We start from the raw sequence: 72,089 nt of genomic DNA, 5'->3' as shown, positions 1-72,089 counted from the left end.
AGAGAGAATCTAGAAATCCAAATTCAACTATGAGAAGATTGGCTAATTCTACAAAATTTCTAAGTGAATTTGTTCAAGGTCTCATAACATTGCAAGTCCTCTTGTGAAACCTCTAGCTGGGACTGCAACAACTTGACAATCCTTCCAACATTTCTTGGCGAAAATGGCCATTATGTCCTTGTTACATGTGCTTTCTTGTAGCATGAAAATAGAGGATTTATCCTGTACAATTCTTTTCTTTAGCATGCAATGCTTGCTAGGTGAGTTGAAACCTTTGATGTTCCATAAGAGGATCCTCATTACTAAACTTTGGATTGACAAGGGAAGTACTTGTTTAGCAAGTCAATTGTATGGGCCACTACCTCTTCAAACTTCTTCTTGATAGATTTGTGCCCTTTCTTTTTTCCCTTGTAATAATCCATTTTTTTGGGTTTTAAGAGAGATTTTGATTCCTAACCCAACAAAGTGCATGGGGTTTGGGGGAGGCTTACTTGTTTCTATTCTATTTTTCAGTAGATTTATTCATAGTTACATCATTTGGGGCTTCAAGTATTTTCCCCATGTTCCACTACCAAGGTTGGGATGTCAATTTCTAGCATTTAAAACTCCATTTCCATTTGAAATTCCTCAATTCTACAATCTTGTGAGGCTTCTTCCTCAACTTCCATAGTTTTGCTCACTGATCATGTCCGTTTAACGTTCAATAGTTTATTCTTATAGATATGTCTTATAGTATTTATGATCATTATACTTTACCTCTTCTTTGTTGGTGATTGGTTTTGAAGTGTCAGTGGTTTCTTAAGTGTGTTAGGCATTTGCTTCCCGATCTAGCAGATTTTGAAAGTTGTTTTTACTAATGTTGCGTACATTGAGAGGGCTTGGAGTAGAGGGCTTTCTACTCCATTTCATTTTGTTTGGACCTTAGTGAATCTTTCTTGGTTTTCATGATTCTTACCTTTGTTAGAGGTTTTGGAAGCATTTAGAAGTTAGTCTTGAAATAGGTGCCCTTGTTCATGCCACTGACAACATCGAAATGGGATGTGCTCGTAGTCAAGGGTCTAGATCCATTCCAAAGCTTGGAAGTATATACAAAATTATTCTAGTAGTGAACTAATTATGGTCATATAGAAACAATACCTATCATATGAGTTGTACATCCCCTAATTAGTCACCTCTAATTTTTCTATGAACCTAGGGTATTTCCAATGCCTTCAAGGGTTGCTCCTTTCCAAAATACATGCAGAAGGCAATGTAGTATGATCCATGTGGGGGAAACCATAAAAAAATCTCTCTAGGTTGAAGCAGTAGATCCAATATCTTAAGTAATGTTCAATTGAGTTAAAGAAGGATCTTCCTCATAAATGTGTTCTCAATCTTCAGCTTGGGAAAAATGTTGCGAAGAGGTCTTTGGATCCAAACTTTAGGTCAACTTGGTCCTTTGTTTTCCACTTGGTATTTATCCATACCATGAGAGATTTATTAAATATCTAGATTCCCATGAACTTACCTATGACTGCATGGGATTTCATATACTAGATATAATTTCCAATATTGGGAGATGTTACATCCTACTTGGGGTCAGTTCAGATTTTGGTTAAATAGTCATTGCAAAGATTACTCGTTGGATCTTTGGCTTCTTGGTAATTGATGTCATAGTTCAATCTAAGCGTTTATGTCTTTCCTACTCCAGCTATTCCAACAAACAACTAGCCAAAAGAGACTTGACCTATGATCACATCCTTGAAGGAGTGCACTATAGGTTGCAATTGAGTGGATATCTCTATGCAAAAAGGTAGTTTTAAGGTTACATGTGAATACTTATTGCTTCTTCACTTAGAAGAAGATAGAAACCTTACAAGTGTAGAGATCACAAAGCTCGAGCATCAACAATTTTTTCTCCATTAATCAACTTTTTTAATTATTAATTATTAATTATAATTGTAATTATTTTTTACACATAGTTAAAGTTTGATATATTTATTGAGAATTGCGTTTGGCCTAGTATGAAAATTTAACTATAAGTATATATATATATATATATAATATTTTTTCGCCTTGGAAAACCTCTTTATATTCCATTGATAAAATATACATATTATTTTCCCAAAATGGCTTAAACAAAACATGTACGTACCAACTTTAGATTGGAATGCTAAGAATAGAAAAAACAAAACGTAAACCATACTCCCAACTCAAAGTCATCTCGATATACAAAGTACAAAGCATTTGACCATATATAAGTGTCTCAACATAAAAAGTTATCCAAAACGAAGGAGATCACGCATAAAGAGGGCACCTAACAACAATCAAACCTTGATTACTTCCATTAGACACTAGTAACTTAAAAAATATATTCAACAATTTTTTATTCCTTCTCATCCACAAATTCACAAACTAAAAGGGAATGGTCTTGACATTCGAAAGCTTCCTTGCAGAGCCAGTCAGATGTTTGATTTAATTCATGATAGATATTGTGAAGGATAAACATTAAAAATCCTGAGTCCAACACCTAATTTGTGTTAGCAAGGACTAAAGACAGACACTCTCCACTCAAGATTTTCTGTTTTCCAAATCAATAACAATTTCCCCCATCACCTACAAGTGATTCAAGCCATGAGAATTTGCAACATAAATACGATAAAATAATGCCAAAAATTCTGCTTTTGAATTTGAACATGAGCCTAAATCATATCTTATGTGGAAAAAATGGGATGCATTCATGTACATGATAACACTAGCCCTACACCCAGGAGGTTTTCCTTCGCTGGAACCATACAAAAAAACCCTGAGGTATCATAATCCAAAGGTGGCATAACAAGCACTCACACTTCTTCTGTTTAGGTTCACATTTGAACTCACTCGAGTTTTTTGATCAAATAGACAACCAAATTTGTTGGAACCTGCTTGTCCTAAAACACACAAATATTTCATGCCACCAAATGGAATAAACAAAATGACATGGAAGTGAATCATAGCATGCCATCGCACCATCCATCAAACAAATTTGAACACAAAGGTCCAAACTTTCCTTATTCCAAGACCCCTTGGGATTGAATATTTTCCCCTCAAGAATCCATATCTACGTAGTAAAGGAACGTGAGATGAGAAGGTGGAAGATCGATTCAACTGCTTAACAACACAACAAACACCATCTAGGGCCTATCCATCCCCTCTCGAGCCCATTATCCCACGTTAACAGTTTAGTGCTAAGAGTGAGACGCATAACAATTTTGGCTTCCAAAGTACCATGTAACTTCCAAACATAATCCCAATATCACACTAGGTTCTGGGAGTATGTCACCTCCACATGAGCCTTATAACTGAGCTTGAGAGTGTAAATTCTAGACTAAGAGTTTTCTGAACAGACAAGAGAGTCATGGTCCCTTTTAAGCAATTTAACATGTGAAGAAAAAAACTTACCTATAGAATTGTGCCAATCCACAACATGCACCCTGTCTAATACCAACTCCACCTTTGACATCTAGCTACTCCTTTCAATCCCGTAGTGAAACTATGACTTGGTGTCTTGAAGAGAGAAAATATCTTGGGCCTGAAGAACATCCAATATATCATTAGAGAAGAAAAAGATTGTTTTTGTTGTAGCCCACAAATCCTCGCCAATTCTCACCTATTTACCATACCTGGCCCTCTAACTGTTCATATACCAACTATTGGGAAATCATCCACTAAAGCTTCCCAAATAAATGAACTATTTTTAGAAGACTTTATGGGGATTCTAATCTAATCTATCATGGAGAGATTAACCAAATATTTTAATCTCATGACTACACCAGAGAGTTGAGTTCTGAATTAATCTCCAAAATCTTTTCTTAGCTAGATCTTAATTGAAAAGATATACATTTTTAATGCTCTAACCTCCTAGGCACTTAGGTTGTGCAAGGCAATACCGTTTGACGAGAGGAATCACTTTCTACTCTTGGCTCCCTACGTTGAAAATGTAATAGTAACAGTCTTCATAATTGTTTTTTAGCTCATGACATGATGTAATTCTTATGTATTTGTAAAAGAGATGAAAAATAAAATCATTGTAAAGATCAAAGAAAAATATTTTTATTAGCATAGGTTTCATGCTCATTTGATTATATTAATAGGTCAAAGCACCCATTAAGTGCTTCTAGGGTTGAGTCATGAGTCATTGTACTTGTCATTATGTTCTAGACCCTTATTGGGCTTTTTGTATTAAAGAAATAAAATTATTTTGATGTAATTTGGTCATCTACACCTCCACCATCAAGTCGGCCTGTACATCCTTCATGTTGGCCTTAATGAAGAGATTTGACCTCATTGGGAGACTATATATAGACCAACATTCGACCTATTGTGGACATACATAACATCTGCAATTTGTATTGAAAAAGGAGTTGCGAAGAAGCTTAAAGAGACGGACTATACGTTGTATAAAGAGGAGAAGGCTAACCAAGAAAAGAAAGACCAAAATTTGCTCATTTTCTGTCACACGCGTAAAAAGGTTTGAGATAGAAGTATGAAAATTACAAGGTCGAAGTTCAAAAGTTGCAAAGAGGGTCAAGATACCTCGTTGACTCAGTTTGGAAGGGTTGACATGTGTTGACTTTTGATGACTTTGACTAGAGTGTGACTATTTTTCTTGGGAGGCTGACTTGATGGATTGGAGGAGGTCATGTTGGGTCTTGGTTGTCTCATTTGATTTGGTTCTTGAAGAAGAGAAGATATTCTGGTTGGGTTTTCCCCTAGGAGAGGGGTTTTGCCTTGGCTAAGAGCCTACATCGTGTGTTCTTGTTGTTTTGATCTTCACGCATTTGATTTTGGATAGTTGATTGATGATAAGAAGTTAAAGAAGATGTAAGAAAGATAAACAAAGATCTTAAGAAGATAAAAATACATCACAAGTAATTGTCAAATATAATAAAATATTTCTGCCTTTCTGATTTTTCAACATGGTATCAAAGCTAAGGTGAAGGAAAAGGGAAAAAGGTAGCTTGAAGATCTTTAGCTCTCATTATCTGTTGAAGGACTCCACTTGCAAAGAACTAAGGATCTCTTCTATATGTAAGACACAAGAAGACAAAGCAAGGGGCAAGGATAAATGAAGGTCTCATAACTCATTTGAAGAATAAATAAGTGCAAATCTACAACCTAGTTACAGATGCAAAAAGGTTCAGGAAAAGACTGTAAGCTTCAAATGAGAAGATAGGCTAGAGGTTTCAAATTTGAAGTTTCAAAACTAAGAATCCAAGATCGAGATCATATAAAGAATGAGTAGCATTATTCAGACTTCAGGGATCCGAAATTTAGAAGGTTGATGTTTAAATTTCCAGAAGCATATGTGGGAATATCTTCATTCTTGTTCAGAAATATGGGAGGCCTAGACAAATACTAATAGCAACAAACTAACCTCTTTATCAAGTCCAAAATATATAGTGGCATTATAAAGTCTCTGTAAGGATCATGGTCATCCCACTCAGAAAATTTATAGCAGTCCTTCAATCTAACACAATGTGACATTCTCAAGCCTAATTCTTTGGAATAGTATTCCTATAAGCAAGCAAAAGAAGTAACCTTATAGGAAGATCTAGACCGCACTCTATAAAGGTAGCTATATACCTAATCTAAAGGTCTTCTACAGTGAAAAACAAAACCCTAACTAGTGGGTTGATGGTTTAGTGATCTCATAAAATCCAAATTTATACATAGCTCAAAGATCGAAACTACAATGCACTATCATGTGAAGAGATTCGAAGCAAACAAGTTGCATCCATATTCAAATTAAAAGGAACATGCTTGGTTGGAAATAAACTATACCTTTAGAAGAAGTCCTTGACCTCGACATCTTTGAAAGAGAGGCAAGAAGATCATGGCATCTTGAAGAAACCTTTGCAACAGACTTCTTGTAATCTTGGAAGACTAAGGTATGTATTTCTTGAGGTACGTATAATTGATTTATCTATATAAGGTCTAACCTAAATTGGATTAGGATTTTGGAATTTATTTTAGGGTTTGTAATCTTCATATTGTTGGAGGTTGTTGGCAACTAAGTTCTTGTAAAACTTAGGTGGTATTTGGAAACTCTAAAGAGAAACCCTAACCCTATTCTATTCCCTCATAGAAACCATATATTTTGGTCCCTAGGGCTTGTAGGTAGTCTAGGGTGAAATGGAAAACCCTTGTAAGAGTAGGATTGGGTTTGAGGTTCAAACCATAGGATTGATGTTTCTAAAGGTAATATCAAAATTTTTAAGGTTTGAATGTGAAATCTCTAAAAAATCCTTGAAGTATTCTTAAACTATCAAAATCATAATCATGTTCTTGTACTTGTATATTTTGTTTGGTAGTATTTGTCAATGAATGTTGCAGGGGCTTAATGAAGGAAACAAAATTAGAAAGATATGCTTGGTAATCAAGTTAGATCCATGGGCACACTAAAAAAAGTAGAAAATATGGAGATGGATAATGAAGATGTTGATATTGTCATGGTATGAGGGAACCGTTTCAAAGTTTGTAAAAGGAGCAACTCAAGGTATGTTGGAAAGTTATAAGACTTGTAGCAAGTCTCCATCATATAAGAAGATACGATTGTTTTTGTCTTTAAAATATGCTTTATATTAATGAATCTCATTTCTAGGGTTTTTTTATAGAATCACAAGGATTCTTATATTGTTAGGATGATTGATCTCTAGATTAAATCAACCCTTGTAATAATTATCTTTTGCTATTTGTTCACTTTCGTGAAACCCTTGCTTTTTGATTTTTAGGGTTTGTTGATGGTATCTAGGACATAAAATAAAACCCTAGCTTTTTAGGGTTTGATGATAATATCTAGGTTTTATGACAAAACCCTAGTAAAAGTTGAAATAAGATTCTAGGACATGAAAGAGAAACCCTACATGTAAATGCTTCTGTAAGATTTAAACCCTAACATGGTTTAGTTGTTGGATATCTAAGGTTTAATATTAAAATTTTGTGTTGGCATTATGAGACAAGTGTTGTCCTTGATGGCAAATCACACAGATGACAAATCATAGTGCAGTAGGTCAGCAGCAAGGAATTGATGATCAGACTACAAGAATGAAGAGAAAATATATATATACGCAGGTTCATCGTGACCAAGCCACGTGGGTTAGTCGTTGAAAAGGCGCGTATGCGTATACACACACTTTCATGCAAGGAAAAGCGCGTACATGTGGGAGAACTTATTTTTGGTCTTTGGTATTTAGTCCTTGGTACTTGAACCTATGGTTTTGGACCATGGTATCTCGTCAGAAGCGTTGATCCCAAGTATTGGGTCCATGGTATTGATTTGTTATGGTTTTGGACCATGGTATTGAGCAACGCCTAAGACTATAAAAGGAGAAGAAGATCATTAGGCAAGAGTATTGAAAAAGTCTTGAATATTTGATGAAGGATGAGATCCAGTATGCAGGATATGGGTCTATGATGCATTGCTTGATCTAAGCTAAGGAGGGATCTCATCGGTTGATGGAGAACAAGATCTAAGCATAGATCGGGATCAAATGGTTTGAAATGAACTATCTCTATATGATTGATTATGTTTATTCTAGATCTGTATACTGACACATGTAATGATCTGAACTGGGTATAACTTAAGTTTGAAATCGTTGCAAGTCATGACTGAATATTTATAGATCTGTACGCGGGTTGGGTTTGGTGTAAGCGCGTATGTACGCGGGTTTGGTTCATTGTAGTAGCGTATACCATTTGAGCTATGATGTTTGAAGTTACAAGTCGTTCTGGTTGTTGATAAGTTCTGATGATAGTTTAAAGGTGTCAGTATTCTGCATATCTTGTTTGGTTGATTGTGTTGAGCTTCAATATTGATGGATGAGAACTAATATTGGATCAGGATCATAATGACTCATATTTATGTGATCTGATGGACTATATCTGGGTGCTAACACACATATTATCCTTGTATATGTAATAATTTGGATATGTCTGAAGTCAGGAAGTGCATCAAGTTATAAGTAAGTAATTGATGACATATACGCTGGTTCACCTTGGTGAAGTTGCGTATACACGCTGGTTCAGCACTTCCAAGTAGCGTATGCACTCTGATGCATGATTTTGATGATACAGTTGGTTCTGAATATTGTTGCAGAGTTCAGTGTTCTGCTCTGTGTTCTGGTGACTGTGTTGTTGACAAGGTTTCAGTGTTTCAGTGATTCAGAAATTGATGATGCTAGTATTGATTGTTTTGTGCTTCAATGATATTTATGGGTCTAGTACGAAAATTTGATGAAACGTGGCCTTCAGATTATAGTGTTGTGCTTCAAGAGGATCCAGTCTGAAAATGTATGAAATGTGGTCCTTGGAGGATGAAAGGAGATTGTAGGCCGGCGCCTACGTACTAGTACATCAGCTAGTACAAGAGCAAAGGGGGTAGTAGCTCCCTTCCAGTAGCAGCTAGAGAACAAGTGAAGATTGGAGCATTTAGTAGGCAGGCACCTACATACTAGTAAATGGATCAGCTAGTACAAGAGCTAAGGGGGTTGTAGCTCCCATCCAAGAGAGTCTGGAGAACGAGAGAAGGTTGTAGCCTTCTGCAGGTAGAAGCCTGTGTACTGGTATAAGACTGCACCAATACAGAAATATTGTAAAATGAAGTTTCTTATTAAAAGAAGATAGAGATGACTTGCAGTAGGTGGTTTTCACCCACATTGGGTTTCCACCTTATATCATGGTGTTCATGTGTGCTTCTTGTGTGTGATGATCTGTTCTGTTTTACTGCACCTGCTTACTGTTCATATGGTTAATGAAGTTCTGATGCACTAACTAAAGATCAACATTTAATGGATTAATTGAATCATAAGTATTCTGGATATACGCTAGTTGCATTAGACACAGTTGCGTATACACGCGGGTTCCATTAACTGAAGTAGCGTATATGTATCTAAGTATGGAAATGAAAAAGTTTTATTGATTTGATAATACTGATTCACCCCCCCTACCCCCCCTCTCAGTATTATTTCCAACATTTTGATGATAATATTTAAGGTTTGTTACAAAACCCTAGCAAGGGTTGTTATAAGAGTCTGGGGCATGAAAGTGTAACCCTAGTCGATTGCCAACTAGGTTTAGGTTTTGAATATCTAAAGTTTAATTTCTTATTCAAAGTTTTGATAACCCTAGATGCTCTCCTTGTGATAACATGATAACCCTAGTTTGATAAAGTTAATTTCATGCTCTTATACATATATATTTGTGTGCTTGGTTGTACTTGTTGTTGAGATTTGTAGGCAGATAGTTTGAAAGATGATGTAAAGAGGTATACCTACCTCATACTTGAGGATGAATTTATGATAATGTTGAGCATGGTGGAAAGAGGGAGTTGCAAGAACCCTATTGGCATTGAAGTTTACATTGATGATTGAAAGATGACCTTGTTGCCATATGAAGATAAAAAATGATGTTTCTAAAGGTTGAAATTCTCCGATGAGATGATGATGCAAAAGAAAGAGCCTGTGTAGCCAGAAGAATATAGTTGTTGATGATGGACTTATATCCCTAATTTGAGAGAGAGCTTGGATGAAGGAAAGTGTATATCCTCCATAGTTGAGAGGGAGGACATGATAACTAACAATAATATGAATAGTAAAAGACTGTGAAGAAAGAATGAGATCGAAGAATAGCTAAAAGAACTACTGGTTAGTTTTGATGTATCAAGAATAAGGCTTGGATGTTTTGAGTAGTGCTAAGGCTGTGTATGGTGTTGCTAGGAGAGGAAGCTTCTATGCAGATTTGTTTGATATTGTGATGAACTGAGCAACATCAGAATGGTTAAGGACCACAGATTTTATGCTAAGCATATTGATGATAAGTGCCAATATTGGTTGGGGTTGTGGGGCTACAGTGTGTGTTGATATCTCCTTGAGAAGTTTGAATATTTGACAAGCATGCTTGGATTGGTGAATATATTTGATTTGGTTGAGAGGGAGAGATGAGTACCTTAGGCCGTGTGCTTGTATGATGGTACTTGGGAGGATATCTTGGCCTAGTTAGTATTGAGATCTCAGTTATAGTTTGGCCTTGATGATGTCTAGATCCCGGTGTGGGAGGGTATCTTGGTCTTGAGGATATGGAGCTCCATTTTAGTGATATCTTGACCTTGATGATACCTAGATCCCTGTGAGGGTTGGTGTCTTGGCATGGAGGCCTATATGGTATCTATATCTAGTTGGATTGATAACAGGGTTGTAGCTTGATGGTACCTATAGTGGCAAGTTGCCTTGACGACACCTTAGTCCCTATTGAGTTAGTATCTTCGCTGATAACATTTGATGACACTTGATGATATCTTGGTAGTTTTTGGCCTTGATGGTATCTAGCATTGTATATGTTGTACTCTTCTTGGAACACTTCAAATTGAGGTCATCTTTGTACCGATTGAACAATTATGAATACCTCCCTAGTTAAGAATGAGTGTTGAAAATGTAACTAGTATTGGTCTTCATAATTGTTGTTTAGCTCATGACATGATGTAATTCTTATGTATTTGTAAAAAAAAAGAATAAGAAAATCATTGTAAGGATCAAAGAAAACTATTTTTATTAGCACATGTTTCATGCTCATTTGATTATATTAATAGGTCAAAGCACCCATTGAGTGCTTCTAGGGTTGATTCATGAGCCATTGTACTTGTCATTATGTTCTAAACCCTTATTGGGCTTTTTGTATTAAATAAATAAAATTATTTTGATGTAATTTGGTCATCTACTCCTTCACCATCAAGTTTCCTGCCCATCCTTCATGTCGGGCTTAATGAAGATATTTGACCTTATTGGGAGAATATATATAAGCCAACATTCGACCTGTTGTGGACATACATAACATTTGCAATTTCTATTGAAAAAGGAGATGTGAAGAAGCTTAAAGAGAAGGCTAACCATTAAAAGAAACACAGAAATTTGTTCATTCTCTATCACACATGTAAAAATGTCTAAGATAGAAGTACGAAAATTACAACGCCAAAGTTCAGAAGTTGCAAAGAGGGTCGAGATCCCTTATTGACTCAATTTGGAAGGGTTGACATTGTGTCGACTTTTGATGAATTTGACTAGAGTGTGACTGGTCTTCTTGGGAGGTTGACTTGATGGATTGGAGGAGGTCTTGTTGGGTCTTGTTTGTTTCATTTGATTTGGTTCTTGAAGAAGATAAGAGATTTTGGTTGGGTTTTTCCCTAGGAGAGGGGTTTTGACTTGGCTGAGAACCTACATCTTGTGTTTTTGTTGTTTTGATCTTCACTCATTTGATCTTTGATAGTTGCTTGATGATAAGAAGTTAAAGAAGACATAAGAAAGATTAAAAAAATCTTAAAGAAGATAAAAACACATCACAAGTAATTATCAAAGATAAGAAATATTTTAGCCTTTCTGATTTTCCAACACCCTCACCATAGTAATTAGAAACATTTTTTTTAATCTTAGTCAAGACACCTTTTAGCACCTAAGTTATAGACGTTCAAAGGACAAGGATACTCTTCAAAATCAACTTTAGAATGACCAACCTTCCACGTCTTGGTGGCCACCTATTCGCCCATAGAGAAATTTTAGCCTCACTTTTCTTATACAACCACAAACCATATGCATTTGGATTCAACAAGAAACCAAGATACTTAAAACCTTCATCCACACTTTTCCTTGGGAAAGGAAGGGCCAAATTTAAGAGGGGAATCATGTCCTCTATTGCAATAAATTGTCGTTGATGTCAAAGGGTGAATGGACCATTGATATGATGCACTTGTTTGACGATATGCATGCAAAAGTTAGTGAATTTGGATGCAAGACCACTCTAGATTAGTAGCTCTTGTCACACCATTTCGTTTGATAGGTGGTATGCCTTGTAGGTCGTTTTGGTTGGAGAGACATTCAAGTTTGAAGTTTTATGCCCCAAATGAATGGGTGTATCTCCAATTCATGCCCCGGGTTTTAAAGTTTTACCATTGCCCCTAGAAGAAGGTTTAAATTGTAATCAAATTTGCCCCAAGTCCAAGTGTCCAAGTCGGCCTTAAAAGGAGCTATCATGAAAGACAAAAAATAAATAGAAAATTAAGAAGCCTAAACCTCCTTTTTTAGGATGGCTTGATAAATGATTCTAGTCATGGATAAAACCTAGTAGTTTTGTGGGCATGTCTATTAGTTTTTGTAGCATCATATGTGTTATAGCCACAAAATTTGGTGGAAAGTTTAGAATACATGAGATCTCCAAAACTCAAAAATCGTTTATGGAAATTCCGCCTAGAAGTGTCTCAATTAGATTATTAACCGATTTTTAAATATTTCCTAAGTCTAAACTTAGGGAATATGGTTAATTAATTAGTATTAATTAAGATAAGACAAGAATAGTCAAGAATCTCACTCGGATCAATCCAAAGATAATCTGAGCCATCGATTCTGTTTAATCTTGGACGTTCGTGCTCCAACACTGGATTATAAGAAGAGGTCGATGTGGTGATGGAGAAGACACTTTAGGCAATTCGATTTCTTGGCATATCAATTTCCAGAATAACAACAGTCAGTTGTCGGAGAGAACCAGAGATCAAAGCAATGAGTGAGGGGCAGGGACTGATTCAAAGGAAGTTTTCCAGATCTAGAGAGGCTGCAACAAGAGGGTCGAGTTATCCTAGTGAGGTAGCGTAGAGATTTGCACAGTAGCTTCAGAGAGGGTAGTTCAATTTGATGGAGAGAAAACCGTTCTCAGATCCAGAGGCCAAGCATAGGTTCCAGAGGGCCGGAGAGACGAATTTGTCAGCAGCAAAAGGCATAACGACTTCATCAGAAACCAGTGAGAGGCTAGACGTCATAGTGACTGCGCATTCCAACGTAGAGGGTGACACATAAGCTTCAGGAGGCTGAGTTTTCTATATGCAAGTCGTGTCGAGATTGCTTGTGGAGGAAGGGTAAATTCCCTTCAATAATTTTGCACAAATTTTCTTGCTATAGATTGTTAGTTTCAGGCATCTAGATTATACTCAAATTTTCACTGTTGCACTGATTTTCCAACATTAGGTTTTTCTGGGGACATTTGTCCAAAAATAATTGTCTCATATTTTATGTGTGTGTGCGCTAGTATTTCTTAGTTTCGAGCGCATTATTTTTCCGCAGTATTTTTTTTTGTGAAGGTTGCAGTGTATTTATTTCGATATTAGTTGTAGGAGATAAATTTTTAAATTAATTAACAATTAAGAGAAATAATACCAGTGGTTGCAATAGGATTCCATATTGGAATTTTCACATGGTATCAGAGCGCAGTTGATCAGCCAGAGAGCTCAAAACGAAAGAAGGAATTTTGTTATTCAGTAAGAGTAGCAGGTCGAAATTCCTAAGGGCAACATAGTCTTTTTCCAAGAGGGTCAAGTTACTTGAGGAAACTCAGTGTATCAGTGCAGAAAAAGATCGATTTTCTAGATCGAGTAGTTCCAGAAGTAGAGGGAGTAGCTGATATTTTTCATTGGGCAGATCTCTAGCTGGACGCAGAGGGTTTTGCAATAGTTCACTAGAGCAAAGCCAACATCGGGTGGAAGAGATAGAAGCATACACAGTTGAGGGAAAATTTTCCTCAGGGAACTTCTAGACTTAGAAGTTCGATTTTCCTTGCAGATTGGCAGTGGTTGTGAGCAGATCTTCTTACCCCATAAGGGAGTGTGAATAACAGAGCAACAACCAAGCAGAAGAAAAGAGGAGTTTTCAACACTTTGTTGAGATGGCCACTGCAGGGCTTTGTGATCATGATAGGTTGGATGGATCTTCCAACTATGTCATCTGAAAGGCTAGGATGTCATTCCTTCTAGATGAATATTGTCTGAAAGCCTACATTGATAATGTCGTGGCAGTTCCATAGGATGCAGATCAACATAAAGAATACAAGAAAGAGATGGCGCGGGCGAAGCAGTTGATCTTGGATGGAGTCTAGGATCATATAGTCTCACGTATAGCTAGCAAAGATAATTCCAAACAAATGTGGGATGCTCTCTCCACGTTATACCAGGGAACTTCCAAGCAGCAGAAAATGTTTCTTGAGGATAAGCTGAGATGCATCCAGATGCAGAAGGGGGAAGGCATAGATCCCTTCCTTACCAGGATTCAAGAGGTCTGAGACTAGTTGTCAGCTGTTGGGGCAGTGCCTCGACCCACAGAGCTAGTGTGATTGGCACTCAATAGTGTCTCAGAGGAGTGGCAGGTCTTTGTCCAAAGCATATTGGGCAGAGATAAGCTACCAGAGTGGTGCATGATGTGGGCCGATTTGCAGCAAGAGGAGTTGAGACGAGCTCTGTTAAAGAGCTCCATCAATGACAGCAGCAACAACAAATCAAAGACGATAAAGGAGGAGAATATGGCCTTCACATCAAAGGGTCCCAGTCAGGGGTAGGGGGAACACAAAAGAAAGACCTGTCAAAGGTCAAGTGCTTCAGGTGTGGTGAGCTTGGTCACTACAGTACCCAATGTCTTCTCAGGAAGAAGGATAAGGAGGAGAAGCAAGACTAGCAAGCAGCTTCAGCGGAGATCGACAAGTTGTCCTCCAGGTTGGAGGATGACTTCCTGATGTTTGCAAACATACCTCCAAGTGTGAGGTGGGGTGATTTGGTATTGTAGTCCCAAAGAACTACAAAGATTGGGCATGGTCCTGGAGGAGTCCACCTCATGGATCAATATCTTGCTACAAGGGCCCATCGTATTCAATAGCAGGATGGATCAGTGGCAGTTGATGCAGTCAGAGACCGAGTGACAATTGAAGAGGCTAGTAGCAATCAGATGCTAAGGAGCACAGTGCAAAGTCGGAAACAATGCAATTGGCACAATGCAGAGTCAGCAACAACGTAGATCCTCCAGTGACACTGTAGAAGCTAGTAGCAGTCAAAGATTTGGGAGACAGATGCATCATATTGAACACGTTTGATTTAGTATTTTGGATGTTTTTTAGTTGCAAATGTTGCAGTTACAACAACAACAAAGGAGAGAGAGTTGCAGTGTAGATGCAACACTGGTAGCGATATGGCAGCATCAACAACAACACAAATGCAGCATATATCAAAGTTTCCTAGTGGTTGGTGGGTAGTATGGCCAGACATCCGCAGTGTGATAGGAGATGTTGCAGAGACAGGGTGTTGTGGCAAGCAGTGCAACACTAGAACACATTCCTCGCTAAGAGGGAGTGTTAGTTTTTGTAGCATTGAATGTGTTTTAGCCATGAAATTTGGTGGAGGCTAGAGTATATGAGATCTCCAAAACCCATAAAACGTTTATGAAAATTCCGCCTAGAAGTGTCTCAATTAGATTATTAACCGATTTTTAAATATTTTCTAAGTCTAAACTTAGGGAATATGATTAATTAATTAATATTAATTTAGATAAGGCAAGGATAGTCTAGAAGCTCACACGGATCGATCTAGAGATAATCCTATCCATCGATTATATTTTAATCTTGATTGTTGGTGCTCCAACATTGGATTATAAGAATAGGTCGATGTGGTGATGGAGAAGACATCTAAGCAGTTTGATTTCTAGAATAGCAGCAGTTAGTTGCCGGAGAGAGCCAGAGATCGAAGCAGTGAGTGATGGGCAGGGACAATTATTTAGAGGATGTTTTCCAGATCCAGAGAGGCAGCAGCAAGAGAGCCGAGTTATCCCAGTGAGGCAGTGCAAAGATCTGTGCAATAGATTCAGAGAGGGCAGTTCGATTTGCTGGAGAGAAAACCATTCTCAGATATAGAGGTCAGGCAGAGGTTCCAGAGGGTCGGAGAGAGAAAATTTCTTAGCAAGAGAAGGCAGAACGACTTCATCAAAAACTAGTTAGAGGTTAGACATCATAGTGACTGCGTAGTCCAGCGCAAAGGGTGACCTAGAAGCTTTAGGAGGCCGAGTTTTCTGTAGGCAAGTCATGCCGAGATTGCTTGTGGAGGAAGGGTAAATTCCCTTCAATAATTTTGCCCATATTTTGTTGATGTGGATTGTTAGTTTCAAGCATGCATATTTTACTCATATTTTGATTGTTACATAATAATAAAAACCCTCACTGCTGCACTAGTTTTCCCGCATTGGGTTTTTCCAGGGACATTTGTCTGAAAATAATTGTCTCATATTTTATGAGTGTGTGCTAGCATTTCTCATTTCGAATGCATTATTTTTCCACAATGTTTTATTTGTCAAGGTTGCAGTGTGTTTATTTCGATATTTGTTGTAGCAGATAAATTTTTAAATTAATTAACAATTAGGAGAAATAATACCAGTTGCTGCAATATGATTCCATATTGGAATTTTCATAAGGTCAACCCTAAATTAGTTGAAGGAGACCGATATATAAATAAGGGAAACAAAGGAGAATTTTTGTGACATGAAGACTAGTGATCAAGGCTAAAAGACAAGGCATTTTCTGATCCTTAGTAACTAATCAAGATCTTTGGTAAGGATTTTTTGTAGACATACTTGTGTTTTCTGGCGATGAGTTTGAGGGGGCCAAAATTCTTTGTGTTCTGGTTTATTTTTCTTTTGAAATCGTTGAGTTAAGATAAGGAGAAAGGTCAAATTTTGATCTGTTAATAGTTTATTATGAGAAAATTAGGGTTGGCCTTGAGCAGGCCTAGCATGAAGAGCAAGGCCATAGGGTTGTGGAGGCTAAACATACTTGGCCAAGGAAAACTTGAAGCAGGACGAGGTCATTTCAAGTGGAATAAAAGCTTTTTTAGAGGGTTTGTTGGTAGGCCGCAGTTAGGGCTTTAGGTGGGGTCCAAAGTTGCAGGAAGGAAGGCCGCAAAGCCTTAGGAAGGAGGTTGTAGGCAGCTACAACAAGCCAAGTTTGTAGAGCTAAAAAGAGGGTTGATGTATGAGCTATGAATTGAATATTTCTCTTGTTGTTGAACAATATATCTTTAAGATTGCAAGTTAGAAGTCAGAGTGTCAACAAAATCTAGATTGGACATGCCAAAATTAAAGGGGAAGACCTGAATTTGTAAATGATTTAAGTAGAGACAACGGTGATTGGGTGTTGTTGTAATTGTGTCATTATCCTTAGTATGGGAGCCCAAATATTCATCTTCTTATCTTAAACTTGTAAGGGTGGCAAGGTGGTGATAAGCGAGGAAGTTGTAGCTTCCTTCATGAGGTTGTTGCCTCCTTCCAGTGGGAACTGGTAAACTAGGGGGTTGTAGCCTACTTCAAGTTGTAGATTGTAAACAAATTGGAACTATATAGTTAAGTTTTCATGTATATTTGATGTTCTGTTATTGATGATCTTTTACACATTGGTTTATTGATTGTTAATGAAGTAAAATGTCCTAAAGGTGCTCAATACTGATTCACCCCCCTCCTCTTAGTATTGTTGATATTTCCATCAATTGGTATCAGAGTGGGTTGCCCTCAAAACAATTTAATCACTAGAGGGAAGATCATGAATATATATGGATTAAATGGAAAACATCTCTTCAAAAACAATTCTAGTATTTGATACAAATGACTATGCATTTTGGAGCAATAACATGGAAACCAACTTGAAGGCCTTTGGAGTGGATGTTTGGCTCTTCATTGTCAACGGCTACAAAATTCCAAAAAATCTTCCAAGTGAACTTCATGAGAAGAAAATGTTTAGTTGTTATTCAAAGGCTCTTCATGCCATCACAAGTGGATTGTCAACTATTAAGACGAAGGTGATGACATACACCATAACCAAAAGGATTTGGGAAACTTAAAAGTCTTTATGAAGGTGATGATAAAGTCAAACATGGTAAACTTCAACGACATAGAGCATAGTTTGAAAATACGAACACAGATGAAATAGAAGATATTACTGCCTATTTACTCATAGTAAATGAAGTTGTCAATGTCATCAGAGGATTAGGAGAAGAATTCAAAGAATCCTTGATCGTACAAAAAGTGTTAAGATCACTTCCTTTGAGATATGATGCCAAGGTATCTGCCATAGAAGAAACCAGGGATTTGAACAAAATGACAATGGATGAATTACATGGTACCCTTGCAGCATATGAAATGAGAACATAAACAAAAGTTGGACAATCAAACAAAGACACAATTTTTAAAGCCATGAAGAAGACAAAGAACAAGGAACTCAAGGTAGAAGGAACACCATGCAATGAATCAGATGAAGAAGAAGCAAATTTCATCAGGAAGCTCAAGAGGGGAACCAAATAACATAAAGGTAAGTTACCCTTTAAATGTTTTAATTTTGGCAGAATAAGTCATTATGATAAGGGTTGTCCTTTTGGGGAAAAGAAAAGCATTCACAAAAAAATTCTTTATTCTAAAGAAGATACCAGTGCTTCAAATGAAAGTGATACAAAAGAAGGGGATGCAAGAGAAGTTCTTTTCATAACCCAAGAAACCCAAAATAATAATTATGATGAAGAGGTCATTGATTCAGATGAAGAAACAAAAGAACCAAAGATGAAAATAGATTCTTTTTGGGGACTCAAAAATGATTTAGAAACCGAACAGGAAGATGAAGATCTTAAAGAAAAATTGAAGAATAATGAAAAAGAAAATGGCAAGCTCATAAACAGAAAATGAGAATTGAAAAGCTTACTTGAAAAACGTGGTAAAGAAAATACCTCTTTAAAGGTCCAATGTGAAGAAGCAAAAAGAGTTGAGGAAGTAGTGAAGATCCAATTGAAGAAGAAAGAAGATTGTAGGAAGCTTAAAGAGGAAGTTGTGTCATTGAGGGTTGGAGTTGATAAGCTCAATAAGAACTTGTCTAGCTCGCTAGTGTTGGATAACATTTTGACTGTCAAAGATTATCCGGCTATAAAAAATGTCTTGGATACAGGTGCATCTTTAAGCAAAAAGGACACAAACTCCAAGCCTCTCAAGGAAGAAACCAAAAAGGAGTTAAGGAATTATGTTGATAACAAAGAAGACAATACAAGGGTCAACAATGGATTGAACCTCCTCCAAGGTAGAACAACTTTAGAAGATTATCCTACTTTCTTAGGTATGAAAATATTTTTCTTGGTCATTATTACTCTTGTGGAAATTTCAGGCATAAAGCAATTCATTGTAAAACAAAATGTAATTATGCAAGAAGCATGTATGATTATGGATTTGCAAGAAATGTCCATAAATAAAGAAATATGCTTGGATCTACCAATAGAAACTACAATTCATTTGAACCACTAATAAATCTAAACATTGTATGTTACAAGTGCAATAATATTGGTCACAAGGCACAAGATTGCAAGGTTATAAAAGAAAATGTTCCAATCATAAAGATAGAGAAGCCAACTATGATATGGGAAAAGAAAAAGAAGAAAGATCCCAATCTAGCATTGATCATTGTAGATAAAGAAGATGAATGGTACATAGATAGTGGGTGCTCGACACATGAAAGAAGATCAAAACAAATTTGTTAGCCTAAAAAGAAAAGCGATAGTGTTGCATTTGGAGATAACACCTCTGTTAAGATATTTGGAAAATGTGTAGTAAATCTTGGAAGTGAATATGTAAACACAACAAATGTTTTGCTCATTGAGGATTTGAAGCACAAACTTCTTAGTGTTGACAAAATGTGTGATCAAGAGTATAAACTCTTGTTTGATTCCTGGAAATGCGGAATCAAAGAAGAAGACTTAGGAATATTGGTTGCAACAACTACAAGAAAACCAAACAACATATACATTCTAGACCAAGCAGAGCAAAAAAAAATCTCAACCAAACAAAAGAGCTATAGGAACAACAAAAGAGAAAATGATAAGAAGACAAAAGTGTTCAATGCCATGTGTTAAGGGGGAGTAGCCCTAAAGAAACAAGTCACCCTTTGCCATTGATGTCAAAGGGGGAGAGAAAGAAAGTGGGGCATGGAGACAAGGGGATCATGAGTATTGACATCAATGACAAAGGGGGGGATCGTTGGAAGAGATTGTCATTGATGTCAAAGGATGAATGGGTCATTGATATGACACACTTGTTTAATGATATGCATGCAAAATTTATTGAATTTGGATGCAAGACCACTGTAGATTGGTAGCCCTTGTCACACCATTTTGTTTGATAGGTGGTACGCCTTGTGGGTCATTTTTTTTGGTTGGAGAGACATTCAAGTTTGAAGTTTGATGCCCCAAATGAATGGGTGTGTCTCTAGTTCATGCCCCAAGAAACCATGGTCTTAAATTTTCATCATTGCCCCTAGAAGAAGGTCCAAATTATAATCAAATTTGCCCCAAGTCCAAGTGTCCAAGTCAACCTTGAAAGGAGCTATCATGAAAGACAAAAAAATATTTTTTTAAGAATCCTAATCATATTTTTTTAGGTCAGCCAAATAAAGGGTTTTAGCCATGGCAAAACCCTTGTAGTTTTGTGGGTAGGTCACCCTAAATTTGGCTTCCCTCCATATGTATAAGTATCCTAGCTATGGGAGCCTAAAGAGGCATTCACTCAAGCAAGAATAAGCTTTGAATTCGCTGAAGGACACTGATATATAAAGGAAAACCAAGGAAAAGATTTTGTGACAAGAAGAGCAGTGATCATGGCTAAAAGACAAGGTGTTTTATGATCCTTAGTAACAGAAAGAGATCTCCATTAAGGAAGTTTTTCGGACATACTTTTCTTGTGTTTTCTAGGGACAAGTTTAAGGAGGCCAAAATTCTTTGTGTTGTGACTTATTTTTCTATTGGAAATTGCTGAGCTAAGACCAGAAGAATGGTTTAATTATGATCTTGTCGCACTCTGTTTTTGAGTAAATTAGGGCTAGCCGCAGGATAACCTAACTCTAGGAGTAGGGTTGTGGGTTTATGGAGGCTAAACAAACCTAGCCAATGATAGTTTAAAGCAAGTTGATGTCATTTCAAGTTGAACAAAAGCTCGTTTAAAGGGCTTATTGGTACGTCACAATTAGGGCTTCAAGTGGGGTTTGAAGTTGCTAGAAGAAAGGTCGTAGAGTCTCAGGTAGCTACAACAAGCCAAGTTTGCACAACTAAAAAGAGGGTTGATATTTGAGGCATGAGTTGAACCTTTCTCTTGTTGTCGAATTGTATATCTTTAAGATTGCAAGTTAGGAGTTAGAGTGAAAACAACATGCAAATTGGACATGTCAAAATTAAAGGGGTAGGCTTGGAAGTTGTAAATGATTTAAGTATGTGGTTGGACATTATCCTTGGTATGGGAGCCCAAAGATTCTTCTTTTTATCTTAAAATTGTAAGGGTGGTAGGGTGGTGCTAGGCAATGAAGTTATAGCTTCCTTAAGGAGGTTGTCGCCTCCTCCCAGTGAGAGCTGGTAATCCAGGGGTTGTAGTCTCCTTCAAGTTGTAGCTTGTAAACAAATTGAAACTATATAGTTAAATTTTTATGTATATTTGATGTTCTCTTATTGATGATCTTTTGCACACTGGTTTATTGATTGTTAATGAAGTAAAAAGTCTTAAAGGTGCTCAATATTGATTCACACACCCCCCCCTCTCAGTATTGTTGATATTTCCAACAATCCTCTTGGGAAAAGAAAGGGTGCGCACAAGATTAACTTGTTAATTTCCATCTCCATAACCCTACAAAAGAGCTCCATAATATTTTTAAGCATTGAAATTCTTGTAAAGAGCCAACACCAAACAAAAGGGCATCATCAACAAACAATAGATGAGATATGATTTCAGAGGGGATGACTCTGAGCCCTTTCAATTCACCTCTATTATCCTATAGACTATTGTTGAGCCCTTTAGCCACTAGGAGGAAGAAAAAGGGGGTAGAGGACACCCTTGTTTAAGCCCTTGTGAAGCATCAAAGAATCTAGATGGGAACCATTGATCGACACAATGAAGGTAATAGATTAAACACAACCAAGAATCCAGTTGACATAGGTTATGTTCATGCCCATCTGGATCAATACTAAAATAGAAGATAGGCCTAACTTACTTTGTCACAGGCCTTCGATAGGTCCAACTTGAGTAAGATAAAGGGGATTTTAAGGTTTCTATCAAATGCATTGCCTCTCAGGAAAGAGGCACTACATAATGAATTTGACGCTTAAAATGGAAACCAAAATGTTTGTTAGAGATTATTTGACTCAATATAGACTTGATTCTATTGGCTATAATTTTAGAAATGATCGTATACACAACGCCACAAAAAGAAATTGGGTGATAGTCATCAAAAGAACTAGCATCCTTCTTTTGAGGTATGAGTGCCAAAAATGTGGAAGTCTTGGTACCCAAGATTTTACCACCATATTAGACTCCTTAACTACCTTAAGAAGATCATATTTTAAAAGCTCGTAAAGCCTAAGGTAAAATTAAATAAGAAAATCACTAGACCAAAGGATTTTACCTTTCTTCATGGAGTCAAGGGTAGACTAAATCTCTACTTCCATAACCTCTGCCTCCAACTCATTGTTCATTTTTAGTGAAAACCGTAGGAATCAATTTAAGAAACCTCATAATTTCTTCAATTGGGCACCCTATAGGCTCTTTAAATAAGGATTCGAAAAGAGATATGCTTGCTTTCGCCTTTTCCTCGAAGGGTTTAACCATAGAACCTTCCTGCTTAGAAACTTCCCAAATGGTATTTAAAATTTTCCAATAATTGCCATATTTATGAATTATTATCACCTCTAGCAAGCCAAATGGCATGCCTATTTAGCCTCCAAGCAGGTTCTTCCTTTGCCAAAAGGTCTTGCCTTTGGGAAATCAATGATTTCAGGGTAAAGAATTCAACTTTAGAAAGGGTGCATGATATGTTATTATCAAAGACAACTTATATTAAGATTTGTTTCAATGAGTCTACACTAACAACACCAAATTCCTATATTCATCCTCTAACAACCATATATGACTGCATTTCATAAGAGTAGGGGGTTTCAACTACCTGGATTCTAACCTCAAAAGGATACACATATGATTAGATATTCCCCCAAAACCCGCCAACGACTTTAAAGCCTAGGAATCATCAACTAGAGTCTCAAAGATCAGAGACCAATCCAGACATTTTGAGACCCCCTCCTCTCATTTCTTGTTATTCCTCCAAGTTAGAGCGATCACAGGAGGTTCCAAATAAACAAGATGAAGAGAATCAATGAGGTGAGAAAATAACCCTTCTAAGGGGTCCCGATGAAGGTGTGCTTCCTAAATGTTTTTGATAGACTAGGGAAAATTAAGATCACTCCCTAAAATGATATTTGGACTAGATAAAATCTTTAAAGAGGACAAACCTTCCTATAATGGTTTTTATTAGAATAAAGTTGTAGAAGTTAATTGTGTAAGAGGCAAGGTTTTGAACTTCCAATTCCACCAAAACACTAGAGTTTAAGTGAAATCATGAGAGAAACTTAAGATCAAGGCTCCAAGCTATCATCAAACCTAAAAAATCCCATTTGAATCCAAAAAACAAAAAGACCACTCCTTCTGGAGAAAGAATCTCCTTGGCTTTTGATCCAACCCACATAATTTCCTGAAAAAAAAATAACTTTTAAAATTAAATTTTCAACAACCTTTTAAGAGCTAATAACTAAATGACTTAAGGGCACCCCAACCCCACAAACATTAAAATACAAGCAAATCGTGGTTTCCCCTTATTATGGGCATTCCCAAGCAAATCGTGGTTTCCCCTTATTATGGGCATTCCCAAGCAAATCGTGGTTTCCCCTTTATTATGGGCATTCCCTGCTCTAAGGGCCCGACCTAATTGCCACTACAGATTTGTTCCATAGCTTGAAATTGGGGATGAGACATATGCGACTCTCTTCCCACTTGAACTCCAAGAGACTTTTCTAAAGCTAGTCCACTACCAAATACCTCTTCTTCTCTGGGCTTCTTGATGCAGGAGCATCTAGCTGAGAGTATCATGTCTGGGGTGTTTGGTCTCGGCTAAGAAGAACAGGTTCACACTCATCATTTAGTTTTATTTTCATTTGTTGGTTAAAACAACATTTAGAGACTTGTTTGTTTTTATTTTAATTTATTAAGTAAATGGCACTTAGGAACATCATGATTAGAGGAAGGTTGTTACAACCACCTTTTTCTTTGTTTTTTCTTTTTAATTGAACAGTTATCTTTCGTGAAAAAATATATATTTTCCAATAAAGCAAGAAAAGGAAAAACAGTTTTCATAACTATGTAACTACCGATGTAGCTACAAGCAGTTGTGAGAAATTGTCTTGAAATAGTATCAAAGAACGCATATCATATTTTGTAGAGGTTCGATTACGAGAGACAAAACAGAAGAAAGTAAAAATAAGAATTTCATTTATGTGCAAACCATCTGTATCTATTTCATAGTTTTAAAAACCGTTCCGGTCCAACCGGTTACCGGCCTAACCGGCCGGTTGGGAGGCTCACCGGTCAGAACCGGTGAAAAAACCCGGTTTACAGCACCATTTGCCCGGAAAATTGCCCTAACCGGTAAAAACCGGCCGGTTTAGGGCAGAACCGGCCGGTTTATTGCTAACCGGCCGGTTTTGTCCTAAACCGGCCGGTTTATGGACAAGTCAAAACAGATCCAAGGAAGATAGTCAATGCTGGTCAGAAATGTGGGGCCAACTTGTCTTCTACGAGGCTGACTTGGCCAAAGTCATAAATATTAAGTTTCTCCATTAATTTGCTAACGAAATTCTGACCGAAGCTGCCAATCTTCAACAAGATTGACAGTTCTATGATCTGACTGATCATATTCTTGTGAAATCAACCTCTTGATACATGTCTTTTATTCCAAGCCTTGAAATTTTTTAAGAATGATGCCAAAGCAAAATCTTTAATATTGATTAAGGTCACTGTGGGTAAATCAAGCCATGATGCATACCTTTCATTTGCAGACTTATAATTTTGTTAGACTCATTTATGGCTGTGAGTTATGAGATGCTGAGCTACCCATCATTGTAATGTCTTTTGCATGGAGATCTTAGAGTCCTTCAAACTATGAAATGATTTGTATTTCAAAAAAGCACAAAATAAATCTCAAAGAGAAATGAGGTACTTGACAGTGCAATTCAAAATCTGTTTGTAAACTTCACGACGGGCCTTCTTTAATATGTTTTGGACTTTGATTTCTGGCTTTGTTTCAATGATCTTTTTGTAGGTCTGCATTCTCATGACTAATTCATTACTTCTTTCCTGTATAATAAATTCTTGTCATGCATCTTCGCTTTGTGATTGAACCTTTTATTCCACAGGTTGCTGGCGTCAGTCCATCAACAAGGTGTCATCAATATGTTTTAAATATCTTGATCAAGTTCTGCTAGAAAATATCTGCAACAAGGCCTAGATTAGGCCCTTTTAGGAGAGTTCAGATTACACAACAATATTACAGAGATCTGGCTTTGAACTTCTTTCACGACTCAGTCTCAAACACATAGGTAACTCAGACCTTACTCTGACTTGTGCTGAGGCATCCTCAGACTCTGAACCAGATGATGTCTATGTAGCTCCTGATGATGATCCTGTGTCTAGTAGTGGTGATGGACTTGATGATTGATCATGTGTACACTGTAGACTTGTAGTAGGCCAATGGCCTCATAGCTTGCAGCATTGTTTTTGGACTTTATAGGCCATTTAGAGCCTCATTTCTTATGTATTTTGCTATTTTGTCGATGATATGTATTGCACTCGGTGCCATTTTGATATATTCACCTTTGCATGGTATATAAATGAGCAAACTTTGCATATTTTGTCTCTATTGGCTTGGAATCATGGTTTTACATCTTAAAAATAGTTTTGTTTCATTAAAAATTAATTATTTAATGTATTTTTTAAAAACCGGTTCGTTTAGACCAAACCAGTCCCGGTTAGACCGGTTCCGGTCGGTAAACCGGTTAGCTAGGTGGACCGGTTCGGTCACCGGTTCCGGTTTTAAAAACACTGATCTATTTACAGCCCTCTATTAATCTCTTCCATTTAACTACTGTGTATTGATCAAGACAAAGCAATGAATTTCATTTACAACTAACTATTCATCCCTTCCATACAAATACTGTGTGCATTGGCAAGGAACAGAGCAGACACACGACACGGAGAAGCCTCTACAGAATCAAGAGTCTCAGCTTAAAAAACGACCGCATTGCATATTCAGGTAAACCATAGCCATACAAGCAAAAGTCTTTTCTTTCTTTCAAATAATAGTTGTGCAGGAAGATAAGTTACAAAAAATACCAGAATAGTAATTGCCAAGATGGGACGAGTCTCATTAGAGACAGCCCACGACAGACCCAGGGTTTGAAGACCCTTAAAATATTCAAGACTACCGAGATAACATAAATAATATACAAAAAGGGCGTAGCCAAAGGCGGCCAACAACAACCAACGAGTCAAGGCTCTCAAAACCAAACAACTACCAGAAACCAAAGTGCTGGAACTACAACCAGAATAAAAATGAAACATATATCAGTGACGAGGAGCGACCCTACCAAGTTCACCAGACAACGACAGTCGTGGAAGCAGCCGTCCCAAGCCACCACCCACTTGCAGTTACAACGAACAAAAGTGTGTTAGAAATTGAGCATACGAAACTAAAGATAAAAGAGCGAGCAATAACAGGAGAGAGGGTTTTGTAAACTCACCAAAGGAGTGGATGGTGCCGGCGCGAAGAACCCACAACTAGGTCGTAGCCACAAGAGGGAACCCCTCCTCACAAGGAGCGACTATCCTCAATAAAAACAAAAAATTGTGAAAAAAGAATGTAGCAGGGATAGAGAGCTTACCTTGCCAAGCAGAGCCGAGGAACCGGTCCCTTGTGACCGCAACCTGCGAGATAACAACACAGAGAAAGAACCAGTTAACCAAAGGAACGAATAAGCAAACAAACAAACAATGATGCAGTGAAGGCACACAGAGAACCATTGAGTTTCAAGACAGAGAAAACCCTCTAACGAAATTGACAGAGCCATCAACACAATGCCCAGGTGAGACCAACCGGACAACATAGTAGGAAAGGTCGGCGAAGTTGCCAAGTTACCGACAGAAGAACCCACTCCCAGTTGCGGACCGAACACCATTGTTAACTCTCAACACAGTCGCAGACAAACCGTCAACAAACCGTCACTGCGAGTAGAGCAAGGCCAAGCGCCAAAGTGACAAGTGAATGCGGGGTGGAGGAGTATAGTCGGAGCACAGGAGGTTGAAGATCGAGGGCAAGGACAAGTGTCCCCTCACACCTACCACTGTACCCAGCAATTAACTATGCCATCAAGCCAAAACAAAATATCTATGTTAATCATATGTTTAGTAATAATCATAATTGCATTGACTTTATCCGATTGTTAATCACCGCTTAAGTATTGTTAATCTGCAAGCTAAAAGGGCTGGTCCCATCACTTCACTGCTGACACTGAAGAAAGGAGATACCCATAAGAACATTGGGGGCTAATTTTACTTTTCAACCCAAAAACTTCAGAAGGTAATCGAATGTCCTCGTCCATCCTCATCTCAAACCCCGGAGAAGGATCCCCATTGTCCAATAGAAGACTAGGATCAAGGACGAGGAGACATAAATTTTGTCACCATGACTTCTGACTTCGAAAGGAGAGTCACGGTTGAAAAGGCTCGGACTCCCTCAGAGTAACCAACACGGAACTATCGATTTTCCCAGAAGGCGGCATAATTTCACAATTTAAAGCATCATCAAAATGAGAACTAACAGAATGCATATGAAACCAACTCAGAGGAGGTGTCCTTGCAAGGACTGGAGAAAGACCCTCCTCCTCCTTTGCCTCCATCGAAACTGCAATGCTGTTTGAAGGGAGGGATTCATGGCCACCCTTTTCTAAATTTATCCCTCCACACAGACCAATAGACTTTGATTTTTTTGTATTTCCACACTTTTTTATATATGGGCCAAAACCTTGAGAAATTCGTACAGAATTCGTGAATATGTTCGACTTGGTGGCATTCATAACACCTGAAGGGAATACGCCAGTAATCGATGCGCTGAACCCAAACAAAGCCCCCAGGCACCAATTATATTTTTTCTAACAGGCCCGCTTTTAGATCTACTTCCACATGCATCTAAGCCCATCTTCTATCGGGATTCAGGAGCCATTCCTTCTCCAACTAAATAAACCTGCTGACCTAGTTGCCTGTAATTTTCAGAATCGTTTCATGCCAAAAAAAACCAACAGGAGACTCGAAAGGATAGCCCAGATTACCTTAATAGATGAGATTGAATCTTGCTTAGGGTTGTTATCGACCCTCCGTTCTTTAAGCAACAACCCTAAGAAGCCCCAACTCCAATTTCAATTGAAAATTCTGCTGAAATCTTTCCAGATTTGAAGATGAAACAGATCCAACCCCGCACCAAAATGTGTAAAACCTGGTGTTAACCGAGCACAAGAGCCCACGAATAATCTATCCATTGCTTTAGAGACTCCGGATGAACAGACTTCCCACAAAAATGTTCCGGAGCAGCTTTCCCAAGGAACATCTTGATTTTATCATACCGAATACGAACACACTAGGGTTTTTTCAAGACGGGCCAAAGAGAAAGGCTTTGGCGGGTGGAAGATGGAGGATATCTACTCGGAGATGTGGAATCGAAAACCTGAAAGGGAAGGTATAACGCTGAAAGGAAGAAGGAATAGGATTTGAAGAAGGAAAGAACATTAGACTTTGCAGGCCCCACTTGACAATCCACACAAGGAGCTGGTCTGCCACCCTGCATAGCATAAAGGGACACCAACCTCAACAGAGAGTCTTCTCTTGCAGCCCCACCATGTGTATCCATCGCGGGGCCAGGATTGCTCGAACCGAAAGCCCGCCTCTCATTTTGCAGACCAATAAATTCCAAAATCTAAATAGAAGATATTATCCACTCAAGGGACATCAGCAGCATAACCTAATTCATCATCCTCATCCACATGAGCATTGGAAGCCTCACAATGTCCTGGATAACCCCCTGAAAAACACCGCCCAGAAATGGCCGAACGAAAAACACTAAAAGTCAACCCACTTAAAATTATATATATATGTATATAATTTCAAATTAGTTTTATTATCATCATTCTAATCTCGAATTGGTTTTTTAAATTTAAAAGATATTTGTATTACAATATGGGTTTGGTAGATTTGGATTTTTAGTCTAGTCTAATTTTCTTTTAAATAAGCGATATTCCACACATTCCACATAAATATTATGGATTATTGAAAAAAAAGAGGAAAGAAAGAAGAATATCAAAAAAAAAAGGGGAAAGAAAGAAATTATTTTAATGTTTGAGAGGCTAAAGATAGCCTATTGGACAAATTGTTTCTTCATGTGTTTGATGTATTTGGCCCTTTTTGTGTGAAGCTTCAAAATAAATGTTCATAGCTTCTCAACAAACCATTGCTAAATAGTTTATCCCAAGAGCTAGGTGGCAGCGTATCTGCGTAATTTTCCATGTTGTCTTTGAAAGCCTCACATTCTAAAATGAAATGTTTTTCTCTTTCCACTTTTTAGGAAGAACAAAAAATGCACTCTTTCTTCCCACACTTTTTTTGGCCTTTTCCAAGGCCATAGGTTATTTTTTATTTTATTATTTTATTTTTAGAGGGTTATTTTTATTATTTTACTTTGATTGAGTTAAAATCTTTACATTACATTATATTAGCCATTTAAATTAATTTAATTTAATTATTTATTTTTGTAATTTGACTTAATTAAAATATCAAACATTGCATTACAACATTTTTACCATTTTGAAATAAAAAATGACTAAGCTCAATAAAAACAATATTTAAAGTTTCCAAAAAATATTAATTGATATTTTATATTAGTTAATGTTTCGACAGAACCGCCATGTGTAAAAACGCATAAGGGTTTTTTTCGGTGATAATTAGCACACGGATTTCGGTGTACAATGGCGGTTGTCTAGGATACTGGTGTTCAGGTGGTATACAGACATATTTTGTCTTTTCACGGAGTGATTGACTGACTGTAGACAGTTTTGGGGATCTGAATTAACGAATGGATGCGCGGCAGGGGAGGGGAGAGATCCCCTCCTTTAGCAATGTAACAGCTGGAACTTCTGGAGTTAGCAGTGGACATGGGGGAGCGACGGAAAGGACACAGGGTATTCCGGTCATGGGGTCACAATGGCAGGCCCGGCTGGTGAACAAGTGCCTTCCCCGAGCTCAGAAAAAACCCAGGTATGTCATCCCAAATAATACGTTGGAAGATTATCGGTGCTACATGAGGGATCACGCGTTAATATGTAAGTTTATCGGATACTGGCCCTCTGAAAGGGACCTAACGAGGTGGCTTCACCAGCGATGGCAGCCAAAGGGGCATATCGATCTGAAATTGGGAGCCAAGGGTTTTTTTACTGTCATTTTCACAAATTTACAGGATAAAGAAAGGGTCTTTGAAGAAGGCCCATATTTTATGAACAATGCAGGGTTGTTTATACGGTACTGGGAGGATCGCTATAACCCTAATGACGAGAAAATCATGGCAGCCCCATTATGGGTTCGCCTATTTGGGCTACCAGATGAATTCTGGAATCCTGAAATACTGGAAGGAATTGGAAATTCTATTGGTACTTTTGTGAAGGTAGCTGAATCTACGAAACGGGGCAAATATAATTCTTATGCTCGAATTTGTGTATATATGAATATTTCCGCCCCACTACCAGAATCTATTGAGCTTGAATATCAGGACGAACTTTGGCAGCAACCTATTGATTACGAACATATCCCGTTTCGCTGTAGGCGTTGTCATGTGTATGGGCATCTAGCAAGAGATTGTCCACAAGTAAGTGCGGGGATGGCTGACCCGGAATCGAAGGCGGTTAATCAAACACGCGAAGGGAAGGAAGGCGCAGAACAAGAATTTCAAGAGGTTCAGAGGAAAAAGAAACAAAATCCGGGGGCTCCAATCAAACATACTAAGGTAGTGAAATCACCGGTTGAGAGTAAGAACAACTTCAACATCCTCCACGAGTCTGAAGAGCAGGCAGAAGAGGGACAACAGGATAAGGCGTGTAATGTGTCTAATCCAACGCAACTGGAGGACAACACTAATGTGGCTGCTCCTATGGAGATTATAAAGGATGGTAAGAGGAAAAGCAGAAGTCCAAGCCGAGAACCGAAAGGGGAGGTAGGAGTAAGAAATGATGTAACTAATGATCAATCTAAAAAAGGTAAGGAGATTGTAAAGGAGGTAGGAACAGAGGAAGAAAATATACTGAAGAAGTTACTTGCCGATTGGAAAAAACTGGATGAACGGTTTATCCCAGAAAAGGAGAAGCAGTTATACAAGGAGATCTTTCAGCGATATAAAGAGAAGAGGGCTGCTGATGTAGAGATTCAGGATTCACAAAACCTTGAAGGAGAAGGCCCAGGTAAAAGCGGTAGGAAAAAAGGTAGAAGAACGCTGAATGAATCAATTCAAGCTGTCGGAGAGACTCTTGTAAATTCAGGACGGGTGATACCTCTATCAGAGGTATTTTTACCAACTCCCAAAAAGTTATAAATGATTGTTCTTAGCTGGAATATTAGGGGCCTAAATAGTCTCGGGAAACAGAGGTATTTGAAAGATAGAATCCAAACAGGTAAGCCAAGTATTATGGTAATACAGGAAACGAAAATGGATAGTCAGATACTAACAGATATTATCCGGAAGATGAAAATAGGCTATGAGGTTATGGCCTTAGATGCAATTGCAACAGCTGGAGGTTTAGCTATTTTGTGGAACCCGGAACAGGTAATTTTTGAACACTGGTATACTATGCCTAGGATGCTCTCAGGTTTGTTTAGAATGGTAGGGATGAGGGAACGGATTTTGTTTACTGGGGTGTATGGGCCTAATAACTGTAGAGACCGAAGAGATTTTTTGAAGAACCTTCATATCATGAGAAGTTTAATTCCCAACATCCCGTGGATAATAGGTGGGGATTTTAATATGATCAGGCATTTAGACGAAAAGAGAGGGGGGCTCAGAAGAGAGGATGTGTCTATGGAGGAATTTAATGATATGATTAGGGATCTACGTTTAGTAGATATTCATACAACCAACGGAGTACATACCTGGAATAATCGACGAGGAGGACAGAACCAAATTGCATCCAGATTAGATCGATTTCTACTATCCGAGCAAATTCTAAACAACGATGTCTTTATTGAAGCGCAGATTCTACCTACTCTGGGGTCTGATCACTGGCCCATACGGTTAGAGATTGACATGAAGCAGGTAAAAGGGGCAAAACCTTTTCGCTTTGAATCTTTCTGGTTGTGGGATCCGAAGTTTATCAGACACCTGGAAGACTGGTGGAAACAATGTAATATTATTGGCAGAGGTAAAATGCATACTATACAACTGAAGCTAAAAGCAATAAAACAGAAAATTAAGGACTGGAATCGAAAAGAATTTGGTAATATCATTGAGGCAAAGCAGAAATTAGAAGGAGAAATGGAGGACATCCAACAAAGGATAATCTTGGAGGGTCGAGATGAAGATAAGAGTCGCGAGGAAGGACGAATTCTCAGTCTGCTGGAGGAGAGACGAAAGCAAGAGGAGATTTTGTGGAGACAAAAATCAAGGGTCCGCTGGCTAAGGGAAGGGGAACGTAATACAAAATTCTTTCATCAAGCCATGATTCAACATCGGCAGAGGAATAGGATTTTTTCACTTAAGAATGAGGAAGGAGAAAGAGTGTTAGAACAGAAGGATATTGAAAAGATCCTGGTCGATTATTTTAAAGGAATCTTAACGGAAGATCAACAGGATCGAAGGGAGGCTATTCATCATATCTGTAGGGAGATACCGAGATTAGTAACCGAGGATCAAAATAAGGCATTAATGCGGATAGTAACTATGGAAGAATTAGAAGAAGTGGTGATGAATATGAGCAAGAACAAGGCCCCAGGGCCGGACGGTTATACGGTGGAATTTTTCCAGGCTAGCTGGCATTTTATAGGAAAAGAGGTATTGGAGGCGGTGGAAGAATCACGAATGAGACAGTATATATGGCCAGGTATTAACTCAACCTTCCTGACCCTAGTCCCTAAAAGTAATAACTCGGATGAACCTCAGGGATTTAGACCCATTGCGTTGTGCAACGTCATCTACAAGATTATCTCTACAGTGATTGTGAAAAGGCTGAAATCTCTTTTACCCAACTTAATATCGCCTGAGCAGACCGGTTTTGTGGAAGGACGCCAAATATTAGATGGTATTGTGGTATCTCAGGAAGTGATACACTCCTTAAAGGTGAAGAAAAAGCAGGGAATGCTTATGAAGTTGGATTTATCTAAGGCTTATGATCGATTAAACTGGCAGTATCTTCGAGAAGTATTGGGAGCTTTTGGATTTGATAACAGGTGGATAACATGGATTTCTAGTATGATTTCTACACCCAATTTCTCAATCCTGGTCAATGGTCTCCCAACGGATTCCTTTAATGCCACCAGGGGTATTCGGCAGGGTGATCCAATATCTCCATTTTTATTCATCTTGGCGATGGAAGGATTAAGTCGAAAGCTCAAGAGGGAGGTTAGGGAACGCAGAATCAAAGGTATTAGATTGTGGGGGCCTAATCTCGTTATCACACATCAACAGTTTGTTGATGATTTGATGCTATTCGGAGAAGCGTCGCTTAGAGAGGTCAGAAACTACAAATCGGTTCTAGCAGTTTTTATGAAGGCTTCAGGTATGTCGGTAAATAATGATAAGTCTTGTACTTTCATTTTTAATACCCCTGCAATTGTCAAAGCACATTTAACTCGAGTATTAGGCTTCAGACAGGGTGAATTACCAACCAAATATCTGGGGGTCCAATTAGATATCAATTCCCATCGCATAAAGAACTGGCAGAGTTTGTTGGAAAGGGTTAGAAAATGCTTAACTAATTGGTCGTTCCAGGTGTTGAATTTGGCTAGTCGCGTTGTCCTCTTAAAATCTGTTTTACTGTCTATTCCCATATATTCATTGTCTATTATGGCAGCGCCCAAGGGTGTCCTTTCTAAAATGAGGGAACTATTTGGAAAATTCCTGTGGGGAGGTCCGAAACAACAGCGAAAATGGGTCCTGGTTTCATGGAAGAAGGTTATCCAACGAAAAGAGGATGGCGGTTTGGGAGTTCGAGATCCCGAAATTATCAATCAGGTGTTGGGAGCGAAATTGTGGTGGAGATGGGTGCAGGGGGGTACTGATTTATGGAAAAGACTCTGGACCCACAAATATAACATGCCAAGCACAATCGAAAATCGCTTACGTTTAGCAGAAACTCCCCGAGGATCACAAATATGGAACTTTGCAAGCAGTAATAAAGATATAGTGGGGGATCTAGCTTTTTGGGAAATCCGTGAGGGTGGTACAACAAGTTTTTGGGAAGAAGGGTGGCAGCAAAGGCATAAGTTAAATGGCATCCAATCCCTTCATGAAGTACAATTGTTCGGGCAAAGAGCAGGAATGATATACGTAAGAGATTATTGGCATAGAGAAGCTGTAAACGATAACTGGCGAGTGTGGAAGCAGCCTAGGGAATGGGCAGATCGCATCAGTTTGGAAACAGAACACCGGTATAACCAGGAAATGGAGTCAAGGAAAATTAAGATCAGAGGTGGTCAAGATATCCTAAGATGGGGTAAAACGATGAAAGGAATGTTTACCGTCAAAGAAGCATATTACTGGAAATCGAGGGAGGAAAGGGTTGAGGATCACATGGACTGGAAAAAGCTCTGGGAGGGCAAATGGTGGCCTAAAATAACATATTTTGTGTGGTTGGTCTGCAAAGGACGGATCTTAACATGGGAGAATATTCAGAAACGTGGTATGCATGGACCCTCACGATGTTATTTGTGTTGTAAAGAGGCAGAAAACCAGGAGCATTTATTAAATCGATGCCTCTATGTTCAGAGTATATGGGAAGAAATCAGAGTACTATTTGGTCAAACGCACAGGGACCCAACTAATCTCAAGGATACCTTATTTCATTGGGGCAAGGGGAATTTTCAGAGTAAAGTTGTTAGGCGATTATGGACTTTGGTGATTGGTTTTGCAATATGGGAAGTCTGGAAGGAGCGCAATCGAAGGATCTTTAGAGACAAATCTTCTCAAGAATCAAGAGTTTGGGAAGTAATATGTAAATCGCTAAAGGAGACGGTTTTATCCGATGTATGGGATGAGAATGATTGGAAAATGCCCCAGGAGGAGCAACGAATAATTTTACAGTTGCATATAGATTATACAATGATATTCCCTAACCTTGCAAGGGGGAATAGATATCAGGTACACAGTCCAAACCATTTCAGATTTCCAGGGGATCGGCGACTCAAACTGAATTTTGATGGGGCATCAAAGGGTAATCCTGGTTGTGCAGGTTGGGGTGGCCTTTTTAGAGATAATGCAGGGAGAACACGATGGGTGTATGCGGAATGGGGCGGAGATATGACTAATAATGAAGCGGAGCTATGGGGCCTCTATTATGGACTTCGAATTGCAGTGAGAAATGGCTACCGGAATCTTGAGGTGGAAGGGGATTCCAAAATTACAACTGATATGCTTAGCAAATTGCGGAATGGCAAACGATGGGACCAAGTGGCGACGAGCTGGCGAACAGCTGCGATCATACAAGATATCGAAGGGCTGCTTAATCAGATTGAGTATACGATGGTGAGCCACGTCCTTAGGAATGGCAACCAAGCTGCGGATTTCCTAGCCAACTGGGGTAGCGAAGCGGCCAGCAGAGTAATGGATGGGAGTTGGGCTGCGTACCAGGACGACCCACGATGGGAGGCACTACAAAATATACTTCAAAAGGATTATGATGCGGCATTACACGAAAATCATTAATTGCTACCTTAATATGAATGGGAGGAGAACTGACATGTTAGTTAAGGATGGACAGGGGATTGTGAAGCGCGTGGATGGGAGTAACTGTAGGGGCGGCGACGGTAATTACCAAACGAGCGGGATGTTCATCCCAAGGACGGATTTGGGTACGTCTTCGAGGACGCGAGGGAGATGTGTTAAACACATTGGGTACATTTCACATCATCATTCAACAGATGGGGCAAGTGTTCATGAAGGTGACAGACGGGCATTTTGCATTAAGTTGAAAGGGTGGCGGATGAGGGGCTTCTTATGCTCTGTTTGCAAGCGCGAGGAGCGTAGAGTGAAATTCATAGATATTACCTGTATACAGAGGAAGCGAGATTGCAGTATGCAGCCTTCGACAGTGTCAAGTATGGACGGGAGTCTGGCGCAGGGAGAAGGCCGCTGGACGCGGAGTAAGGGAAAGTCCGTTGAGCAGAAAGGGAAGGGTTTGGCTGAGGAGGACGTCAAAGGCAAAGGGGTTTCAGAGGAATTCTTACCGCGAATTTATTTGGATATCACCGATGAATCTGACAAGGACTTTGATATCAAGGATTATCTGGCTGATGAGGAACCGCGACGGGTGACAGGGGGGAAGGTTGGTAAATGGCGACGTCGGAGTATTGAACCAGAGGATTCAGAAGAGCAGAGGGAGGAGCCGGAAGATATTGATGAGGACGCGGGTGGCAGGCGTGGGAGAGGACGGCCAGCGAAGGGACGGGGGACTCAGTGCGGTCAGGGAAGGACCAGTGGAGGCGGTGGTAGAGGGAGTAGGCAGCCCAGAACGGATGAGGAAGATGCAGTAGGGTGGGAGCGCAGAGGTAGAGGACGAGGGAAGCGGGACATGAGAAGGAAATTGCATGAGGCAGAAGATGCCTATCTCCAGGAGACTAATCCACATATTAGGAAAATTATTGATCATTTGGAAGAGGAGGCTCTGCAGGCAGCCTCCGATCCGGAAATGGAGGACTGGGAAAGCTTCATCCCCGATCCAGGACATACTAGAGGAAGGTTGTCATTATACAAACAGTCTCTGCATGCTTACTGGGGCATGAAACGACTCCTTGCGAAAGCCATGGAGCAAGTAGCAGTTGAAATGGTGGAATTAGCTCAGGGTTTCCCTACCTTTAAAAGGGAACTACGGAACATCCAGATGACTCTGATTATGCAGGACCGAAAGATGGATAAAATTCTGCAGCTGTTCAAGGAAAATGGCTTTCAGATCAAGACAGAAGGAGGACCAAAGCTGGATACCCCGAATAAGTAGGAGCTGAACAATGCTGTCAAGAGGTTTTTTATCGTTTTTAGTTTTTGAATTTTTGAAATCCTGAATGGTGATGTCTCAAACAAGAAACAGTTTGCTTGTCGAAAATATATTGGGATATTTTGTATGGGTAGATAGGTTGGATATGTATTTTTTGTGGATGGCTGTTAAAAACTATCGGTGGGTCCCGGTTTCCCTTAAGGGCGGGCATTGACCTGCTCATATTTGTATATTTTACCTTATGATGAAGTAATAGAATTTCGCCTTAGTTTACAAATTTTTTTTTATTACAATTTAGTTTAATTAACTCATTTCAATTTATAACTAAATTAATTTGACCCACAGTTAAGAATTAAATTAGTAAGTGGACAAATTCACCCATTTTTTTCCCTTATCGTAATTTTCTCTCAAATTTAAAAAATGTATTTTATGAAATTTGTTAAATTAACATTTTTGGAAAATTTAAATATTGTTTTTTATTTTAAAAGTAAAATTATAACACATGAAAATTATATTAAAATTGGTATAAGATAAAGTATAATAAGTTATAGAAGGGTCTTAAACATATCATAATAGTCAAAATTGGGAATGCTCTTCTTTTCACAATTCTATTTTTTTCTTCTACGTAAGACTAAATCTATTAATGGAAACATAATTTACAATGAGGCCCCGACCTCTGCGGGTCTAGAACAGCCAAATAACCAGTTTAAACATCAAAACTAAAGCGAGACTGCCTCGGGAGGGGAAACCAGTCCGAAGACGAGAAAAAAACCAGCTGCCTGCGTAGGGGTTACAGCTCCAAAACTCGGAATTAACTGTCATGGTGAATTTCCAAATTGTCCATGTATTTTGAAATAAACAACAATAAAAAACAAACATCTAAAAAACCGAGCTGGGCAGGTGACCTGTCTGCTTGAGAGTGCTAGGTGTCTTATGACGGTGGCTTCTCCTCCACTATCAGACACCTATACTCGCCTGAATCAGTATCCTCTGCCTGCTTGCCACCCGTATTGTCGTGTGTCTCTCTGGCTTCATCCTAAACTCCTTTGGCTTTGCTGGTGGCCTTGCCGCCTGAAGCCTTCGGTCTGTTGGTGGTCGAATGATCCTGGGCCTCCTGCTGATTGCTGGTGCTCGACACCTTCTGTGCAGTGTCGGGGGGCGGATGTACCAGGTTCTTCACTGGGCTGTGTTCTGGGTCGCTGTGTGTGTCGGCTTCCTCCCTGAATTCCACCGAAACGGTGGCTATAATGACAGGTTTGTCCATGGAGCAAAGGAAGCGAAATTGAGCAGACTAGGTGGCAGCACTTAGATTGGGCGTCTGGGTGGCCTCATCGACCCGACGAGCCGCACAGGGACGAGCTCGTCCCCTTCCGCTTCGGGTAACCGGATAACTGCCATGGAAACGGGGTGTGGACGGGGTGGAGGGCAGGGAGGACGAAGGGGAAGTCGATGCAGAGGGAGATGGCGGAGGGGGGCGGATGGCTCGTCTGCGGCTGCCGCCTCGCCTGCAGCGCATGCGGTGATGAAGTCGCGTCATATTGCTCTGAGCGGGGTGCTGCAGCGAGGAGTGAGCCGAAATGGTCAAGTTACAGACTGGGAGCGGGACGAGGGCAACAGAGTTAACACTGTAAATGATAGGGGGATTCAATTCAGGGACAGAGGCAGGGGCCGGGGCATCAAATTGCAAGGTGCAGTGAATAGAGTGGGAGAAGTGAATACCATTTCCCAGGTCGACACAGCTGAGAAGCCTGCAACGCCGCCCTGTTGCGGTGCGAGAGCTTGGCTCTGCTGCAGCAGGGTGGCAAGAGCAGTTCAGAGGCGGAATGGAGGTCTGCCGATGGCTCGGAGCCATGATTTTAAGATTACAGGGAAGGTCTCGACCCGTGCACCGGATTAATGGTGCTGGCCGGGTGACAGAGGCCTACCTTAAATTCCCACAGGTGAGAGCGTGGAAGACCATGTGGCTTGGCCACTTGCCAGACCGGCGTCGCATCCGCAATAAATCAACTTCGACCACCCGCATCCGGGTTTCATAATTCTAAATTATGATAAGTATAAAAAAGTATTTAGTAACTTCCTAACAAAAAAACAAATTTACATTTCGTTGGGTACTAGTCTAGTTTTTGGGTTATGTTGTTGATAATCCTTGTCCTAGTGTTGATTTCTAGGAGCTCAAAGAACCCCCAAGTAGCAAATAAATTACTCTCTCGCTTTGTATATACATCAGTGTACTCAACACTCCCTTTGACCTACTTTGTGGTCATTAGTTGGACATAAATATAATTATCTTATCTTATCTCCTTGTTCTTATATTTCAAAAGGTCCCTTATGCTTTCGGGCACGATGATATTCTAATTCTTTAAGAATCAAACATTTATTTTTATTGGTATTAACTACCAAATCCCCTTTAGCTAATCTCGCTCCATGATTCCATGTTTCGCAAACAAGTTAGTCTTTGTGTTATTATATCTTAGAATATGAATGGCTTCATATTGTTCAAATTTGTGAAGCAAGCCTCTTTTTCTTGCAAGGAGAGTCTTATTCCAAATTATCAGGGGATGAACCTTTTTGTAAACAAGGGATGCACTTTTTTCTTGCAAGGAGAGTCTTATTCCAAATTATCAGGGGATGAACCTTTTTGTAAACAAGGGATGAGGAGAGAAGACCCCCTATTACAATTAACTTGGCGACTTTCAATGATAGTGCTTGGAATAGGCTTTGATAAAAGTTATAGGCTTATACTTAATTGTTTGAGGTTGTACTTAAACCTAAGAATACATCATTTTTCTTTTTCCTCCTTGCCACCCCTATAATATTTTTTTTATTATCGTATTGTTCAAATTTGTAAAGCAAGTCTCTTATTCTTGCAAGGGGAGTCTTCAATTCCAAATTATGAGGGGAAAAGTCTTTTTGTAAACAAGAGATGGGGAGAGAAGGGCCCCCCTATTACAATTAACTTGGTGGCTTTCAATGATAATGCTTGGAATAGGCTTTGATAAAGGTTATAAGCTTCTACTTAATTGTTTGACGCTGCACGTAGACCCAAGAATACATGAGGAGAGAAGAACCCCCCTATTACAATTAACTTTGGTGGATTTCAGTGATAATGTTTGGAATAGGCTTTGATAAAGGTTATAAGCTTCCACTTAATTGTTTGAGGCTGCACATAGACCCAATAATACATCATTTCTCCTTTTCCTCCTTGTCACCCCTATAATAATTATTTATTATAAAAATAAAAAATTATTAAGTAAAATTTTAATTTTATTTTATAGTATTAAAAATAATATTGTTATAAAATAGCAAAATTGTAACATTGTCTTTTAAACCGTTAAATACTTGCAATTTTAAAATATGCACATCTATTTGTGTAAAAATTTGTCTGTATGTACTTGTGTGTGTGTGCCAGAGAGAGAGAAATGAATTTATATATGTATATGTGCACGACAAAGAGAGATATCTATTACATATAGATTTATAACTATATATCTTAGATATAAGTGATTCTAAATTGGACTAGACAAAATAAAAGAAGTTAGGCACAAGATGAAACTCCAAGGCAATCACATATTGCATGGTTGTTATAGACTCTAAGATAGACACAAGGTGCAACCACCACCCCAACTATGAGTCTTTGGGAATGCTAGAAAAAGCGTGTATATGTTCTAACTCACATCATGCAATCCCACAACATGCACCCAACTCAAAGTTGAAACTCACTTGGTGACTCACATCATGCAATCCCACAACATGCACCCAACTCATCATGGCTCTTATGTATTCCATGAATTATTAATTGAATCTAAACATGATTAGGTTTGGGCCTTTCAAATCTTGGGAAGCCTGCTAGAGAGAGATTTGTCCTTAATTATTAAACAATAATGAATTTCTTCAAAATTGATAACCTTATATATTATCATTGCTTGAAATATTCCAAAATCCCTATTTAACAATTAATGTGGGGTTGGTTTGTTTAATTATTTATAAGGTCCCTTTTCAATCCAACTCATCAGATTGAAAGTTGAGATCAATTCCTCATGTCCAAAGTACATTGAAGTTAATCCCTTTGAGCATGTTAATTAAGAACTTCTAAAAAATAATTTAACATGACTTGCAAAAACTTTGAAATTATATAAAAATGATTGTACATAATTTTCTTAAATGACCGATTGGTCTTCAGTAATGAACATGATTCAATATGTTTGTGCTTTAACGTGTATGCTTATAATTTTACTTGGTTTCATTTTATTTTATAGTCAAGCTAGAATTGATAAGAGAAAACACAAAACTTATATCAACAAAAAAAAATTTAAATTATAGGCATAAATATATATAAAACATTATGCAAAGGGCAATTTGAAAAAGAATATGTTTGTGCTATAATGTGTATGTCTATAATTTTACTTGGTTTCATTTTATTTTATAGTCAAGCTAGAATTGATAAAAGAAAACACAAAACTTATATCAACAAAAAAATTTAAATGACGGGCTTAAATATATATAAAACGTTATGCAAAGGGCAATTTGAAAATGAAACTTGACATAAAAAAAGGTGCATGTCTATAATTTTACTTGGTTTCATTTTATTTTATAGTCAAGCTAGAATTGACAATAGAAAACATAAAACTTTTATCAACAAAAAAAATATAAACGACAGGCTTAAATATATATAACTAGCAATTGTCCCAAAAGGTACAAAGAGAGGCCGATAGGATTATTAATTTGGAATGGTAAAATTTAGTAGCAAATATTGCAGAGGAAAATCTAATGATATTACAGAATAAAATCCCATCCTATTACAAGTAAAACTGAGAAATTTCATATACCACAATACAAGTAAAACTGAAAGCAATCTTGTAGAGTGAAATCCCATCATATTATAAAATGAAATCTCATTATATAGGATTTATTAGGGTCATTACAGAGAAAATTAGCACAAGTGGAGCGTTGATTCAGAAGGTATGACATGGACTCTGTAGAGTGAATCCCCGAATCTTGTAGAGTGAATCTCATCATATTACAGAATGAAATAGAAGTCTAAAGGATTTATCAGAGACATTACAAAGAACACTATCACAATGGAGAGCTGCTTCACAAGGCAGGACATGGATTCTGCTTATTCACCACAGAAACTCTTGTTGTTGAAGATGAGAAGCAGCACAAAAGTAAGCCATTCCACAACTACTACAAACTTACAACAATATTAACATCCTGCAAATATTCTCATCTATGAGGAGCTTTGGGGGCCTATAGATTACAAGAGAATAGCAGAAATTCTTCACTAAACATGTTAGTAGCATACTGATCATCTTGGCGGTTGGAGACAGAACTGGTGTTGAAGCTCTATTTCCTCACAAACCCTGCAGGGGCTTTCTTGTCATAATTCTGAGTACGAAATTTGACTGTCATTTTCTGCATCTTTCTATTTATATACATTGTTTGAACTCCTGTACAAAATTTCCCACAGAAGAGAAACAAAAGATATTACAATCATATTGTAAGAGAAACAAAAGATATTACAATCATATTGTACGAGAAATGATCTGACTACTAACAAATGAAAACCAACATGAAATGATGATTCAAGCACTACAAAGCTAAATTCTAGTTTTTAAAATACATTCTGTATTAACTGCGTGTGGGCATCAGACTGTCCTTGTACAGTGACTTAAGCTATTTGGCTAGCAAGAAATGAAAAGAATTCAAAACAAAGATGTTATTACTAATCAAGTTTGACACAAGAATAGATATGCATATTAAGGGACACATCCACCTTTAAAGGAAAAGAAACCAATAATACTAAGATCCCCAGATATATATATATATATATATATATATATATATACAATAGTGTGGAGTTATTTCAACGAGGCTTGTCAAGGTAATCCCAGCTATTGTGGATCATGAGGCATTACTTTAAGAGACAATTACGAGATCAGTTTCAAAGAAGAGCTGTAGGAGATGGATCAAACAACAGAGCAGAACTTTATGCTTTTTGGTAGATTCTGAAAATAGCAATAGAGAAAGGTTTAAATTGTCTACAGGTGATAAGAGATTCCAAACACATTGCAAAGAGGTCAAATGGAAATTTCAATCAGGAAAATTTGCAGCTGGCCCATCATTGGACGGAATCAGAGAAGCAAGGAAAATTTCCATGTCATTATCCTTTCAGCGCGTCTGCAAGGGATAAATATGAAGGCTGTTATATTGTCCAAGTAAGCACTGAGGATGCAGAACAGGCGGATGGAGATGATTGAATACACCATCTGGACCTTCTCATTCAATCTATTTCTAATCAAGCTATTATAGTAATGACCTTTTGGATGGTTGTTTTGGAAGCAGTGTGTTGTAAAATTTCCATGTTTAAGAAACTGATTGTAAGTAGTTTTCTCTGGTGTCTTGAAAAACCTGGAGGATTGCATTGGGTGAAGGCTTTTGAAATTTCTTAAGAGTTCATGTATGGCACAACACACACACATATATATGAGAGCACTGGATTTATCAGAGGGTTGGTGAATGGGAGATTGCTGAAGAAGCTGTGGTCTCTTTCCCAATTTCCCTGTGATCCCAGTTTCTGTGGGAAAACTCTCAACATCCAATAAATATTGCCAACTACACTCAAGGGAATCAAGTTTTTCTTAAACTCTCAATGAAATTTTGTTTTTTCCTTCTAGCAGAACCCTCTCATTCAGATGTGCTTTTGCATGCTGCAATCTAGAAAAACTTCTTGTCACTTTCATCGTGCCAAAACATGAAGAGTGTAAGTTTCAGACAATAATCATAGAAAATAATATAAAAAGATTTTGCAAACAATTTTTGTCACGTTTATCAAGCCAAAGCATGAAGACTCTAAGCTTCAGAGAAAATTCCATCTTTCAAATTAAACAACATAACATTACAAAACATGCAAGTCCAGAACATAAATTTTTTTAAACTCACAATTTCATTACTAATAATTGGGCAAAAGTTAAAACATTGCTTCCTCGAAGAGGGCACATATAGATATATATTAAAAAAAGGGTTGACACGGAAATAAAACAGAAATCTCTGTTTTTAAAGTAGTCTTAAGCATGGAATACAATTCAGATTATTTTTTCTTGATGACTATCGACCCTAAAGAGAGGGGAATTAGTTTAAAAACGTTTTTCCTGCTGGAAACCACATTGAGCTAGCACAGAATCCAAATACCAATTAACTCATAAAGTCACATTTAACTTTAGATACAAGGCATCGCACTAGATATATGGAAGCTTATGTAACAGAAACTACACATAATGATCTGATCTTAGAGAAAAGCACAACTCAACAAAACATAGTATGTAATTGTACCTCAGCCAAGGAATTGTGCAGATTGAGCTCCTCCTCAGTCGCTTTTTGTAGCTCATTGATTGATGATTTATCATCGTCATCATCTGCGCAATCCTCTGCCATGTTGTACCTATATGCAACCCATGAAAGCATCCATTTAGACAGACATTTATATTCAATACAAATCTATGGCTTGGTGTATAAAGAAAGAAAAGTCAACAACCAGAGTCGTAGGTTGCAGTAGAGAAACTGAAGGCCTTGTATGGTTGGGCTGATGAGTCCTCCAGAATTTTTCAGGGCACCGGGAGGACCACCATCCAATGTTACTATTGCACTTGTAAGGTTGGGAGGTAGAGTAGCATTTATGGGTAAAGTAGGTGATGATCCCACTGGTTATCAAATGGTTCTCACAATGAACAAGGAACATGTCCAAACTCGTGGTGTTAAATTTGATCCTTATGCATCCACAACAGTTCCCTACATGAAGGTAACCCGTCGGGAAGGAAAATTAGGAATGGAATGTGTCAAACCATGTGCAAAAGATGGTTTTCACATTTCTGATATTAACATCGACATATTGAAAGAGGTATTCTTATAGTCATCCACACAAAATGTATACTTCTAACTACATGAAGGTAACCCGTCGGGAAGGAAAATTAGGAATGGAATGTGTCAAACCATGTGCAAAAGATGGTTTTCACATTTCTAATATTAACATCGACATATTGAAAGAGGTATTCTTATAGTCATCCACACAAAATGTATACTTCTAACTTCTTCCTTTTTTTCACAACATTTTCCTTATCTCATGTGCTTGATTAGTTTCCCTTTTATATATTTGACCTTTCCCGTTTTTTATATTATTTTGGTTTGGTCCAATTTTTTCAATCATCTTACAGAAGCAAACTGCTTTGTAATCACTATGTGCTGATAACCACAGGCTGGAGTTAAATGCTCTTTATCTGTGACTAAATATTTAAACTTTTCACGCAGGCCAGGAAGTGCTTTGCCTAGGAGACTAACAAGTGGCATAAGGACTCATTCAAACCCGTGTTCATGCATAATGCATAGTTTTTAAAGAGTGACCTGCCTTGAAGAGCATTTATGATGTATAATTTAACATTGTTCTAGGAGAGAATGTGGATCTAGGATTCACTTATTCTTATTTTATTGTAAGAGAGGTTGAGCTAAAATTCTATATAAAGAGAAGCCCTCTCATTTGTTGAGGATGGTTGGATTTGGAAGGACATCCCCTTCAAGCCTAGTCAAAAATCTGTCAGGAGGAAGAAGTTAAGGGGCTTATTCAATGTAAGGTTCACCGTTTCTATGTCGTTCACCGTTTCTCATCTCATAGGGCTGAATTTGATCGCTGGAACTGTGTCTGTAAAATCTGTTGTAAGGGACTATATTTAAGGGTAGTTATGCTCCAGAAAAAGGGAAAAGGTTGAGGTGAGATCTTCCTTCTTCTTGATGTTTTGTTATTGATATACGACCACAAGCGGGACATGAGCAAGATTTTAGGATGTTGGTATATGACCATAATCTTGAAGAGTGAAATAAAATTCATCTATTTCCGAAGTGCAAAAAAGAAGAAAGGAAGTCATCTTGAACCTAATTTGAGGAAATCCTCAACGTGCATCTTGTCTTTTTCACTGTGGTTCACAGACACTAAGTGGCCGCTACATCACAATATCCCTGAGCAATAATCCAGGCAGATCCACCTGAAGGGATCTACCCGCTAGCCTAATATGCCAGGGCTAACCCCAAGGACGTCGAGGAGATTTGACTCCACCCTGCCAATTGGCAAGATACTTAGCAACAAAAACTTGACCAACTGAGCTATCCCTTGAAGCTAATATGCATCTTCTCTTAATTGCATTTCAATGCAATTTAATATCCACATGGATCATTCATTGCTTTGCACTTATCCCGAAACACAGTATATGAAGATACCACATGGATCATTCATTGCTTTGCACTTATCCCGAAACACAGTATATGAAGATACCATTGTTCTTTAGGTATAGAAAACAGATCATACTCTTAATCACAGTAAAACAATTAATATATTTCATAATCATCACTCATAAAGATCATACTCTTAATCACAGTAAAACAATTAATATATTTCATAATCATCACTCATAAATATCGCAAACATTTTGAAGAATCTGTTAAATCAATGAAAGTTGGGGGCTCAAGTGGGGTGCTCCCTTGGGCACATGAATTCTATGGAAAAAACCTTCATCTACCTATAGCATGGAAATTCCTCCTAATTTCCTTATGCTTTAGTGTATGATGATCCTGTTCAACAAGAGCAAACATCAATTCGTAGGTTGTCGGCAAGGTCATTGGTGTAATAGAACTATCATTACATCTTATGATGAGTTTGGCATCAATCTCCTTAAAAGTCTGAGGACTTTTGACTCCTCTTGTGCACCTTCATCCATAGCCACATAATTCTTGTCCTCGTCATATATATGACACTTTGTCATTATTGTCTTCATTAATCGCCAATTCCAGTGGGCCTCATTAAGATACTGGTCATACATACCACCCAAAGAAAACCCATTAATGAAGAAAATAAAATGAATCTAAGGATCTGTCCGCCACACATTACCTTTCTAAAAGCCATACAAGTCAAAAAGAATGCCGGATGAGATATAGTGTACATTTTTAATTTTAATTTGAAAAAATGTATACCTTGCCCCAGTTTTGGCGGAGGGAATCCTGAGCTAACTGTAGATTATAGCTTGGAATTCTTTGAGAAATATGATGGGGAATATGAACATTAATGTCATGGCACAACAATTCAATCCTGCAAAATAAATATATGAGTGATCTGCAAAGGCCTCATTATCCTGACACACACAAAATAATAAGATGAAGAAAAACAAATTGAATGAAAATAGAAAAAGGATGAATTAGTAAAATTGAGCATCACCAATGTGGATAACTGCAATGAACTGTTCCACCTAATTGAGCTTGTGTAGCATTCCAGTGTTTGGGATGTTTGAAAGGTATATGAGGTGCTGTATGATGGACCATAGTAAAAGTACTCATCTGCACAATTTCATGTCAGAAAAAGGCACACAAAGAATGCCACAAGCTTTAACGAATCCTTGTACAATTTCAGAAGCAGTAAATTAAATAAACTACATAACCAGTAGAAAATCATAGGACGAACATGCCCATTTGAATAGAGTTGATGACAAATATGAGAGAAGAGAAGTTTACCCAAAAGTGATATCCAAGCCATGGCATGAGCCAAAACTTGAACCAGCCTATAACTCCTGTCTTGTATATTATCAGTGGCCATCCAATAGCCATGAATGCAAAGACCCAAGTCAAACTTATAAGAACTTTCTTTCTTTCATATGCTCTAAATTTGTTCAAATCAAAGTGGCAATTCAACCTGTCATAAAGCAGAAAATGTGTGTGGGTATAATAGAGTATGACACAGACAAAAGCTGTTACGAGATTGGATTCATCGTTTTTCATGCTTCCTAGGTGAAGCTCTCAGCATAACAAAGGAAAAACAAATAGAAAACGTCAACTACATTCATTTAATCTTATTTGTCAAAGATCATCTTGAATTAAATGGTACATCATGCCCTATCGTACTGTAATATGGACATCCGAGACCATTAAGATAGTCCTTTAATATAGATGCATACCAGTGACCAACTGATAACCATGGACGTAATGGACCAAATCCAGCATCAAACAATGGCCTCAAAGACAGCGGTAAACAGTCATAATTTTCCCTTAGCAATGGGTGCCATGCAGTGTCTTCACCTAGCCTAGGCACAAAAGAGTCACAACTTATGTCAAGGTGCAAAGAAATTAGTCACAGATCATATCAATATCCAAATATTAGTAACTGTTCTTGTCAAGGTGCCATTACTGGACTATAAGTGTAAAATTAGTGATCCGCTGTCAAGGAGGAACCTTCACTTCTCATCTTTTTCTAGGTGGATTGCAGGAAATCTCTCTCACACACATATAGAGCCAGCCTCCAGGTCGACATGCATGGAATAATGCACAAACACCAAATATTTATTTTCGTTTGAGTATGCTAGATACATATTTGTCCATAAGTTGAGGCTTGGCAGATATGTTCTTCACTTAGGTTTTTGTTATTTAATAACTGTTTATGCCAAACCATTCTACAGGCTGAACTGGTAGCAACTATTTATCCAATGGCTAATATTGTAGAAAAAATAATAAACTCAAGTAAGAATTCCACTCTCACATAATTGCATCAGGTCCATTTAATCTCAGATGAGTTATCATATAGACTGTAACTTTTTCTGGAATGTAGGCTAAATACAAACAACTAAAAGGACTCATCATTGTCTAGAAAAATCCAAAGTAGATCCTCTCCAGGCATACTAGCAGATTCGATAATAATTTGCTTCCTTACATGCAAATGAGAAAGAAATGAAACTATTTGTTATGAATTATAGTCAGCATTTTAACCAAATTAAACAAATACCATTTGCTTCACTAATTTCCCTCTGTTCAAACTTCACAATACAGAGAGAGAGAGAACATGTTTGTCTTGGCATGATGTCTGTCATGCCTGATTCGCCATGGTTCATATGGATAGATTAGAGGTAAGAAGGCCAGCGTCCCAACAATATCCTCTATCATCTTGTTTTTTGAAAAGCACTTGTGTGCACAATCATGTCCTATCACAAAGAACTACAAACAAAAACAATTAGCAGAAGAATACAAACAAAAAAGGCATGATGACAAAATTCCCAAATTGTACAACTCCTCTTTTCAAAAATTAACATGCTCACTGTCATGAAAGCATCGTTTGATATATAAAAATAAACTGACCCCGGTGATTGCAGTTCCAGTCCATGCCCAAGCAAGAGGGAGGAGGTACCAAGGTGCTCTTGATATGATATAAATCCCTAGTGAATAAGCAGTAACTGATGTAACTACAGTTCTCCAAGCCTTAAAATAGTTAATCTCAAATGCCTGTCCAGGTATTACAAAGCAGAATTAGGTGACCTTAAAATACACCACAACTTGCACGTCTAGAGGATTTGTAATTACATGTCAAAACAACTGAGACAACGAGATACCTCCTGAGGTAGTGTATCAATGACATGCTTCAATGTCACATTATCAGGAACAGGCTCCCCAATTTGGGTAAATCCATAATCTTCAGCAAGGTGCATTCTTTCCTCTTTGTCATTAACTGGAGGTGGAGGAATAGGAACAGCCACAGCTGAGATGAATCTCAATGCCTTCTTCCTTAACCCACATAGTTGGGTTGGTGTTCTCTGTTCAGGTTACCAACAAAGTAACGTTTATGGCATTTAAAGAATAGCAAGCATCAGCGAAAATTCAAATACTGGGAACAGCGGAGACAGAGATGTACTTCTTTATTGATTGAATGACTCAAATGCCTTCCTGAAATGATACCTGTAAATAAGCTCTCTTTTATTAACACATCAATATCACAAAAAGTGGGCAATTAGTGCAAAACAAAACAAGAGGAAATTGAATGCATGGGCAAAACCCCACATAAGGTATTGCATGTTTAGTTTTTAATCTAGTCCAGTGGGTTAACTCAAGTGGTTGAGCGCTGTGCATTACAAGCAGGAGGTCATGGGGTCAAGTCCCCGGGATGGCTACCTCTGTGTATATTATTGGGCCTCATTCAATGTCCGGGCTAGGTTAGGTTGCCAAAAATTGCAACTGGCCAGTTCACCCCGTTTACCATACTCAAAATCAGAAGTGACCAGAGAGTTTCCTTGGGATGTGCATTCACTGGAGAAAATGGAGAAAATTAAAATTAGATTAAAACTAAATTACAAAAATTGCAACCGGCCAGTTCACCCCGGCTACCATCCTCGAAATCAGAAGTGACCAGAGAGTTTCCCTGGGATGTGCATTCACTGTAGAAAATTAAAATTAGCTTAAAACTAAATTAAATATTCCCTGCGCATAAATATCAGATTTGGTTATGCTGTTAAAATTAAATTCTGCGTATAAAAGTTATTGGCACTCTAAATCAATTTGCTGGGCTTAGAAAATCTAACATCACACCTCAACTCAACAGATAAGCCAGAAATAAATCAGATCAGCAACCTATCACAAAGGCATATTGCTTCTCTCAGGGACAAACAACACTCCAATCACTGGAGCAGTTAGGGAATCACAACCTAAAACCTCTCAAAGGACTGGAATGCTTCAACCATTGAAGCTCTTGGGCATCATAACCACTGAAATCTTCCAACAGCTCCCACTCACAGGCAGCACCCTTCTCCATGCACTGATTCCTAAAAGATTTCAGATCTGCAGCTGTGATACCATGTTAAATTTCAAATTCATGGTAAACAGACCACTCCTACAAACCCGAGGTAGTTTAAGGAATGAAAGCATCTCAAAATTGCAAGTAAGAATGCTAGTTCTACAAATACATGGATAATTGAAAAATATGAACAGCGAGAACTAAGATTCTGTAGCACTCAATCACATATGTTTTCTCTATTAACTGGAACAATTCTATCGTTGTAAAAAACGCTCCAAAACCATAAAAGAGAAACAGAAGCCGCGTGAGAGTCTACAAAAATAACTGGAAGTCGTTACCATCGCTAATAAAACCGCTATCATCAGTAACCCTCTTCAAAGCAGAAAAATCGAAGTCTACCCTCTCTGCAAAATACCTTCGAAGCTGAGACATACAGAGTTGTCTCTGACGGCAGTGGTAGGCGGAGAAAATCGCGAACAAATCTCCGAACGCAGAACAGGCAGGCGGAGAAAACTGCGAACAAATCTCCGAACACAAAACAGGCAGAGCAGAAAACAGATAGATATGGTTGAAGAAAACCGGGAGTGAAAACCGCGAACAAATCTCGGAACGCAGAACAGGCAGAGCAGAAAACAGACAGATATGGTTGAAGAAGAAAACAGGTAGTTCCCTTGAGGAAAAACATAAATTGCACGACAGATGTGAAGAATTTGCCCACGGAATGTGCACGCCAATTGTCAAGCTTGGAAGCAAAAGGACGACGAAAAGGCTCACTCAAAGGAAGGCCTATCGGCCTAAAAAGCTACGTGAAGGGCAATTTGAAAAGGAAACTTATCATAAAAAAATTATTTGACAAGTAAAAATGCTTTTCAAATTTATACCTTGAGTATTGTAAAAATGTAAAATAAAAATACAAAATGAATTTCATAATATAATAATTTAAATAAAAAGTCATTATTCATATATATATATATTAATTACTTTACTTTGAAAAAACATCTTTAAATTTCACATAAGGAATATATAACATTTCTTCCAACCACTTTATTTATATCTAATTGATAAAAAAAATACTAATAAAATTATTAAAGGTCTTTTTTCATATAGTAATTTAACATTATTATTTTTAATTAAAAAAATTGAAATTTGAAATAACCTAATATATAGTTTTCACAACTAATCAACATATTGTATAATTTTCAATTTAAAATAAGTTTTAGCGAATAATACATCTCTTATTAGGGAGATAAAAAGCTATAATAAAAATAATAAAATTAGAGTCCAAAAAGTTAAAAGAACAAAAGCAAAAAAAATATCTTGAAAAATTTATTAAATAAATTGATAGATATTGAAAGTTCAAAATTTAAGGAAATATTGGAAAATAAAAATGATCAATTTAAATAGATAGAAACACTCCTAATATCTTCCATTGAGTACTGAGAAAAGGATAGGTAATTAAAAATAAATAAAAATTAAAAATTGAGAAAAGGATAGGTAATTAAAAATAAATAAAAATTAAAAATTAAAAATTAAAAATAAATAAGTAAACTGAAAAGAGAATAATAATAAAATAAGAAATTAAGAAAAGAAAAGAAAATATGTAAAAATTTATAATAAAATTATAAAAGTCCGGGTAAAAGTGGGAGTTTATCTTTCAAATAAGTAAGATAATTGTATAAAATGGATTTAGAAATAAATTAACTCATACAATTAAGTGGAGAATTGATGTGAAATAAATAAAATAAAAAGAAAAGTTAATTAAAATGTTAATAAAAGAAGAAAATAGAAAATGGTACCGGTAATAATAAAGAGAGAATTGGAAAGAAGTTACCTGAGAAAGGGACAAATGATGACAAAAACTTAGCTAGTAAGATAAGATAATGGATAATTTGTAGATTGCTTATTGAGTAAGAATTATTGAGTAAAAAATAGTAAAGAGAGAATTGGAAAAAAGTCACATGAGATGAGAAAGAGACAAATGAAGGCAAAACCTTAGCAAGTAAGATAATGGATAGTAAATTGTTTAATGAGTAAGATGATGGATGGTAGATGTATATGATTAACTAAGTTTATATTTATTGTTATGATTTTAAAATTATTATGGTGTTTTTCAATTTATAGTGCTTTTTGAATGACTCTAACCAAGTGAAAAAGAGTTGAGGCAAGAGTTCTAGTTTTGCCAAACCAAATGACGTGTTAGAATTGTGAGAAAGTTCTATGATAGTTAACTTGAATATGTGATTGTGGAGGATATTGCTTGAGTTATGTTTTGAAAAATCTACTTGTTTGACTAATATAAGATTTGCCACCACTAATAGGTCTTTTCTTTCCTATATCTCTTTTTTATTTCTGATGACTTATTCCTCATTTTTTCTTGTTAATTTTTATTTTCTTTATATATATAATTTAAACTTTAAAATTATAATTAAAATCTAAGCTCCTTTCCATTTCCCAATTTTTATAATCTTCTTAACTTCCCCACAAAACTCTTTAACTTTCTTAAAATCTTAAACTTGTTTCAACTTCTTAGCTTTTTAACATTGTTAATACTTCTTTCCTTGTGATTCTTTTTTTCTTTCTCATTTCATTATTATTAGTTAATTTTCATATATATATATATTATTATACATCTTTTAAGTCAAAACATTTTTTATTATTATTCAACTTTAACATGTTTTTAATTAATTAAATATATTATGATTGTATTTTTAAGCTTTCTTTTGCATGATAATTTATTTAAATTGATTATTATTATTTTTCAATATTTTCCTTTAGATCTTAATTATCTTTTTTTTTTAAGTTAATATTGTATTTCCTGAAAATATCATGTAAACCAAATACATCAGAGAACCAATTGACTTAAACATGTTTTTTCATCAGGTGGTTTCAATTTGTCCAATCAGAAATCATATATTTTTGATTACCTATCAATTGAATAAATTGTCCAAAATTCTAACAATTTTAACAACTTTAACATGATTAAAGTATCTATTATTGAATTGGGAATTAAAAAAATACAAGTTAACATTTGGGAAATCAAGAGTTTGAGGAAGTGGCTGATCCGGATTTAAACAGGAACGCAACAAATTACAGAGATAACCATATACACAAAGATGCAGCGGAAATAATACTTCATTTCATTAATGGAAAATACTGAAATATGCTTACAAATAGAAATGGCAATAAACTAGTTAGGGCGATGGTAGCTTATCTCTGAGAAGAGATGTGATGGCTACATGCCTCTGAACTGTTCTGAAAACTGTATTACAATGAGGCTCGAAGGCCTATTTATTGTTGAGAAACAATGGAAAACCCTTCACATCCCGAAACCTAACCCTAGAAGATGAAACGCCAAATTGTGGGCCCCGTTTGGGTAAATTGGTACATCAATTTCTCGGGGTCGTAACTTTGGCATACGATCTCCGTTTGACGTGTACGATAGCTCGTTAGAAAGATCTATCCGAGAACTACCACTTTGGGAAGGGCAACATCGGTCCATGAACCCATGTTGCCCCCAGATTCCCAAAAAAACGTCGTTTAGGGCCTCAAAACGGCTCCGGAAGTTCAGGACCCGAAAAACTGCTAAAAATAGTAAGTTGTGCTACAATTAAGGAAACTGAAAATGCTGAGAAAGACAATGGTGGGGGTCCAGGTGGACTTGGCAGGTGGCCACCAATATCCACCTGGATCAGTGGCAGGTGCTGGATCTTTGGCACTACAACCTAGAGGAGTCAATGGAGCAGGATCACACTAGAGGTGGTGCTCTATATGAGCCAAACTAGCATCCATTCTTTTAGAACACACTCGTTGATTTCTATGGACACACTTGATGTATTCCAAATTTGCAAAGCTATTATATATTTCTTCTTGTTTTTCTGGGCAAGGCCTTCATTTGCTAATATAATGATATGGCATTAAGATGCCTTCCCTTGGTATAAATAGAGTCAGAAGTCGGATTAGCAACTTCTTCCATTATCTCAGAGGTCTGACAAAGCTTATCTATCTCTAACAACAAGGGTTTCCAATTGTCATATTTCATTGCGGATTTCTAGGTGGGTAGTCGAATGATAAGTTTCGACAGCTTCCTGAGCTTGATGTTGGGCTTGGTTTTGATCCTGGGGGCCATGGCCTCCCCCTCCATGTCGACGTCACATCCTTTGATGTTGCATGTTAACTAACAAGCTTATGTACGAAAGGTCTACAAAATAATTAACAATGGTAGAGAACTAAACACATAGGTGAAGCAAAGCCATAACTAAAGACATGAGAGAGCTCTGAGAGCACAAGAAAGTCAAAGCATGGCTCAAGAGTAGGTGTAACAAGCAACATGCAAAGAGGTGATGCTGGTTTATACACGATATAATTATCGGAGAAGAAAAAACACTGTGGTGAAAAGACACCAACCTACTGTTGTGACTAAGAGAAAGATACAAGATTATCTCCAAACCCCAAAAACATACAAGACTACCTCCAAACCAACACTAGAAGCTAGGCAAGACGCATAGATACAAATTGACAAAATAACAATAAGAGTTTAGAGTTACCTAGGTCGTTGTATCCTCTATGCACAAAGGTTGGATTATTGGAATGGATTTCTATGTGGAAGTTGCTCGAGGAGCGCCCGAGAAGCAACAACCTTCTACTGAAGTGCAACCAACTCTCTTTACATCCTTTTTTGGAACCCAATGCCTCTCAATTCCAACATAAAGCTCTCAATCAAACAAATTAAAAATAGAGCCAAGCTGGTAGCAATTGCCCCCAAAGTTGCTCTAGGAATAGACACAACATAGTTTCCTTGAATTATCGATAGCCTCACAGACCTCACAATGATCCCTCTTGCTCCAAGCCATTCTGCCTTCAACGAGGAACCAAGTTGTTTCCGCTTAGCTCGACACTGCATCCAAATGCACTGCCCCACCTTAATGGCATGCGTGTCGTATCCCATGGCAATTTTCATAGCATCTGCTTGCATGTTTGTGCATGCGCGGGGGTGGCCATGCCACCCCCTTCATTTAATGAGCTCATCTTTGCGCAGTGGCGGGCAAGTCCCCCAATCCCACTATTCTCCTTGAGTAACACCCCCATTAGGGACTTTTAAATCTTAATTGTCAATGTCCATCTATTTTTATATTTATTTTTTCTTTAAATCATTTTACTAGTTTTTATTTCATTATTTTGATCACAATATTTTATGTTTGTAATGATAAATGGAGTGTTAGCCCTCGGGGTTAGCTCAATTAGTAATGACTGTGCAAATAAAGTGTTATATGTGGGGATGTTCAAGGTTCAAATCCCCTCGATTCACATGTGTCTGTGAAAGGGTCATACATAGGTACCTAATGGTTATAATGGTACGAGCTAGACCAATTGTCTATTCTTTTAGATACCAGAAAAATGATGCAATATCTTGAAATATAATAAATAAATTACAATTAGATTTAATGAATAATTTAGTTGTTACACAAGATAGACATATGATGATGATTTTTATTTTTATTATTTTTGAAAAGTATTAAAGGAAGTGTTTTAAGATCACTAAGTTTTATTGAGTTAGAAGGTCAAAAAAAAATTAGTAGTTTGACAAGTATTTTGAAATTTAAATTGAATTTAAATGTACGATAGACAATTTAAGACCAAGTGTTTAATATTATAAAGCCATACTTTTTTTTATCAAAAAAATATTGTGAGGATTAACCCATTCTTAAGTTTACTACAAAACTTATATGAATGTATTTTTATTTTTGCAATAACTTTGATATATATAGAGAATATATTAATATGACAATGTACTAACTTACCCTATAATAAAGATTAAAAGTAATAAGTTTTGGAAGATTTTTCAGCATGTTTCATTTTTCTCTGAAGGGAACATGTTAATGACCCAAGGCCCAGAGGCATTTGGTAGGAGTGAAAGCCTGCCCCCTTACAAATCACCAATGGACAATTCCAAATTGCATGGTTTTCCTTGAATAATGATGATGATTGAGCTTGCATTAGGAGATAGTAGCCAGTGATGGTTGTCCCCATTATTGGTCTGACAATTGAGTTAAGATGAATTTTCCCACTATGTAAAAAAATACAGTATACTAACTTACCGTGTAATTTAAAGTATTTCAAAATGCAATAGTCTATCTGATAGACATTTTGGAGGGTTTTCTGACATATTTTTTTGGAGGGTTTTCTGACATATTTTTCGGTCAATCTGACCCGAATTTGACCCAGATTTATTGGAATCACAAGTTTGAGCGGCGAACTCTCCACGATCTGAATGCTCCAGAGATTTGTTGAGCTATTAAATTCATATATACACTAAAAAAAACCAATTTAAACAATCTAAATAAAGGTTTAACCAATTTATTTTTCCTAAATTTTCACAAAAAAAACTACAACCTCTAATAATTGGAAAACACCTTTGAATAAATGTCCTTAAATAAAATTACATGTTTAATGATAACTACTAATATATTTTCAACATGTCACACATTTTGAAAAGTTCGTTAGTATATTATCAACACGTTACACATTTTGAGAGCCTTCTTGGTATATTATCAACATGTTACACATTTTGAAGGCGTTGTCTAATTGGGGGACATTTTAGAGTTTTTGGTTAGAAGGTGCGATTACTTTTTTTAAATATTGATTTGAGTGGTTGTAGATCGAGTTTCCAAGAAATCCCGGCCAGATTTGACCGGAAAATAGCCTGAAAAGATGGACAACGGCTCTCAAGTACTTTATTAATTCAAACAGAGTTTAGTTATTTGTTTTCCAATTGTGACTTCAACAGGAATATGTATACTTCCAATGTAGCTTTCATAACGTGCACACGGTAGTCTTTTCCAGTCTTCATTCTTCTCTGTAAGAAGAACATATTATTGTCCAAGTTTGTCCCAGTAGAGTATGGAATTATCTCACATGGCTTAAGTTCATATCCATCATTCATGGAGACTGCAATGCCAGTTGGGCTTAATTCACTGATCTTCCGTGTAGAAGTCTATATGTAAATATATTTCTCCCTGGGCCTTTAGTTTGTCTCAGATCTTCTGGTGGACATGGCGCCTCCAAGAAGAGCGAGCAAGAAGAAGAAAAGAGAGAAGCGGACGGATACAGAAGGCGTTGTAGAAGCTTCCATAATTGAGTCAGATTGGAGGCGTGAGGCTATCTACTACAGGTTCCGTAGTAGCCTTACATTTATTTGTTCATGAAGCATGATGTATTTTTTATTTCTCTGTGGAATAGTGTTGGGCTTTGTACGTAATGATACATGTCTTTGCCATATTTAAGACATGATTTATCTTAGTTGGTTTTGTTGTTAATTTGTTTAAATGAAAAACAGGTACATAGTTTCACAGAGGGGTCTGCTGTGATAATTTGAGGTCATACCGATGCATAAGGGACTGATGGGGTTCATGATTTTTTTGTTTAATTTAAAAATAAGCAAGGTTATTGGTTTAATTGAAAAACAGGTACATAGTTTCACAGAGGGGCCTGCTGTGATAATTTGAGGTCATTCCAATGCATAAGGGACAGATGGGGTTCATGATTTTTTTGTTTAATTTAAAAATAAGCACATAGTTTCACAGGGGAGTCTGCTGTGATGATTTGAGGTCATTCCAACGCACAAGGGACTGCTGGGATTCATGGTTTTTCTTTTTAGTAAGTAATGGGAGGGTGCGTGCTCGATGGATTTATGTAACTCAAATGTGGTCCAGCTTTCCCATGGGAATTAATGTGTCATAGATGCTTGCTTGCCTCATTGCCGAATAAGTGATTTTCATGTGGGCCAATGTAGTGATAAGCACCCAGGCTTACAAATTCCCCTGTAATTCAGATCTCCGATTTAGTTTTTGTTCAACTTGTCTCCCAAACTTTAATGATGAATATAAGTAATTGTGGGGATCAGAGCACGTGAGTCATGTTCTATAGTTTGGGTATAATAATCTAGTTGTTGAAGTTTTAATTATGAATTTCAAATTCATCTGGGATTGAGACCTGATTTAAGGTATGCTTGATGAAATTATGCAACTGAAATGTGGTCAAGTCTTCCCATGAAATTGCATGTGTAATAGAATGCTGGCCTCCCTCATTGCTGAATAGGCCTCTGTCATTACTGAATAGGTGATTTGCATGTGGGTCAATGTAGTGATAAACATCCAGCTTACAAATTGCCCCTGTATTTCAAATCCCTGATTTTGCTTTTGTTCAAGATTTCTCCCAAACCTTAATAATGAATATATGTAGTTGTGGTAGAAGAAGTGTGGTCATCAAAGCTCATGAGTCATTTTGTGCATGTATGGGTACTTGTGTATACAAAGTACATTCTAGAAGTTGAGTTTCAAATACGGAAACCTGTGCAAAGGTTTCTTTGATGGCCTTATGCAACTGAAATGTGGTCAACCCTCTCTATGAAAATACATGTGTAATAGAACGTTAGCTTCCCTCGTTGCTGAATTAAGGTGATTTCCATGTGGGTCATTGTAATGATAAGCATCCAGCTTACAAATTGCTCCTGTATTTCAAATCCCTAATTTAGTTTTTGATCAAGATTTCTGCCAAATTTAACAATGAATATATCTATTCGTGGTTACAAGTTTGGTGATCAGAACATAAATCATGTTTGACGTGTTTGGGTATTTGCTTATACATTCTAGTAGTTGAAATTTCAATTTTATGCAGGACTGAGACCTGTGTCAATGTTTATTTTAGAATCTAGCTATTCTTTTAGAGTTTACTTTGCTGAACCATAATCAGGACTTTGTGGGAACCAAACCAGTGACCACTTTCCTTCCATTAGAAACAACTGCGAAGTGCATTCCTCAAGATATTCTGAAATTGCCAAAGATTCAAATATTTGGACCTAGATGTAAAATAAAATTGATTTTAAAGTAACCCTGATTTGTATCCTGATTAGGGGTAGACATCCTCCATTATACACTGTGGAAGGGTGAAAATGCCACAGGAGTAATGTGGTAAGAAGATAAGTTGTTGATGAGTTAGAATAGCAGTTGGTCTACCAAAAGACAGTCTGAACCTTTCTGGGTGATAGAATACTTTAGTACCATGCTATGGTGGCAATTACATGTCTTTTCTGAGAGCCATTGATAGATGCGATTCAATCTTCCTCAGAATTCAGAACAACCTGTCCAAACCGCCAATTGTTTATAGTTGTTATTGTTGAAAGATGTAACTAGTTTCGGTCTTCATAGTTGTACCTCTATGTATTTTATGTAAAAAAAAGAAGAAAAAGAAGAATAAGTGTTAATTTTAGATAACAATGGTATGTTTTATGCTTTAGAGCAATTTACTTCAATTTTTCTTATTAGCCCAATATCAATTTCCAGATTATAAATCACATAAACATTGATAGTAAACGCAGATAGAACATAAACAATAAGTAGAAGACAAGCCAAGACAAGAGGACACAATATTTGGCAGATGCTCGGGAAAAACCCAATGTGGGGAAAACCCTTTGATCAAATCTTTTTATTATTCTTCAAAAGTTCAACAGAGAGAGGGAGTACATCATACAAAATTTACTTGCCCAATCACTGTAAAACAGTCCAGTCAAACTGCAGTCAACGGGATGCCCTAACTAGAAAGTCAACACTGGTCAAACCAGCAGAAAGTCTCTTTCAAATCAGCTTGGTCAAACCCAGTCAATTCGGCCTCCAAAGACAGTCCAAATCAGCCCAAAATAGTCCTGAAATTCTCAGTCAAAGTTGGTCAATGCAGGTCAATGCTGCGGTCAAAGTTGCTGCAGTCAACACTGGTCAACCTGCCCAGAAAATCTCGGTATCTGTGCCAGAATATGCAGCCTGCCCAAACAGAGATTCTCCCACAAAAATCGTAGTCAAATGAAGTCAAACAATGCCCGGTCAACACTGGTCAAAGCTGGCTGCAACTCGGTCAACACAGAGAACAGAAATGCCTAGTCAAACCTTCGCATGTGTGGAGAAGAATAGGCTGCCTGTGATTTGTACGCCCCAATCAGATGAAGCCAATCAGATGAAGAGAGAGAATGGAATGTTGAGTTGTGAATGTCCAAATGAGGAAAATACCTCTTCTATTTATACACAACGTTGAGGGTGAAGAGACGCGTCTGTTGGGCTTCATGAGCCTACATTAGATTTTTGGCCGACCTTGACAATTTGTCCATAGAAGAAATAAATTCATAATTTCATTTCTACTTGTCAGAATGAGATGATCTTTAGATCAATCTTGCATCGCTCGGAAAGAGGAATCCAATAAAAATATCATCTCCATCATATGAGCTGTTCAAGGTGGAGTTTGGCCCTAGTTGCCAATTTTAACACTCTTTCTCAACTAGGGAGAAATCCACTTGCTAAACTGTCTGACAATCTGTACGATCTCTGAAATCCCTACTTTGCTTTGCTCTACTGAACCATGAAGAAATAATGAAGAAGAAATGATGGAGAGTGTATCATACCACTCTCCACTGACTCGAAGTCAGTCTCCATTGATCCCAGATCAATATCAAACATCCTAGCATAGGGAGTACGATAGTATACGATGCGTCCATTGGTAGTACTATGGTCCCTATCCTCATTTCCCAACTTATTGGCCAAATGAGAGGTACTTCCCATGAGTCCCAGACTGCATGGGTAGGATGTATCGGTAGGAGAAGGTGAACCACTCATCTTGCTCATATGCCATAGGAGAAGGTGAACTACTCATCCTCTGCATATATCAAGCATCATGAGGTATCACAGGGAAAGGTGAACCACTCATCCTGTACACAACACACCACTAGGGGAAGGTGAACCACTCACCCTATGGTTGCTCATAGCTCCAAGAAGTACCCCAAGCCCCCGAGTTCCCAAAGCTCAATATCCAACTCAAATGGGACCCTCATAAGAGGGTGTTTCCACGACTCCAAGTCGTTCACAGAAGGTTAGGAATTTGACCTTCCCTGGGGGTCGTTCATGGAAGTTTAAGAATTTGACCTTCCCCAGGGGCTTCGTAAAAATATCTGTGACTTGTTAGCCTTATTGCTCCCCATTGCACCATATCCCAGATAAAGTGGTACTTGATATCAATATGCTTGGAGCGGTCATGAAACACGAGATTCTCAGAAAGATGAATCCCACTTTGGTTGTCGCAGTAGATCACGGTGGTATCCAAGACATGCCCAAACAACTCACTAAAGAGCTTCCTCAACCAAACAACTTCATAGGAGGCCATACTAGCAACAATATATTCAGCCTCGGCGGTGCTCAAAACAACCGATTTCTGCTTCTTGCTCATCCAGGATATCGCAGCAAAACCTAGTGAGAAGCAACATTCGGATGTGCTCTTATGATCCACCACACTGCTAGCCCAATCAACATCAGAATAACCATGAAGCCTCAAATTCCCGATAGTGTATCTCAGTCCATAGGTGATTGTGCCCCGGAGATATCTTAAGAGATTCTTGGCAGCAATCCAATGTATGTGATGAGGCTCGACCATAAATTTAACTGCAAAGCATATGTCCGGACAGGAGTTCACTAAGAACATCAGGGCCCCCATGAGTTGACGATACTCAGAAGGATTTCCCAAATCGGGCCCAACAACACTTCCGCATAACTTCTTGAAGTTAAGTTCCATCGGAGTAGTCACGGACTTGCAATCCACCATCCCAAATCTTTCAAGTAGCTTCATAATGTATTTTCCTTGGGAAAGGAAAATCTCACCTGGCTTTTGCTAGACCTCCAAGCCTAGGAAGTAATGCATCAATCCTAGGTCCTTCATCTCGAATTCGGAAGCCAACTCCCTCTTGCATTGATGAATGAGATGGTCTGCACTTGTCAGAAAGAGATCGTCCACATAAAGTACCAAGATGAAAGGTCTATCATTTTCAACCTTGAAGTAAAGGTTCGAATCAACTTCACTTCTTGTAAAACCCAACTTCATCAGATAGTTGTCGATCCTCTCATACCAAGCCTGGGGAGCTTGCTTCAACCCATAGAGGGCTTTCTTCAACCTGCATAGAAGTGTCTTTCAATCTTGAGCTTCGAACCCCTCGGGTTGTTCTACATAGACTTCCTCCTTAAGTGAACCATGCAAGAAGGCGGCCTTGACATCCATTTGATGTAAATTCCATCCTTGAGAGGCAACAAGGGCAATGATTGAACAGATGGTGGTATATCGGGCAACTGGTGAAAATATCTCATCATAGTCCACACCTTCATTTTGAGAGAAGCCTTGAGCAACAAACCTGGCCTTGAACTTTTTAGCACTTCCATCAGCTCCGTGCTTGATTTTGTAGAGCCATTTCGAGGTGACAACATATTTGTCCTTGGGTCTAGGGACCACATCCCAGACATCATTCTTCATAATTGACTCATACTCTTCGTTCATAGCATCCTTGCAAACTTTCTGCTTCACAACTTCTTCGACTGTGCAAGGCTCAGTTGAACAATGGTGCTCATGGAAGCTAAGTACCCTTGGTACCTATTCGGCTTCTTACTTTCACGAAATGTCCCCCTTGGTGCAATATGTCTCTCGGCATCTTTGAGAGTGTCCCTGAGCCATTGTAGTATACCTAGGGGGGATATTATGGGATATTATGGGGTACAGAGGGAGGTACCCAAGGTAATAATGAGATGGAAGGGTAATAAATAAATGGGCCATAGTTAATAAATAAAGTGGTTAAGCCACATCATGTAAGGGACCACAAGTAGTTAGGAATAATGTGATAAGCCCATTGTATTAGATATATGGTATTGAGAGATCCATAGTAATGACCCATGGTATTGTATATATGAAGCCTATATAGTCAATGGGGAGTCTCTAGTCTCTATATAGGCTTCATACATACAATACCATGGTCATGACCATGGATCTCTCAATACCATATATCTAATACAATGGGCTTATCACATTATTCCTAACTACTTGTGGTCCCTTACATGATGCGGCTTAACCACTTTATATATTAACTATGGCCCATTTATTTATTACCCTTACATCTCATTATTACCTTTGGTACCTCCCTTTGTACCCCATAATATCCCATAATACCCCCCGAGGTATACTACAACCATGAGGGTCTCCTTTTTTAGGAGGAGGGCTCATGAGGAGGTGGATCAATGGGATCCATTGGTGCTTCAACATCGGGCATCAACTCATCCTGCAGTTCTCCTTGTTTTCCTATATTTGCTTCTTTGTCCTTCCTTGGAATAGGAAGGTTCCTAATTTTCCCAAGGGAAACATCTTCATCGAAGGTGACATCATGACTTATCTCCACTTCTCTTTGACTAGGCACATAGATTCTATATGCCTTTGAAGTTTCATTGTAGCCCACAAATGTTGTAAATACAATTCTCAAAATTATTACAAAAATTCCCAAAATAACCCCTCTAATCACAATTCCGCTTCAAAGTAATTTGCTCCTAATACCAAAGTCAACAACCATATTAAACAAAACAATAATTTGCTCAAGACTGCCAAAAATTATAACATCACATAAGATTTTTATAAGATCAAATCTAATGCAATTCTTCTTGATTTCGCACAAACCCTAGAGCCTTTGAAGTTTCACTGTAGCCCAAAAATGTTCCTTTCTTCCCAGATGCATCCAATTTGCTTCTCTTTTCTTTTGGCACATGAAAATACACGGGGCTACCAAAAATTCTAAAGTGAGAAACATCAGGTTTCTTACTGGTGAAAACTTCTTTGGGAGTTTTGGAGTCCAATGCTTGATGAGGGCATCTATTTTGAACATACACGACAGTGTTGGCAACTTCTCCCCATAGGAACTTTGGAAGGCCTTGATCATGAAGCATGGCACGAGTGGCTTCTATAATAGAACGATTCTTCCTTTTAGCAACACCATTTTTCTCAGGAGTATATGCGGTAGTAGTCTCCCTCTTAATGCCAGCTTCTCTACAATAGTCATTGAACTCATTTGATTCATATTCGGTTCCATTATCGGTCCTCAATATTTTGATCTTCTTCCTTGTTTGATTTTCAACCAAGGCTTTGAAAGAGTGGAACCATGTGAACCCTTCGTCCTCCTTCTTTCAGAAATAAATCCAAGTTTTGCGAGAGAAGTCATCCACAAAGATAGCATAATACAAAAATCCTCCTAAAGATGTCACAGGCCACATACTAGATAAATCAGAATGAACCAATTGCAAAATGTCGGTAGTCTTGCTATCACTTGAGGGGAATGGTCCCCTTGTATGTTTTCCTTCAGCACATCCATGACAAACACCTTCATGTTCTACTTTAAATTCGAGCATACCTGTTACCATCTTGCTTGCATCGAGTAGAGCTTTATAATGAAGATGAGCAAACCGCCGGTGCCATAATTTGGATTGAAGGGATGTGACGCAAGACATAGCTCCTAGAGGGCTTCCGCCAACTTGATATAGGTTGTCAACCTTGAATCCAAGAGTAAATGCTTCTTTGAAATTTCTTTTCCAAACACGTACCTTTCCATCAATGAATGCCACCTTGAATCCTTTGTCCTCCATTGCCGAGATAGATACTAGGTTCTTCTTTAGATTAGGTACATATAGTACTTCTTGTAGATGAATGGTGTTAGAGTAACATTCCCAACTCTTTTCATGGGATAGGTGGCATTGTCTCCAAGAATGATTTCCAAATTTTTATCATTTTCTATCAGATTTGAAAGAGCTTCCTTATACCCAGTGAAGTGCCTTGAGGCACCACTATCAATCAACCAATTTCCCAAGGTATCAAGAGGAGAGGTAGTAGAGAGGGCAGATATAAAATAAAGTTCTTTTTGCTTGTTATCTACAACATTAGATTCATCATACTTGGAGTTTCTTGATCTTTTGGGAGGTCGACCATTTCCATGTTGAGTAGCAGGAGCATTCCTTTTTCCTTTGTTGTTGAACCTGCCATTTCTTTGATTGTTGTTGCCCCTGAAATTGTTGCGGTTGTTGTTGTCATCATCCCGAGGTGTATCCCTTTTATTAGGATACTCCCTAGCATAGTGGTCAAACCTATTACAAATGAAGCATCTTCCCTTTCTTCCATATTTGAATGCTGATCTTCCTTGACATTACTTCTTTGAACCTACATTGTTCTTCTTTTTAGCATGAGCAGAGAATGCAATAGGATCATTCCTATTTGAAGGCATGTCTCTCTCTATCATCCTTGTTTCTTCTTGAGTACATCTAGTCAACAATTCATCAAAACTTAGAATCTGGTGATTGTTGAGGATAGTAGTGTTGAACACATCCCATTCACGAGGGAGACCTCAAGGGCAATGAGAGTGAGCTCCTTGTCAGAAATAACTTCTCCAATTGATAGAAGATCATTTTTGATTTCGATAGTCCTCATGAAGTAGGATTGGGTATCTGCTCCTCTTCCCTTCTTTATGTCCTTCAACGTGTTATTGAGAAAGAGGACTTGGTTTGCATTGCTAGCTTTGAACATGCTAACCAACTTGTCATACATCTCCTTAGATGTGCCCAAATTGGAGATGTAAGCAACTAAATGCTTATGAATAGAATCCTTGATGATGGTCTTCTTAGCTTTGACTTCACCTTTCTTGTACTTTGTCTTAGCGGCAGCTGGTGCATTTGACGGAGGTTCAACAATCTTTCCTTGCACATAGTCCATAGTATCATGCTCTTCCAAGTTTAAGTCAAGAGACATATTCCATGCATGATAATTAGACTTGAGCTTGTCATCAGATTTGAAGTAAGATGAGGAGGCCATTGAATCTTGTCCTTGTCCAACAAACCTCAATGATTTCTTTTCTCACTCTTGCTCGGGATTTGTCTTCACCTCAACTCTGATTCCATGTTAAATTTAGATAACAATGGTATGTTCTATGCTTTAGAGCAATTTATTTCAATTTTTCGTATTAGCCCAATATCAATTTCCAGATTAGCAATCACATAAACATTGATAGTAAATGCAGATAAAACATAAACAATAAGTAGAAGACAAACCAAGACAAGAGGAAACGATATTTGGCGGATGCTAGGGAAAAGTCCCAATGTGGGGAAAACCCTTTGATCAAATCTTCTTATTATTCTTCAAAAGTTTAGCAGAGAGAGAGAGTACATCATACAAAATTTACTTGCCCAATCACTGTAAAATAGTCCAGTCAAACTGCAGTCAACAGGATTCCCTAACCAAAAAGTCAACACTGGTCAAACTAGCAGAAAGTCTTCTTCAAATTAGCTCGGTCAAACCCAATCAACTCGGCCTCTAAAGACAATCCAAATCAGCCCAAAATAGTCCTAAAAGTCTCAGTCAAAGTCGGTCAACGCAAGTCAACATTGTGGTCAAAGTTGCAATAGTCAACGCTGGTCAACCTGCCCAAAAAATCTCGGTATCTGTGCCAGAATATGCGGCCTGCCCAAACAAAGATTCTCCCACAAAAATCACAGTCAAATGAAGTCAAACAATGCTCGGTCAACATTGGTCAAAGCTGGTTGCAACTCGGTCAATGTAGAGAATAGAAATGCCTAATCAAACCTTCGCACGTGTGGAGAAGAACAGGGTGCTTGTGATTTGTACAACCCAATCAGTTGAAGAGAGAGAATGGAATGTTGAGTTGTGAATGTCCAAATGAGGAAAAGGCCTCTTTTATTTATACACAACGTTGAGGGTGAAGAGATGCGTCTGTTGGGCTTCATGAGCCTATAATAGACTTTTGATTGACCTTGACAATTTGTCCATAGAAGAAATAAATTCATAATTTCATTTCTACTTGTCAGAATGAGATGATCTTTAGATCAATCCAGCACCTATCGGAAAGAGGAATCCAATAAAAATATCATCTCCATCATATGAGCTGTCCAAGGTGGAGTTTGGCCCTAGTTGCCAATTTTAACAAAAAGAAAGAGAAAAAGAAAAATATTTTCAAGCACGGGTTTCATAGATAAACATGTTCTTCATGCTTCTAGGTTTTGTTGAGTCAAAGAGTCAAAGTCCTATTTGGACCTCTTGAAAAGAAAAAGGAAAAATACTTTTTATTATGTAACTTTTGATCAAAAAACCCATCTAGATGCCAAGTCGGCCTACGTGACAAGTCAGCCTTGCCCTTATGGACATGTGTGTTTGCACCCCTCTGGACAATATAAATAGAAAATGATGTGAGCTCATTTGGATATACACTTGGATGTGTTTTTGGTCTGAAATTTCACAGAAGAAGAGAGATGAAGTGGAGGGACGAAGTCTGAAATGAAAGAAGAGTTTTTCCTTGAGATGGAGTATGCGAAAGCACTGCCTTGGTACTTCTCTTGTTGCTAATATCTCGATGATGAATTTATTGAGTAGAATGGAAGGTTTGACTTGGCATCTAGAGGTGGAAGTTCTTCTGTGGTCATGGGTCTTGGATGTCTCACTTTGATCTGATTTATAAGAAGGGGTTTTCCCTGGCTGAAAGCCTATATTCTGTGTTCTCTTGTTTTTGTGATCTTCATGTTTTGCATTTGATAATTATTTGATGAAGAAGAACATAATTATTTTAAAAGATGCCAATCAATTTCACAAATAATTATCAACGAAAGAGAAATTTAATAATTATTGGAAGCCTCTCGATTTCTCAACAGTTATTTGGGTCTTATTGACTAGGTACCTGGATTTAAGCTGTGACATTGTTAGAGAGTTGCACCTTGCCTTGCTACCTTATTTATCTCTTCTGAGATGGGTGTTTCTCATAAAAAACAACAATAACATGCGAACCATTTGTATCTCTTAATTATCATTGGACAATGATCTTCAACAACCAATTAGGGTTAGATATTATCTCATCATTCTTAATTATGTCAGGGACATGGTTTCTTTGTGTATGAGTTATGCTGGATTGGGCAACAACTCTTAGCAGTACTATCAATTTACTTTCTGGATATGTTGTACCTAATTCCAATTTGTCTTATATAATTTGTATCCATAAATTCTTCGAGTGGTACATAACATTATTGTACTGAAGATAATCATTAAATAATGGGTTTTTGAACCATATTCAATCGTTTAGTTTTAGATAATGATGACCATATAACATCATGATATGAAAAAAATTGATAATGCTTGTACGTGGAGGAATATTCAATCAATTTGGTTTTGCAAAAATATATTTTAGACCATTGATTGTCAAAGTCACATGACATGAGGACATGGGAATGAGTTAGTGCCCAACATGTCGACCTTTGAAACAAGACATGGAGGACATGTGTTCTATATATATATATATATATATCAGATTTTTCCTTGAAGAAATATCTTTATATTCCATATGAGGAATATAAATGTTTTAGTCTCGAAGGAACTCTCTAACAACAAGGCTTGAAGCCATTACAAGCATATACTCATTATGAGCTCAACATTTCACATGCAGGAATTGAACTGAGCCTCACCATGCACATTAGGTTGCAGCCAAGCATGTATTGAGATATCTACATGGGACTATTAACCTTGTCTGAGATATGCAGTTAGAGAAGTTAGACTACATGGATATAGAGATGCATTTGGGCTGGCAGTGTTGTCGACAGGAAGAGTACTTCCGAATGCTGTTTTAGTCTGGGATCCGCCATGATATCGTGGATGAGCAGGAAGCTGAATTCCATAGCCCTTAGCATTGCTGAGGCCGAGTATATTGCAGCCAGCCTGGCGAGTTGTGAAGCAATTTGGTTGAGGAAGCTCTTTGGAGAGCTATTTGAGCAGGTTCTAGACATGACAATCATCTATTGCGACAACAAGAATGGGATTTGTTTGTCAGAGAATCCTGTGTTCCATGACAAGTCCAAGCATATAGAGATCAAATATGATTACATCCATGACATGGTGCAGAGAGGAGTTGTGAGACTCCTCCACATTTTGACAGATGAGCAGATAGCGAATATCCTCACCAAGACTTTGCCGAAAGGGAGTTCTTGGTCTTCAGAGAGTAGCTTGGTCTGGTTGAGAATTTGAGATGACCCTTTCGAATAAGGGTCTGGGCTGATCAAGAACACTGAGCAATGCTCTTCGCCCTTGGTTGAGCTCCTAGGGTGAAGAATGGAGCTATATGGCGCTTAGGGATGAAAGACCTTTGACCGATAGGATGTTGAGACCTGGGATCTCCCCTAGTTAGAGTATGCCCCAGTTAGAGTCCTGCCCACTCTGTGGGATAACCTCTCCCATATGGCCAATGGATTGAGGGACTTGGGATAGAGTGTGATCCCTACCCCTTGTAATAGGTGGATCTCGCCCAAGTTGGTGGGTGCAAGTGTTCTACCATTTGACTCTTTAGGGTTAAGATGGATGATTAGGGACAATAGGGTAGAGTGTGATCCTTACGTTTGGTAAGTTGATCTCACCTCTTGTCAGGGACTTTGGGATAGAGTGTGGTCCCTATGCATTGGGGTAGTTTGGTCTTGCCCATTGTCTTTGGTTTCGGGTGGTAGCCATGGCTCCCCGATGACGATGACGACGACGATGATGATGATTTCGGGTGGTAGCAGAGTCTCCCCGATGGTGATAGAGACAAGGTGTTAGTTGGAGTTCCCCTATAGCAATTCTTCTTCTATAGATTCGAGAATGTTTAACATGAGATGAGTAGGGATGTACATGACATGATGACGAGATACATATGATGATCACATGATTCGGTTGGAATTTCTCCCAAGCTAAGAGTGAGTGTTAATTTGGCAACTTAGTGACAAATTCCAACCATTGCATTGAATTCCTCTTTTCGAGAGGACCAAAATTGACTTTTGAAGCACTCAATTCAAATAAGGAAAAGTGAATTTTTGAGGTCAAGCCCACATGTACAAAATTGTCAAGTTTGGCCTTGGGTCAAATGACACATCTCAAGGATAAGATGGCACCCCTCAAGTTGGATATAAATAAAAGTTGAGTCCTCATTTGGCAATTCATTACTCACAACATATCTTCTCTCTCCTCATTCTATTGGTTTGTACAACTTATAATTGCAGAATATCTCTCACATGTGTGAAGGGCATAAGTCATTTTTTGATTGGGCTGAATTGTAGGATTGTTTTTGGGCATTGATCAATGTTGACCAAGGACTATTTGACCATCTTTGACTGTGTTTTTGGGGAACATCTCTGTTTTTCTAGGCTGCATTGGAGGACACAAAGATTGAGGAAATCTAGGTAGGTTGACTGGTGTTGACTACAGGGCTGATCATAGGTTTGACAACATAAGCAAGTGTAGACTTTGACCAAGTTTGACTGGCTGTTTTGGGTTGACTTTGACCAACATTCTAGGCTGCATTTATTGCTGCTTTGACGGAGCTCTTTTGGAAGGTTGACTGTTGACTTTGTGGACTAGTTAGGGCTGACTTCACTGCTGTTGACTTGGACAGAATTAAAATCGACTTTTGTTGACTCTCTCTCATCTCTAATTTGACAAAGAACATAACATTTTGACTTGACTTAGATGTTGTACTCTCTCTGCTAAAGATTTGTTGCGGTTTTCCCCCTTGTGGGGTTTTTCCCTGGTCATTGACTAAATATTGTGTCTCTTGTCTCTTGGCTGTCTTTCATTGTGCATTTGACTAATTGTTCTATCTACTATTGCTCTACTGTCATTGTTTAATTGAAGAAGTGGAAATTGTTAAATTGGATGCTATTGGATATTGTTGAAGTAATAGTTGCAGCATAGAACAATTGACGAAAAATTAATAGGTGATAGCTTGATCAGGCCTAACTTTTTTTCACCATCTGCCATTGATCCTTCTTTTTTGATGTTGCTTGAATTGAAGGTAAATTCTTCTTGCAGTCTTTGGCAAAATGCCTATATTTGTGGTAGGATTTACATTTAAATGGAAGTTGTTCATAATCTAGGTTTTGCACATGCTTCCAGTTGTCCAAACTGAAGAGAATTGCTTTTGGTAACCCTTTTCCATACCTACTTCAACACAGATTCTTACACGACATTTGGCTCTGCTTTGTCGATGTATTTGCCAAGACTGTTGTTAATGACTCTCTGATAATCCTTACTCTAGCAATGCAAAGGTAAATGAGGCAAAATGAAACTCATAGTAGAACAACCAAGGGCACATCAAGTCTAAGATTGAAATTGGGGGTCCAGCAGTTGAGAACCACTTGTTCCCATAAAATAAGGACCATATGAAAAATGAGATCTCTCTCTTTTTTTTTTGCAAACAAAAAGAGACATAAAACATTTTACCATAGGAATAGTATGAAAGTTTCCATTTGATTGTAGCTATCCATTTCTTTTACATCCAGGCTTACTTTGTTCTTAGGGAAGGCCATAGACCAGAAAATAGCCAATGAGACCTCTATCAGCTAGAGCCAAAGCCATATGACGAGATGAAGTAGCAAGGAGTTTTAACTTAAGGATCTGATCCCTTTTCTTAACAAAATGTCAAATTGAGAAGGTTGAGATTTGCTAGTTTTCTTCATACTTTCTTAGGAAGTCCTTCCTCTGTATCACCCTTCTCAAGCTGCTACTATGCTTTCTTCCTGATCACAACTCCACTAGATTGAAGATGAGGGTTTTCTAGAATTGGGTCAATTTCTTCTTTGAGATGGGATATTCTTTAGGAGATAAAGTGTTTCTGCTTGAGATTCT

The 72,089-nt window shown here is 37.9% G+C and overlaps 1 protein-coding gene and 2 long non-coding RNA genes across 9 annotated transcripts; all 3 read right to left on the bottom strand.

The window, feature by feature from the left end:
* Positions 1–26,039: 26,039 nt before the first annotated feature.
* On the bottom strand, positions 26,040–28,482 carry LOC149190200 (uncharacterized). Of its 6 annotated transcripts, none has more exons than XR_016256457.1 (3): positions 26,845–28,482; positions 26,633–26,675; positions 26,040–26,392 (listed from the first exon to the last, which is right to left on the bottom strand). It is a non-coding gene; the product is annotated as an uncharacterized LOC149190200 (long non-coding RNA). The 6 variants fall into 6 exon arrangements; XR_016256462.1 differs by having other exon boundaries at positions 26,361–26,392; positions 26,887–28,482; XR_016256461.1 differs by having other exon boundaries at positions 26,361–26,392; positions 27,589–28,482.
* A 13,535-nt stretch (positions 28,483–42,017) lies between these two features.
* On the bottom strand, positions 42,018–46,182 carry LOC149190199 (uncharacterized). The gene is made up of 2 exons (XR_016256456.1): positions 44,309–46,182; positions 42,018–42,426 (listed from the first exon to the last, which is right to left on the bottom strand). It is a non-coding gene; the product is annotated as an uncharacterized LOC149190199 (long non-coding RNA).
* Positions 46,183–46,451: 269 nt separating this feature from the next.
* On the bottom strand, positions 46,452–49,656 carry LOC149190198 (omega-6 fatty acid desaturase, chloroplastic-like). Of its 2 annotated transcripts, none has more exons than XM_089412071.1 (8): positions 49,387–49,656; positions 49,136–49,279; positions 48,828–48,994; positions 47,965–48,090; positions 47,525–47,702; positions 47,232–47,350; positions 46,991–47,105; positions 46,452–46,827 (listed from the first exon to the last, which is right to left on the bottom strand). In XM_089412071.1, the coding sequence occupies exons 1-8, from the start codon at positions 49,480–49,482 to the stop codon at positions 46,666–46,668; spliced, it is 1,107 nt and encodes a 368-aa protein (XP_089268197.1). In that variant the 5' UTR covers positions 49,483–49,656; the 3' UTR covers positions 46,452–46,665. The 2 variants fall into 2 exon arrangements, with proteins under 2 accessions (XP_089268197.1, XP_089268198.1); XM_089412072.1 differs by having other exon boundaries at positions 48,843–48,994; positions 49,387–49,655.
* Between the last annotated feature and the right edge of the window lie 22,433 nt (positions 49,657–72,089).

Source organism: Pinus tabuliformis, chromosome 3_1, assembly GCF_031772625.1.
Source record: "Pinus tabuliformis cultivar Carrire ecotype Pingquan chromosome 3_1, CPIR1, whole genome shotgun sequence".
Lineage (NCBI taxonomy): Eukaryota > Viridiplantae > Streptophyta > Pinopsida > Pinales > Pinaceae > Pinus > Pinus tabuliformis.
Note: the sequence above shows the minus strand (reverse complement) of the source record. Positions and strands in the feature narration are given on the sequence as shown.

Coding starts and splice junctions, on each gene's coding strand:
- LOC149190198 (XM_089412071.1), bottom strand. CDS start 49,482: ATGCACCTTGCTGAAGATTATGGATTTACCCAAATTGGGGAGCCTGTT. Junction 48,995..49,135: donor CTGGAACTGCAATCACCGGG/GTCAGTTTATTT, acceptor TTTTGTTTGTAG/TTCTTTGTGATAGGACATGA. Junction 47,351..47,524: donor GGCTTGGATATCACTTTTGG/GTAAACTTCTCT, acceptor GAAATTGTGCAG/ATGAGTACTTTTACTATGGT.